The sequence below is a fragment of the Phacochoerus africanus genome, chromosome 11 (assembly GCF_016906955.1).
Source record: "Phacochoerus africanus isolate WHEZ1 chromosome 11, ROS_Pafr_v1, whole genome shotgun sequence".
Classification (NCBI taxonomy): domain Eukaryota; kingdom Metazoa; phylum Chordata; class Mammalia; order Artiodactyla; family Suidae; genus Phacochoerus; species Phacochoerus africanus.
In genome coordinates, this window is record NC_062554.1 from 34,807,164 (window position 1) to 34,879,252 (window position 72,089).

General features: G+C 37.4%; 2 protein-coding genes across 6 annotated transcripts; both read right to left on the minus strand.

Moving 5' to 3' along the window:
• Positions 1-16,040: 16,040 nt before the first annotated feature.
• On the minus strand, positions 16,041-34,780 carry LOC125111243 (caspase-13-like). Of its 5 annotated transcripts, none has more exons than XM_047753136.1 (9): positions 34,441-34,779; positions 30,735-30,986; positions 26,462-26,571; positions 25,492-25,665; positions 23,812-24,046; positions 22,625-22,768; positions 20,814-20,923; positions 18,959-19,062; positions 16,041-17,282 (listed from the first exon to the last, which is right to left on the minus strand). In XM_047753136.1, the coding sequence occupies exons 1-8, from the start codon at positions 34,445-34,447 to the stop codon at positions 18,964-18,966; spliced, it is 1,131 nt and encodes a 376-aa protein (XP_047609092.1). In that variant the 5' UTR covers positions 34,448-34,779; the 3' UTR covers positions 16,041-17,282; positions 18,959-18,963. The 5 variants fall into 5 exon arrangements, 4 of the variants coding, with proteins under 4 accessions (XP_047609092.1, XP_047609090.1, XP_047609089.1 ...); XM_047753134.1 differs by having other exon boundaries at positions 16,041-17,151; positions 30,735-30,989; XM_047753133.1 differs by having other exon boundaries at positions 30,735-30,989.
• Positions 34,781-36,530: 1,750 nt separating this feature from the next.
• On the minus strand, positions 36,531-49,077 carry LOC125111622 (caspase-1). Its single transcript, XM_047753625.1, has 10 exons — positions 48,994-49,077; positions 48,088-48,354; positions 45,560-45,622; positions 42,501-42,616; positions 41,421-41,594; positions 40,781-41,015; positions 40,220-40,363; positions 37,621-37,730; positions 37,047-37,150; positions 36,531-36,631 (listed from the first exon to the last, which is right to left on the minus strand). The coding sequence occupies exons 1-9, from the start codon at positions 48,998-49,000 to the stop codon at positions 37,052-37,054; spliced, it is 1,215 nt and encodes a 404-aa protein (XP_047609581.1). The 5' UTR covers positions 49,001-49,077; the 3' UTR covers positions 36,531-36,631; positions 37,047-37,051.
• Positions 49,078-72,089: the final 23,012 nt, after the last annotated feature.

Below are 72,089 nucleotides of genomic sequence, written 5' to 3' on the forward strand. Positions count from 1 at the left end.
CAAGACCTTTACTTCTTTTCTTTTAATTACTTGAATTTAGTTTGAGTGAATTCCAATCCCTTGCGTTCAAAGATTCCCTAAAGTAAACATTAAAATCTAGTAATTTTATTATATATTATCCAAAAACAAATAGCCCAGAGCACATTCAAAACTTGATATTAAAGGTAATTAGTAAGAAAAGAAGCATGATTCAACTAGCATCTTTTACATTTTGTAATTTGTTGAAAAAAAATCAATAATACCCTTAGCAATAGCATCCCACAATTCATAGCAAATAACGTGTATATAATTTAGAGAAGGAGAAAAAAACCTTAAAAGCAATTATAAAAATTATAGATGAAGTAGTACAATATTTAAGTTTAAAAAATAGAAGTAAAGCACAGAAAAATATAGACTTCATTCTTAAAATTCACTGTTCTACATGTCACATATCATAGACAAAAATTAGTATCAAACAACTAGAAATGCTTGTTAATATGTTTTTTTACAGAAGGAATTTACATAAGTTGACAAGAAAAATACACGAAACTTGAAACAAAGTAGAAAAACAGCATGATTACTTATTAATAACTCCCATTAAAACCTAGCTAATAGGAGTTCCCGTTGTGGTGCAGTGGTTAACGAATCCGACTAGGAACCATGAGGTTGCGGGTTCGGTCCCTGCCCTTGCTCAGTGGGTTAACGATCCAGCGTTGCCGTGAGCTGTGGTGTAGGTCGCAGACGCGGCTCGGATCCTGCGTTGCTGTGGCTCTGGTGTAGGCCAGTGGCTACAGCTCCGATTGGACCCCTAGCCTGGGAACCTCCATATGCCGCAGGAGCAGCCCAAGAAATAGTAAAAAGACCAAAAAAAAAAAAAACAAAAAAAAACCTAGCTAATAAAAATGTTAAAAATTCCAACGATAATAACATTCAATGAAATTGACTATTTTTATCTAAGTTAGTAACAATATTAAGAGACATTTGCCTTCATTTCTCTGCCTGTCATTAGCTTAAATTTCTAGTGTGCATGAAATCTGGTATAAAATCTTGACAATAAAAAAATGTAAAAGTATTTAGACATGCATCTAGAAGTATCAAAAAGGGTAACAAGCATTATTTCTTCATTAAATATTTTGTTTTTCTATATTTAGAATTTATTTTGTAATGAGCAGGACATCTTTAGGATAACATGAGAAAACAGGCATCATTTTCAAATAATTTATTAAGCAGTAATTCGGCACATTATAAGAGTGATTTTAGCTTTGTATTTGTAGAGGGTGGCCAGTTGAAAGGTTTGTATAAAAATATTCTTAATCAAAATTTGACCTTTTAAAATAGTAGATCCATAGAAACCATAATGCATCTCTTTTCTTGGAAAAAATGAAGAAAACATGAACTATTGGGCTATTGGACATAAGACATAAATAGAACTCATCTCTACTGTGAGATATATCGTCACAAAAGGGCTATGGACCTGTCATCCTTATATGAGAAGCTCTATACTCGGACCTCTTTGCCTCAGCATAGTCAGTGGATACTGTGGTACAGGCAGCCCTCATCAGAAAGAGAAAAGGGATGTGACTCAGCAAAACAGACATCTTGGGGAAGAAGCCAGACACCTGCTCTGCACAGCATGGCCAATTATTTTGTTTTGTACATGCATCAGAACAAAGTATTTTCTACTCACTGAGTAGATCCTTGAGAGAAATGAGGACTGAAAGGCTTTCTAGTGGACTATCATTAGACTTATCATTTTATGAGAAATCATTATATTATGGCCAAAGTCAAACAAAAACTACAGTTTCACTAGGGGCCATTCAGAAAAGGCTGATAAGATGAGCCTCAGTGATGACAGGGCAGCAGCATTTTGTCACCATTTTCCATTCTATTCATACTTTTTGTATAGACTCTGAGCAGTCCACTTCTTGGTTAAATTTACCTGAGATGTTTTATATGGGTTTTAATTCCCAGGGAAGAGGGAGAAATATCGTGTCATGGATACTCTTTCAATTGTGGGCATCTGAGTCAGAACATCTGGGGTCTCAAACGAATGTTGAACCTAAAATAGCAAGGAAAGCTTTTAGAAAATGTCTAAAAGGGAAATCTGGTTTTCTCTCTTAGGACTGAGTATATAGTATATAGCGTGTATTAAGGCTGTGGCTAAGTAGTATAAACTGAAAAAAAAATTAGCTTTTCCTTGGATAGAATACATATATAAATGAAACAGTGCCCTCAAAAGCACTACCTGAATGAGCAAAGCCATCAGAATCAGAAAACCTCACTCTAGTTACTTGGAATAGAGGAAGGAGCATCAAGATGCACAAGAGCTTCAGGATTCACAGAAAAGGTTTGCAAACAGTTCTACAGTTTTATGGGGCCTACAACTGAAAAGACAAGAAGATCCCTAACTTACGAAAAATTTCCTCCAAATGATGACACAAAGAATATTCTTTGAGGTAGTAGATACGTTTGGAAATGAAGAGAGAGCCATTTGCTTTAATTCTCTAAGAAACATTATCTGCAAATAAAAAGTTTTAAAATAATGGAGGATTCAGCCATTGTATAAATGTATATGACTCAGAAACATAGCTTTTGAACAAAGTTTAAGTTTGGTGCTTTGTAGGAGTTGGGGAGGTAGGTCAAATCCAGATAATGCTGAGATGCTTCCATAACAGGCCCAGAGAAAACCATCATAGATCCTCAGTTATAAATCCCCTTAACTTTCTTAGTAGGCAGGGCCAACACTGTAGCCTCTAGGATTGCAGGTAATGGGAAAGAGAGTAAGTTCTTTGAGCACAAACTGCATTACAGAAGAAAAGAATGCAGATCTTGACAGTCCCTGACTCTGGGCCTCCTCTTCACCCATACTGTCTTTCTACTATTAATTTTTATACTTAACCGTTTTACTGAATGAACATCTTTTGAATTACTACTACCTCTCTTTACCACTATAATATAATCAAATTTCTCCTATCATAAAAAAGCTAAAATTCTCATCACTACAGCTATCTTCCTAGTCTTCCTTCCTTTTTACAATTAAATTTCTTCAATTTATCTCTACTAAACATCTTCATTTCCTCCTAGCCTGTTCACTCTTTTCTAGCTTCTCCCTCCCACACTAACTTTACCAAATGAATTTCCCCAAGTTCATCTGTGACCTCCAATACATTTATCAGGTCTCATCTTTACTTGGTCTCCCATTCGCATCACAAACTATTGGAAACTCCAACAGATTTTTTTTCTTCATAACTCCAACAACACATTCTCTTAGTTTTCTTTCTTATTCTCTGATCATTCTTTCTGAGTATAACTTGCTTATACTTCTGTCTCTGATCTTGAACTCTAGAGTTTTTCAAACCATGGTTTAGGACCTACTTTCACTCTATTTACTGTTGTTAGATAATTACATCCATTTTTATTTTATTTATTTTTTGACTGTCTTCATCTAGTTTTAGAATATTTAATGCCATTCATAGGCAAGTATCTCCCCAAATTATAATAGAGTTCTCTCTTCTGTAAATGTCTAGCTGCATAATTCTCTACTTTTCAGTTCATCTTGAAACACGCCAAAAGCATCTCAAACTTCCTTGCAGGATTCCCATTTTAATGAATGAAACACAGTTGTCCACTTGCAAACTTGAGTCACCTCAATCATCTCTTCATGTTCACCAGACATACCCACTAAACAAATAGGCCATGTTAATTTCATACAGTAATTATTTCCTGGATTCAACAACTTACCTCATCCCAAGACTATCATTATCACCTATGGCTTATAATACCGCAATAGCATTTTAATCTCTTGCTATACTGTAAATCATTGTTCACGGAATCCCCAGAGTGCGCCTTTAAAAATGAAAATCCTATTATTTCATTGCTAAAATTCACCAAAAGTTCATATTTCTAATACTACAAAGTAATATTAGTAATAAAACATATTAGTATAAAATACCAAATCCTTCCCTAACATATGAGGCCTCAAATTACATGGTGACTGCATGGTTCTCCAAACTCTCATCTGGCCCTGTGCTTTAGCCACACTGGCTCTCTTTTCCAAGCCCCTTTCTTTCTCAGGTCCTCCTTGTACACTGTTTTTTCACTATCTAGAATGTTCTGCTTTTATCCCTGTCAACCTAAAAATGCTGAGGCAATATTCAAACAAAAGCATGTATTTGGGATCAAAGAACTACCAATCAGAACACACAGATTTGGGGAGCAATCTAAACAGTCCCTAAGGAGAAAAATCAGAGGTTTTAAAAAACTAAAAGGTCCATCTGCATAATTCCCTTACACTTAATTTTGATTGGTGTTGGTGGCAGAAAGCTAGTCTTGACAGAACACGACCGGTTGCCAAGGCTATCACTCAGCAAAAGTTCATTACTAGAACACGTTGCAGGTATTCTCAAGAGTTCATGGGATATTTGGAATATTTGCTGTTTGGCCCAGCTCCAAAATTCATGTTTCAGCTGGTGCATAGGGCTCACTTTGGGATATGCATAAGGCTCACTTCCTTCATGGCCTCCTGGCTCCATTTTAACAGCCCTTGACATAAGTGAATCTGTTTCATTGCATCTTTCATACCCTTGATATGGTTGACTCCATCTTTCAAATGTGAGCACACATTTTTTTTTCTTTAAAGTACTTATCACCGTTGACAATTGTTTATTTGTTATGTTGTGCATATACTGTCCCCCAGTTAATTTCTGTCTCCCTGGCCTGACCACATACTCTCTAATATTCAGTAATCATGCCTACTTTAGTTGTGCATCACATGCCCTCTACCTAGTACAGTAGCAGCACAAAGCTGCATAATTTCACACATTAGACTTTATTTCCTCAATTACATTAAGCAGTTTCTTAGCGTATATGTCATACTGTACATAATTTTTAAACTTCCTTTCATAGCTAAAAGCACAGAGCTCTTCTTTCAAATAAAATCTTATTAAAACTTCAGTATATAAAACAAAGAGAAGCAGAACTATTCTAGTTGTAGAGTGCATGCTTCCTACATGGCCTTTTCCCTATTTCCTCAGGCAGACTCATTCCCCTAATCCCTTCCTAGTCATATGTGGCCATGAATCAACAGTGCTGGAGCTTTTTAAAAATGAAAACCTTAGGCCCTAACCCAGACATAGTGAATCAGAAATCTACATTTTAACAAAATTCCCAGTGATTCTTATGCATCTTAAAGCCTGAAATTACTATACTAAGGCATTTAGAACTATGACTCGTGAAAACTAGATTTTTTAATCACACGTTATGAAAATTATTGATAAAGCAATATCATGAATGTTAAATAGATTTTCTATAGGTCTGATCATGAACAATCAAGAATATCTTTTATTTATACCTGCTGCTATGACTTTCCTGTCAAAGAAGGATTTTCAGTTACTAGCTGCACTCTCATGAAGTCAGGCATTTGAATGTGAAATATAATCTAAGATTAGATTCAAATAACAGGCCCAGAGGTATTGCAATTTTACTGGCTGGCTCATTTAGTTGTTAGTAGATGATGAGGTGGGCCAAATTATGAGATGGTACATTTCTGTGTCATTGTTATGGCTAAAAATACCCCTCTTGATTTTTGTATAGTTAGGCTATTTTAAATCTGGGTCCTCAGTGCAGTCCTATTTATTTAGAAATTTTCCTCCAGTTACAGGTTTCTAATTACGAATATTTCAATAATTTAAATCTCTTCTCCACCTACAAGATCTCATTGATTTTAGAGAAAACGTTCTTATATTATTGATAAGATATGATCATAAGCAAGCTTGTGAACAAGAAACTACTGGGAGATTTTGGGAGTTCCTGTCATGGCTCAGTGGTTAACGATTCCGACTAGGAACCATGAGGTTGCAGGTTCAATCCCTGGCCTTGCTCAGTGGGTTAAGGATCTGGTGTTGCCGTGAGCTGTGGTGTAGGTTGCAGACTCAGCTCAGATCTGGCATTGCTGTGGCTCTGGCGTAGGCAGGCAGCTACAGCTCCGATTAAACCCCTAGCCTGGGAACAACCTCCGTATGCCGTGGGAGTGGCTCTAGAAAAGGCAAAAAGACAAAAAAAAAAAGAAAGAAAGAAAGAAAAAGAAACTACTGGGAGATTTAGAAATTGTTGTCTCTGAAATCACTTACATGGAGTAGAAGATTTGAAAGCAATGAAGTCCTTCTCTACATGGGTCTTTGTAATGGCATCATTCCAGATGGAACACTGCAAGGACTGGCCATACCTATAAGCAGCGTCTTCTCCCATGTCAGTGACCCAAACAATCCCGGCACCTTCTGAGAGAGACATCCACATTTTGTGAAAGATGTTATATTCACACACATACACACACACACACACACACCCTTTTACCATTATATCTTTAGTTCAGTATATTTCAATATGGCATTTATTAAAAATGCAAGTATCTCACCACTGGAAAAACTGCCTCACTGACAGGGAACCACACAGAGCCCATTTAAGTTTATAATGATCATGTTGACAACTTACTCCCAAATGATTAGGATCTTCCTCATTATGTGAGGCTACTTACCATTTCTTAAAAAAAAAAAAAAAAAAAGGTACAGACTTAATACAGTTTCTTCTGGACTGGACCTAAGAGTTACCCTGAAATTTGCTTCTCTCCCCATCCCTGGGAAAATGAAAGCTAGACCCCAGATTAATGGGATAAAGTGCTCAGCCACTCCCTGTGTTTCCCGAACTCAGACTTACTGCCTCGGCAGGCCTGCATGAGGATGACCTTGGGTTTGTCTTTTAGACTTTGGCAGTTATGGTTGTTGAAAATTTGGAGGATAGTATCATCGTGAAGAATATCTGGCTGTTGTTCTCTGTTTTGTCTCACAGATTCCATCCAGGATCCCATGTGACATAAACACCAAGAATGTGCTATCTGAGGATTGGTGCTCTTGGCGGGCGGCAAATTGCCTTAGTGCTGTTTCCATTTGCTGAAAGAGGCACCAGTACTACTTACTGTTGAGGAAATCTCCATATATAGTTTGTTCTCAAATACTAGAAAGAGTTCACAAAAAGTGGTAGACACTAAAGAATCAGGTGACTTGGACTAGATGAAATTGTAAGAGAAATTATACTGACATAGAACCAGAAAATTAGATGTGTAAAAAATTAAAATTAGTAGGAATTTTACATAGCATCTAGCCCAAATGTTTTCAGTAGAACCTCAGACTTAGGAAGACTCTGGAAGGAGTATAATGAGGGGCAAGTGAGATGATAAGTCTCCAATATGAAAGTGTTGCTTTCATGTATTTTACATGATGGAGTTCTTATAAGTTTTCATTACAAAAGAGAGAGATAGAGACAGAGGCAGAGAATTTTCTACTGCCAAAAATTAGAAACACAGCAAATTCCTTTATCATGAAACATCAGAAAGTTAGATTTAAAACGGTTTGTCTAAAGCCATATGGAATATTATTGGAAAGACAGAATCATAACTTTTTTTTGGCCACACCCACAGCATGTGGAAGTTCCCAGGCCAGGGATCAAACATGTGTCATAGCAGTGACATGAGAGGCTCCAGTGATACAGCTGGATCCTTAACCCACTGTGCCACAGGAAAACCCTAAGAATCACAACTTTTTTATTTATATCTATATGTGTCCATGCATGTGTGTAAAATGTATTTTTACTATACACCTGGGTTTACATTTACACATAACGTTGAAATTATAAAAGTCTCATGAGTTTATTCTGTAAATATCAGGAAATTTCAGGGCCAGAGCTATGTCTCACCCAGACTATCAAGTAATAGATGCTTCCCAGATTGAGAACTTTAAAAAGATCCAACAATTTTAGTAAAATACTGCTACATAGAACTACTCTAAATCTCTGCTATGAGACTGCACTGGAGGAGCCCAAAATTCAGGGGAATCCTATTCTAGAGCAAATATAATTCCTATAATATGCGTTTTATTCTTACAGATGTTAAGGAAGAGGTTCAAAACTGTTTAGGAGAAAAGGAAGCTTGTCACACTCTCCCAGTCCGTTACCTGAGCTGTGAGATTCTCTTTTACAACCACAGAGTATCCAAGGTTTTCAAGCAGATCTTGCATCCCCAAAAGGTCAATTTCAGAACCATACTGATTAGAAAGACAGTCAAATCCTTTGCTGCAGATGATGAGGGCAGGCGTGTCCGGCCCTCCTTCTCCTTCACAGGATGTATCTGCAGATAACAGGTACATAATGAGTTGCTCCAGGCCTCCTAATTTTACCCCTAAAGTCCACACAAAACAAGTCCTTACAATTAATTATACCGTGAATAGCTGGAGAGCTTGGGAAGAGAAATATGTCCTCATGGGAAAGAGACAATATGTCAGACTGAGAACATGTACATGGTCTTAGTATACACTCTAGAAACTTGGCTTAGTTGTATGTTGGATAGGAGTTCAGAAAGTGTTTCAGAATGGTATGAAAGAGACAGGAAAATGCATGTAAAGACCACTTAATTGATAACAGGACTAAATAACCTCTTATGCCTCTGGTCTGATCTTAGGGCAGTTGTAACAAGAACTAAAGTTGAATGAGTCCTCAGTGTCTTGTTTGAGTAGGAAATCTCCTAAAGAACATCACCTCGTCTGTCTTTGTCTTCAGTTTACGGAAATGATCACCAGGACAAAGTTATAACTTCCTACATTGGGAATCCTGAGTTTCCTGAGGATCTGAGAGGGAAAAAAAAAGAAAAAAAGCTCATTAAAGGGAAACATCCACTGTCATTAAATCATGGAGATCTTTTGGCTGGGCTCTCATTTTTCAGAAATGCTTACTGCCATCTCACCACAAAGCTTAATATAATAAGAAAATCATTTCATATTTAAAATGACTAAAACACAAATCTTGGGTGCTCCCCCTTTTGCTTTCTGTTTCTTAATGACCCCACCATAAATTTCTGGTTTTGTTAATGGTCACAACATTGATTCCTCTAATAGACCTAATACGCTAGACTCACATAAACATGGTATCTATGATTGGGAAGAAAATCTAATGGTCATCTAGCCTAGTAAGTCATTATTTAAATATTTGAACTCTGCTTACAATATCCTTACTTTGCTACTACCACCCTCTAAAATATGTCTATTGACAGGGAACTTACAACATTGTAAGGCCAAGGCCTTTTTAAACAGTTCTGAATATCATAAAGTGTGAACCTTCCAGTATTTTCCACACCAGGACCACAGAGAAAAATATATAATTAGAAAATATTTCATAAATATCTAATAAATTTTAATTAGAAAATAACTAATAAATATCTAATAAAATATATAATTAGAAAAATATCTAATAAGAGTCTGTGAATTCTCCCATGACTTCAATATATCTTTCCTTACGTTTCCATTTTATAAAAATAAATATAAATATAGACAATTATTGTTTTATCTTAATTGGGTTTACCACACAGTAAGCATAATTAAGACAGGAAAGATGTCTTTAATCTCTGTATTCCCAGTATTTAGAATGATATCTGGCACAGAAGAAAAATTTAAACTTGTTTACCAATAGTTATCTTCACATACTTAAAACAGCTACCAAACATCACCTGGGTCTTCATTTTCCCTTAGGCAACAAATTTCTTCTTCCTAATATTTTTTGCACAAGAATGGTCTCATCTTTTTAATCAACAAATTCATCAAACTACCTACATCTCTACCCACCAACTGTTCTTTCCTTCCTACCAAAAAGAAAGACACGGGGTTCCAGTCATGGCTCAGTGGTTAATGAACCCAAATGGTATCCATGAAGATGTGGGTCCATCCGTGGCCTTGCTTAGTGGGTTAAGGATCCAGCGTTGCCGGGAGCTGTGGTGTAGGTCACAGACACGGCTCGGATCCCACATAGCTGTGGCTGTGGCATTTGGAGCCCTAGCCTGGGAACCTCCACATCCAGTGGGTGTGGCCTTAAAGAGGAAAAAAAAGAAAGAAAGAAAAGAGACATGTTCTTCCTCTGACTAAGGGTGATACTGCTACTTATGCTCTGAGTCCCATTCCCTCTCACACACAGGAAATTTACTCCGGCATTTATCCAGTCCTATCTTCTACAATATCAATCTGGTCTTCTTTACCTACTGTGTTATCCCCACTGGCATATTAGTGTGACCTAATATCATTTTATCTTTCAAACACACCTTCCCTTGACCCAGTTTCCCCTCCAGCTATTGTATCATTTCTCTATTCCACTTCTCAGCGCAAGTCCTTAAAGGCATTGTCTATTTTTACTATTTTCATTTTTTCCAACACTTTTTTCTTATAGTAAAAAATGGCTATTATCCTCACCACTTAAACGAAACACTTATTATCAAGGTTACCACTGACTATTGTTGCTTTCTTAGCATTTAACATGGTTGAACGTATCTTCTTTCTTGAAAAATGCTCTCTAAGTCTTCTGTGGTTCTATATTTTCCAGCCGTTTCATTCTAAATCTGTCTTCATTGCTGGCTTTTCCACTTCTACTAAACCTCCAAAAGTGAGATTGTTCTATGTTAGAGCTGCTGTTATTCGCTGTCAACATCTCTCATCAGGTGGCTTCTTCTAGTCCCATTATTTTTTTTTTTTCTTTTTAGGGCTGTGCCCACGGCATATGGAGGTTCCCAGGCTAAGGGTCCAACGGGAGCTATAGCTACCCGCCTACACCACAGCCACAACAACGCGGGATCTGAGCCGTGTCTGCCACCTACACCACAGCTCACGACAACGCTGGATCCTTAACCCACTGAGTGATGCCAGGGATTGAACCCACATCCTCATGGGTACTAGTCAGGTTCGTTAACCACTGAGCCACAGCGGGAACTCCTATGGGAATACCTTTTTTTGGCTTTTTTAGGAGCATACCCATGGCATATGGAGATTCCCAGGCTAGGGGTAGAATTGGAGCTGTTGCGGCTGGCCTACTCCAGAGCCACAGCAACATGGGATCTGAGCCGCATCTGCAACCTACACCACAGCTCATGGCAACGCCGGATCTTTAACCCACTGAGTGAGACCAGGGATTGAACCCGCAACCTCATGGCTCCTAGTTGGATTTGTTTCCGCTGTGCCATGATGGGAACTCCAGGAATACCTTTGGACAACACTAGAGGTCTAAGGGTTTTCACTTGTGATGTGAGATCTGGAGGCAGTTACCTGTCAAAGAAGATGACTCAGTGCCCTCAGGTTCATCATTCTCATTTTCAGGATGAGATTCTGAAATAATATGAAAAACATTTTCAGCAGAATTAAGTTTATAGGACCTATATGTTTCAAATTTTCTCCCTTGCTCTGACAAGGAAATGTTTGTTATGGGACTACTCTATGAAGCGTAGACACTTTTTAATTAAAAAAAATAATAAGTTAGTAGTCTTTTTTCTGAGATACTCACCTAAGCTCAGTTGTTTCTCAGTGTTGAAAAGATGGTGCATAAACATTTCGGTTGCCATTTGTGTTTTCTCAGCGAGATCATCAATCAGGTCTTTAGTCCTATTTACAATGAGGTTTGCTTTTTCCTCTAATCTTTGTAACTCACCCCTATTCAGCAGATTATTACATTTCTTAAAATAATAGATGTTTGCTATTAAAATGACAAAACATTCACACTACAATGGAAACACAATTTTATATTTAGCTTGCATTTTTGTGAATTTTGTGAATTTTTCCTATACTTTTATTTATTTATTTATTAATACTTTTAGGTTCCCAGGCTAGGCATCAAATCAGAGCTGTAGCCCCTGGCCTACAACACAGCAACAGCAATGCCAGATCTGAGCCACGCCTGTGACCTATAGCACAGCTCATGGCAATGCCAGATCCTTAACCCAATGAGCGAGGCCAGGCATGGAACCTGCGTCCTTAAGGATACTGGTCAGATTCATTTCCACTGAGCCACGACAGGAACTCCTATTTTTTTATACTTTTAAAAACACATAATGCAACACTGATTTTCTCAATGGCTGCAATCATTTGCCTCCTTGTATCCATGCCCTTTGCTCTGATTACAGACTGGCCTTGTAACTTGGTTTGGGCAACAGGGCACAATAGAGAGATATCTGGCAGTTCTGAGCCAAAGTCTTCGGAAGCATTGTGCACATCTATCTCGGACATCTGAACCTCCATGTGAGTAAACCTGGGCCAGATTGCTAGAGAATAAGAGACATTAGGTGGAGGAAAGCCCAGTTGTCTCCGCCAAGGTCATGCTAGACCAGCTTAAAGCTTTCCAAAGCCCAGTGCTTTCCAAATACATAGCAGGTCCCAGCAATGTCAACAGAGATTTTTACCCTACATGCAGATGATCTCAGATAGAACAATAACTTCAGAGACAAGAACCACCCAGTTAACTGGTTGACTTGTGAGCAATAGTAAATGCTTATTGTTTTAAGCCACTGAGTTTTGGGATATTTTGTTACTCAGCAATGGATAACTGACAAACACATATTCACCTATAACTTTTTTCCCATATTATCAATAATTTGCTTTTTGAAAATTTGACAATATATGACAAGCATTTATAAAAGTCAATACATTAAGAACTACCTCAGTTTTTGATGTCTATATAGTATTAAAGTGTTGATAGCTTATAATTTTAAAATGTTTTGTCAAATTAATGCGTACATAAGGCAACCGATCCAGTAGTTTAGAAAAGTGTATAATAACCATATTCTCCAGTATATTGCTTCTCATTTTCAATCCCTTATCATACAAATCACTCTCCTAAATTATTTGTTTTTATTTTCTGGCGATAGTCTTCGGAATTCTCAATAACAATGTTTAGTTTTATCCCTCTATTTTCCTAAATATCAAATACAAACAGTGCCATTGATTACTTCATATAAAAAAAAATGAGATACAGTTTCGTTTACATTGCCTCATTTATAGCCTGTGCTATGTAATATTTGATATCACAATTTTTAATTCTTTTTTGATTATTTTTAAATATCAAACAAAATATTTAACCCCCCTTTCTTCTTCCACCAGTGTTGCTCAGTAGTTTAATTCTATTATGTGAGTTAATGATATTTGCCTTTATACAATGTCCCCCATCTTTTCTCACCTCCAATTATACCATCATTTTAATCTATATTTTTATTTTACATCCTCAAATTATTGTTTCATTCAATGCCATATCCAAAACCAAGTCTTCTGTGCTTTGTCCATATAATAACTAAATGTTAAGGAACCATTGAAAAACATATTATTTTTGGCTATGTACTTATGCAATCTACCTTTCAAAGTGATGTGTTGGGACTGTATTTCCTTTTCTTTTGGCCCAAACTCCCATATAATTTTATCTCGATGAATATTTCTAGTCTCAAGGTCTACTAACTCACACTTACCTGGTCTCATGTACTTGGCCTTCACTCTTATAATTCTATCTAATGCTAAGCCATCACATTTTCATTCTATTCATTCACTCTCACCTACTCAAGGACATTGTTTAACAGTAGTCCTATTGCTCTCTTACATCATTAATTTTCCCACTTAACCGTATCATTACTGTAACTATAAAAACATATTATAATACCCATATTTAAAAGAAAACTTCTCTTGATCCCACTTCCCTACTTCTCAAAAGCGCTGTCTATTCTCACTGTCTCCAAGTGTTCTTTCCTTTATCTTGAACCAGCTTGTCACTCTTTAGTCCCTACCTCTCCACGAAAACAACTCTAATCAATGTAACCAGTGACTTCTACATTGTCAAATTAAATGTTTCATCCTCAGTAATTTTGTCCAATAGAAACATTTCATAGTGATATTTGAAGATCTTCCTGAAATCCTTCATTTGCCTTCCAAATTACAACCCTACCTTGGTTCTCTTGTTACTTTACGGGCTGCTTCTTCCAGTAACTCTTGCCAGTTAATTCACATCTTTCTTCTCTGCTTTATTTTTCTTCACGTACTTAGCAGCCTGATCCAGTATCTTGGTTTTCAACACTATATATAGGAAAGCAACTCAAAACTTTAACATCTAGCCTATGCCTGTTTCCTGAATACCATATACATACAGCTGGGATCTATTTGAATGCCTAGTGTATACCTCAGTCGTAACATATCAACCCCCATCTCCCATCTACCACCTCTGAGAGTGTGTTCCGTTGTATTCTTCCAGTTGTTCAAGCCAACTTCATTCTTGCTGTTTTTCAGAGGAGAACATTTAATTCTTTTGTCTCTCAAAACTTTATCCAGTCTGTTGGCCTTGCCTTCAAACATGAAGTTTGTTCATAACCCTCACTTCTATTCTAAGTTATTCTTACTAGCTTACTTTCCAAACAAACAGGAAAAACAAATTGTGAAGTTCAAGAATATATCCTGTGAGGTTTTCTTTGTGATTCTGTTGGGTTTATATACTAATTTGTGTGGAAAATTGAAATCTTTTCATTTATTTGTCTTTTCAGTGATGGTAGTTGGTATATCCCTTATTCTATTTTAATCTACTTTTATATCACTCAGTATTTTAAAAAGTATTTTTCCACATATACTTTGCAACTATTTGTTGAGAATTTCTTTAAGTATCTTATATTTGTTGCTTTTGCAAAGAGAAGCATTAAAAAGCAAAAAAAAAAAACCCAAAATTTCCTAATTGATTGTCTTTTGAATATAAGAATGTTATGAAATGTTGTATATTGATCTGAATTCTTGCAAATGTGGGGGCTATATTATTATTTATAAGAAATTTTCAATGAATAAAATCACATTTTCTAGGAATAGTGATGGTTTTGTTTCTTAGGTCTCCAGTATTTTTATTTTCACCAGCCAAACCCCACCCAAAAAATAAAAAATAAACAAAACTCACAATTTTCTCTTTAAATTCTGATTTTGAGGAATGCTATCATAAATTTTTATTCTTAAACTATAACTGCATTCCCAGAGTATATATAGCTGGTTAAAAAATATTAGTAATGTTTCATATATGGTTAGAATTGCTTTGCCAATACGTTATTTAGAATGTTACCACAATGTTCCTGAGAAATCAGCCTTTTTTTTCCTAACTTTGCCTCTACTTCTCTAGTTTTGTATCAGTTTTGTACTAGCCCTAGAAAAAAATTTAAGGAATTTACTTCTCTTATTATTTGGAAATAATATGTAAAATTGAGCTCATTAATTTCATTAAAGTTTTGCAAGACATTTTTTTACAATTATCTGGGTCTGTTCATTTTTGATAGTAGATATGACAGAAAAATTAACTTAATGTTTCTTGATCTATTTGGATTTTTATTTCTTTATGTATTAATTCTGTTAATTTACTTTTTTTAGAATTCCAACTATGTTATGTATGTTCTTCTCAGAGTTTTCCTATATTTATGTTTATGTTTACTATATTTATATTTATTGTACCCTTTTATCTCTAGTATCATCTTTGTGCTAATTCTATTTTTTCAAACTCAGTGTTGCTGAGTGTCTGCTATTTGACCAATCCTTTTTCAAAAGTTCAGGTTGTTTTGTTTTGTTTTGTTTTGAGTGATCTGCTAAATTTTTTGTTTCTTTATCATCTCATTCATTTTTGCTTTTTAATCTTTATCATTTGCTTTCTTCTATTTTACTGTGGCTTACTATCTTTTGGATTTCTCAAGTTGAATGCTTAGTTTATAGGTTTTCCTTTCTTGTTTTTATATGTGTATGTATATAAGTTATGTTTATATATGTATACACTACCTGTGTGCGTGCCTTAATTTCCAACTGCGTGGAAATATGTGATAGTCTTCATGTTATGGGATTTATGATATTATCATGCAGTAGTTAAAGAATGAGGTGTCTATATGTATTTTGGGGTTTTGTGGTATGTCTCACATTTCCACATGAGCAAGGGAAGTCCAGAAATGTAAATATCATGATCTTTGTAGTGTTAGCCCTTACAATTCAAACTTCAGTTAACCCTTATAATTTATTTATTTATTTATTCATTTTGTCTTTTTAGGGCTGCACCCGAGGCATATGGAGGTTCCCAGGCCAGGGGTTGAATCGGAGCTGCAGCTGCAGGCCTACACCACAGCCACAACACCAGACCTGAGCCACGTCTGCAACCCATATCACAGCTCACAGAAATGCAGGATCCTCAACCACTAAGCAAGGCAAGGGACCGAAACTGTGTCCTCATGAATACCAGTCAGATTTATTTCCACTGAGCCACGACGGAAACCCCAACCCTTACAATTTAAAACGTATACAATTTCATTCTCTCCTTGCCTTGGGGAGGCAATGCAGTACAGTGGTTAACATCTCAGATTGCAGAGCAAGTCAGACTGCATTCAAATGCCGGTGCAACCACGTACTAACTGTGTGACTTTGGGCACATCACTTAGGCTCTATTTTCTTTAGTTTCATTATCTGTAAGATGGGGATATTGATAGTGATTACGTTGCAGGGCTGTTGTGAAGGTTAAAGTAGCTACTTATTTATTCAAAGTCCCTTAGAGTAATAAAAATTCTTGAAATAATCCTGACACACAGTAATGAATATTAACTATTATGGTTATATTTGACACATAGAGAATCATTTTATGTTTAATGCAGTTTAGCACGTACTAAAATATTTATTCAGCATTCTGTGTATGTAGCAGAAGTGGTACATTTCATTACTTAGTAACTCAGAAGGCCATGTTGCCAAAATTCCTCTAGAAATTTCACCTTTCCAGAAATTTTAACATCCTGTCTCCCACTGTTGACACTGCCATTTTGGCTATTCTTTATTAATAATACTTTTCTTTCTATACAGATACACTGAGGTTACACCATCTTGAATCAGAAGCCCAATTTATTTTGGACAATGACCCAGTGTTTGCTAAGTAAAAAATTCTCCTGAAGCTTGGAAATATGCATAAATTGGAAAGAAAATAAGCAACAAGAAAGTGAATTATCTTATAGGTAGGAAGAAAGATAGATACATAGTATAATTTGCTAAAAGCATAATAACTTAGTGAAGAAAAAAAAGAGCTCCAGCTATGATGTTGGCTAAATAATAAATTAGAAAACTTCTTTTGGACAATTCTAGACCCCAGGTTAGATGAGTGCACAAGGAGGAGCTGATCGGTTTATAATTCTTGTCTCTAGATGGGTACCATCTCCTTCTTGTTGCTGAGAGCAAGCCACGGCCAGTTCCCTTCACTCAGTAAAGTGCAGATATTATGTCATAATCAGAAAAATCCAGCTCACTTCTTCCACTTCATTTCCATCATCCATCATTTTAATTGAAATTCTCTTCTCTATTAGAAGACCCAAAAAAAAAAAAACCATTGTTTTTCATTTACACTGAAAGACAAAATGTTAAACATATGTGCTGTGCTGGTAATGGTGCTTCTTGAAGTTGGTAAAGGGCTAGACTGTCTGTGATTTTCTGAGGAAGAGAAAAAAAAAGACAGAAGGTCAAGATAGTAATCCATGGATGCCTTTAATCCATCCTTTACTGTGATTCTTCTTTGATCCTCTTCCGTACAATTTTGCCATTTCCCTTGGCTTCTATCTGTGACCTCTGTAGTCTATTCACCAAAAAGTATTCAGCGTGATCTTTGCAAAAAATCTGTTAGATTATGTCATTTCTCTGTTTAAAAGTACTTGAAGAATTTCCTATCTCACTCAGGATACTTACCATGTGATCACCAACGCCCCTGTGATCAAGCTTCTTATCATTTTTCTGAATCTGACTCTGTCGTTTATCTTACTCTCACTCTTCTCTAGCAGGCTGCCTTCTTGCAGTTCTTTATACTTCTTAAAAAATATTCCTGCCTCAGGGCATTTGTACTTCCTGTTCCCCCATGCTGGGATACATTTCCACACAGAACCACAAGGTTCACTCCCCTCCTCTATCCAGTCTTTGTTTTGATTTCAAATAATTTCATCACTTCCAAGCAGCCTTTCCTAAATAACCTATTTATAGCACTATGGCATCCATCTTCTTGTGTCTTTTTAGACTTTTTAAATTTTTCTTCTTAGGCCTTACCACTCTCTGACATATTTTTACTTTTTTGTGTATTTATAGTCTGTCTCCATTCACTAGAGTATGAGCTTTGAGTGCAAAGATCCATTTATTTTGTCCATTGGTATATTTCAAGCATCTAGAACAGAACCTGGACACAGTAAGTGCTTGATAAATATTAGTCAAATAAATAATTTAATCCCCAAATGTGGTTCTACTGGACTAAGTAAGCACAAAAAGCTGTGTTGCTAAATTATCTACACATTTGTATAACCAGAGTATCAGAAACCAGGAGTGGGAGATGGAAGGCAAATATTTTAAACATTGAGATAAAGTTTATGTTTCTGAGAGAGACTAATAAGTTTATGATATAGTGTGACAAAAAGCTATTACGAGTGAGTAAAATAATTGTAGGATCTAAATTCAGCACACCCCTTCTAAAATATTTTGAGCAAAAATTTGTTTTAATTGTAACATAGGTGATTGACGAGGTTTCTGAGCAGTAGTTAAAAATCTTTGATCTGAATGTTCTATGATCTACACTGTGAAAATAGTCAGAGCACCAGAGTCTCTAGGATATATTTTATACTGTATGGTAATGGTAGCTCAATATCAGTAATGTGACACCTGCACTCCAAGGACAATAGTCCTGCTTTCTCCACGGTCACCTCCTCTGTTTTCTGTTTGTTTGTTTTTGTATCTGAAGCAATATTGGATAACTCATGGTGTGTGTGTGTGTGCATGCACATGTGCCTGTGTGTACGTGTGTGTGTAAGAGACGAATATAAGTAATAAAGTAAGCATGAGTACATTTCTATTTTAATAATTGTGACCCTATGTCCGTCACTGTTTATTACTTCCTATCCTCATTAAGCTTACCTTCTTGATTGATGGATTTATTAACTGATAATGGTAGAGATGGAAGGAGGATCCAGATGCATATAGAGTTAAAAATAGCAACTAATCACAAAACTGCATTGACCAGAACCATCTATTTGACTACCAAAGCAATGGGTTGTCATTGGTCACTGAACCTCAGCTCACTAATACTACTCTCCCACTTATTTTGCCTGAAAACAACAACTCTTGATACTTACTTTTCTCAATTGCCAGGAAAGAGGTAGAAATATCTTGTCATGGAGAGTCGTTCAATGGTGGGCATCTGGGCTTTAACGTTTGGTGTTTCAAATGATTGTTGTACCTGAAAACAAAAAGAGGCTCTAGATGATACATACTTCTTATGCACTCTCAAAATACATTTTGCACACTGAGCCAGAAAATTCTTGGAAGGAAGAGTATTCCTGGGATTGATGGAACAAAGACTTTGGATATTCTAACTCCCTGTCACTGCTACCCTACCACTTAGAAGTGATACCCAAGGTCAGGATATATTCTTCATCTCAAAATAAATACTTTGTGCCTAACTGAAGTCTTTTCAAGCTGCATTTTGTCTGCTTTCCATTTCTGATCTACTGATCTATAGATCTGATGATCAATTACCACCTGGTGTCTGTTCATGAGAATTGGATCTCAAAGATCCTCTGTCTTTAAACTCCAATGAAGATAACTCCTCAATTCAATAAGGCTCAAATCTCAGAATTCTGTCCTTAAGGCCTGAATGATGGACATCATTCACATACCTACCACCACACTGACCTCTGAAGTCTTTTTACATAGACTGATCAATGAGATTGTACTTACCCTAGGTCTACTATTTCTAATAATTTCTGAGGAATTCCCTTGAAAGGACAATATTTAAATCCTATTCATCCAATAGGACTTAACTTTCTAAGTTCCTATTCACAAATACTCTGATTCATGTTATGATACAATCTTCTCCAACTCACTGAAGGTATAGCCCTCTTTTCCCACAGGAGTGCTACTATTTTCCTTGGTTTTAGTTTAAAAACAACCACTCTTGCTCATGTTATTAATACCAATCCCTTTCTCCCTAATGAAAAAGGGAGACATCAATTCAGTAATTCATGCATATATTTATTCAATGAATATTAATTCCTATGTATCAGCATATTGTGGTATTGAGCAAATCTCTTCAAAAACTTTCATGAGCTTGCCTTCATCTGAGTAAATACAGGTAAAATATAAACAAATAAAATATCTCTTGACTGAGTGATAATAAGAGCTATGGTGGAAAGTAAATTAGGAAGGAAGGGAGAAATAAGGAAGGTCCTGAGTTGAGGAATGAGTATCAAATCTTCCCCCTGGGCTACTCCATTCAAATAATTATTTATCTTCTATTCTCTTTCATGTGTCCTAGGAGTTTCTCTTCATAGATCATATCACAACCTGTATGATACATTTGTTGTTGTTGTTGTTGGACTACTTATTCAGTATCCATCTCTCTCACAAGAATGTAAATCCTAGGTAGCTTTAAGTCATGTATATCTCATTTATTCCTACATAATAAGAATATATCCCTTTACAAAGTATACCTCCCAATATATATTTATTTAATAAATGAAGCAATGAAAATTAATGTAAAATATTTATATTCTTTGAAGTTTAAGATCTTATAACCTAAAACATGCAGGCTCATATGTTATAATATTTTGTACTATTTTGATCTTCTGCTGGCCATTGACATAGTCTTTTTCCTTTTTTTTTGTTTAATTTTTATGGCCACAACTATGGCATATGGAAGTTCTCAGACCAGGGACTGAATCCAACCTGCAGCTGTGACCTACACGAAAGTTGCAGCAATGCTAAATCCTTCTAACCCACTGCACTGGGATGGGGATTGAATCTGTACCTCCCCAGTGGACATGGTCTTTCTCTAAATCAGATTTTAAACCTCTGGATTATAGAAATTGGGTACCACTCTACTTTTGTTTGCCTGACAAAGGCTGAGGCCTATCGTTGTCACTTAAAAGGCAAAAAATAGTAAAGCCTTACTAAACAAATAAATGATTAGAAAAGGAAAGAGAAGCTTACCTTCCTAAATACTTCCTCTAGGTGACAGCGCCAAGCATATTTTTGGAAGCAAGTGATGAGTTGTGTGATGAAGAGAGAACCCTTTGTGACATCTCTCCAGGACACATTATCTATGATGATAAAAGAGTGGTAAGCTTTGGGCTGCAGCCTTCACCATGTTTAAAAAACAATTGCTTTTGTTTTGTTTTTTAAACATAGTTTGGGAACTAACTTGGCATGTTTAGGGGAGGAATTTATAACCTTTCATTAACTCATTTTCTATAAAGGAGTTGAACTAAAGAAGCAGCTCATCAAAACTGCAGGTCTTTGCCTTGGAAGTGCATTGTTTGAGGGGGAATTGCCTTTCTACAATGTGACTTGTGTTTTTTTCACTTGGCTTTGAAAGGAGGCTTGAGAATTAACTCTAATCTCACTTTACGGAGGAGGAAGGAACAGAAGCTCAGAAGGATTAAAGAATTTCTCCTTGGAGTTCCCGTCGTGGCGCAGTGGTTAACGAATCCGACTAGGAACCATGAGGTTGCGGGTTCAGTCCCTGCCCTTGCTCAGTGGGTTAAGGATCCGGCGTTGCCGTGAGCTGTGGTGTACGTTGCAGACGCAGCTCGGATCCCGCGTTGCTGTGGCTCTGGCGTAGGCTGGTGGCTACAGCTCCGATTCGACCCCTAGCCTGGGAACCTCCATATGCCGCGGGAGCGGCCCAAGAAATAGCAACAACAACAACAATAACAACAACAACAACAACAACAAAAAAAAGAATTTCTCCATATTCACACAGGTGGTTGTTTACAGATTATATACCGTGCTGTCTCTCACCAATATAGTAAACAAGATACATGAGCACGGAAACTTTTGGACGGGTGGGATGTGTTTTTGGCATAGAGAGCAGTAATAGTTTCACAGGTATATACTTGTCTCCAAACTTATTAAACTATACACATTATGTACAGCTTTTTGTATGTTAATTATACCCCCTTGGAGTGGTAAAAGTACTAAGAAAAATTTACAAATTGGAAACACTTGGACATAAGGCTTCTTAAGACGGTTACCTAGACGTCAAGGACTAAACACTGTTCTCCTACTATTAGGTCTAATAATCACCATCCTACTAGTTCTTCTTTTCAAAGGGCATCCACCTTCTTTCTGGGGCTTTCTGTGGCACCACTCTTAATAGCATTAGATAGGAATATGGACAAAATGATTTGGAGCTGATAATTTTGAGAAAGGGCAGTCAGTCCCTAGATCTATAAAATCTCTATTCAAAATCTCTACTAAAAGGGGGAAGTTCCCTTTGTGGCTCAGCAGTTAAGGAACCAGACTTGGATCCATGAGGATGCAGGTTCGATCCCTGGCCTCGCTCAGTGGGTTAAGGATCCGGGGTTGTAGTGAGCTGTGGTGTAGGTCACAGATGTGGCTCGGATCCTTCATTGCTGTGGCTGTGGTGTCAGCTGGCGACTACAGCTCCGGATTGGACCCCTAGCCTGGGAACCACCATATGCCACAGGTGCAGCCCTAAAAAGACAAAAAACATTTTTTTAATGGCTTTAATAGAAAACCAAATCAATCATTTGTTTTTAGTTGATATAATGGTGAAGGGATTTTCTTGTATTTGGTTATTTTGTTTACTATAACTTTGGCTGTAAAGTGCAACATATAATAAAATCAGTTCTTAAAAGTGAAAAAAAATAAAATGTACTGAAAAAATTCAAAATTTGTATATCAAATCATTGCTGCACAGAGCCTATCTTGATGTTCTATAATTATGCCCGGGTAGCCTCAAGTCCACAAATCCTTGTCTGCAACTGAAAGACACATACGTGGTGTTGAAGAGCAAAAAGCGATGAAGTCCTTCTCCACGTGGGTCTTGTAAACGGCATCCTCCTCCAGGTCCTCAGGTGACTCTGAAGAGCTGTCTGCCAAGGTTGCTGGAGAGTCACTGACCCACACTTCTCCACGATTTGCTGTAAAGACATCAACGTTCGACATACCCTGTGTCTCCCTCAGGATGACTATTGCAATTGCCCACTTCATCTTTTACCATGTTTATTCTAACCAGTCTCACACACACATGCACAAACACACACACACACATGCGAGTGCATCTTCGCCCAACCCACCAGACTTTGCCTCTCTTTAGTGTTGTTGAGCAATGTGCCAATTAATAGTGGCAGCACCCAGTCAGTAAAGCGTGACAGTGTGGTAAAACTGGAAAAACCCATTTGCCGAGAATTACTGAGAAGCTAAAGCCTTATCTGAACAATTTCAGAGCATAGTTATCATTTTATACCTAAATGATTTCTGCTTGTCTTCTCTAAAAACTGCTCCAAAAAGCTAAAAAGACAATTTAGAGTCAGAAAAGGAAGGAAGAAAGGAAGGAAGGAAGGAAGGAAGGAAGGAAGGAAGGAAAAGGAGAGGAGAGGGGGGAGGGGAGGGGAGGGGAAGAGAAGGGAAGGGAAGGGAAGGGAAGGGAAAGGAAGGGAATGGAAGGGAAGGGAAGGGAAGGGAAGGAAACTAAAGGAAACGAAAGGAAAGGAAGGAAAAGAAATATTTGCTACCGCCATCCCAGGTTCCATCATCTCCCTACTCATTTCCCTTTCAATAATGTATGAGGGAAAAAAAGGCACTGCTATTACATAAGGACCCGACTTTCAAATGAAATTCTTTTCAAGCCAGAGAATGTCAAAATATCCGTAAAACATTTTCAAGTAAAGCTGTCATTAAAATGACTTCATTCCAAGCTTGGCATATTTTTGTCTAACTTTGTTTGAGGATTCTGGTGATCTCCTTCTCCATGTACCTTGGATTAAACTGAACAACATTTTCTCAGCTGACAAGACATAGTCTCATGAAACCAGCCCCCTCGATGGAATTTCCTAATAATTCAGTTTAGTTTATTTGCACTAGATGGGGTTTAAGCGTGTTTCCCCTAGAAACAAAACATATATTACAATTCTCTGCCGACAGCTTTATGACATTCGTTTGGATTTCTCATCTCAGGACTCACCACCTCTGCAGGCCTGGACAATGATGACCTTAGGTTTGTCCTTCAGACCGAGGCAGTTGCGGTTGTTGAATATCTTGAAGATGGTGTCATAATGTAGCACATCTGGTTTTTTATCACTATGCATAGTCCCACAGATCCCATCCAGGATGCCATGAGACATGAACACTAAGAATGTGCTGTCTGAAGACTTGTGCTCTTGGCGGGCAGCAAACCCCCACAGCACCGATTCCATCTCCTAAAAGAGATCACACAGTCTTATTGTAAAAGAACAAGTATTGAAATTAATCTGGCCTGTCATTTATTGTGTATAGGAAACATCTGTAAAGTTCTTCGCATAGTGGTTACTCTATGATAGTTTTATTTTTCTTTCTGTAATCAAGGGGTAGATTCAACATTTTCTTTCTGCTGAGGTTATATTACCTGTCTTCTTGATACATTTTGCACATTTTGATACATTATTGTCACTTATATACTTTCTCGTCCATCTCTGTCTTTTCTCTCATTACTCATTTCTTTGAATAAAAATGTATTATAACACTTCCCTTCTAAAACTCTTCCCACTGTACTTGGAATAATATCAAACTTCTGACATACACATCTCCCTCCTGCATTCTTCCTCCTCCTCTAGGTTCTAGTCACACTGGTCTTTCTATACGTTTCATGTGCCAAGTTCACGGTCAGTTCAGACTTTTCACTTGTAATTATCTCTGCTCGGAATGGATTTCATTCACATCTTTCCAGAGCTATTTTGTCTCTAACAGTCATGTGACAGCTCCTATATTATCTCCTCAAAAATGTTCTCCTTGGCCACCCCATAAAGCATTATTACTCCCTGTTCAACAAGGTCCCTTCTCCTTTTCATTTACTTTTCACTTTCTTTTTATTCTTAGAGACACATAGACACACCAAACCTGAAATTTTCTGTTTTGCTTATAGTTTGATCACCTCTCACCAAGCCAACCTAGATCAGTCTGAGCTGGGAACCTCCCGTCTCATTTACAGACCCATCTCCAATCCAGGAATAACCCCTAAGACAAAGTCAGGATTCAATTTAATATGAGTACATGCCTCTCAACACCCATTATTCTAGAATTTTCTTAGGAATATTGGGACTGAATCTCAATCATCCCACTTTAGAACTAAGAATTGTGTGAATACACATGCCAATCAGTTTTTGTCCAGTTTTATGGAATTGAGGACATTTGGAGGCCTAAAGAGGCATATATTTCACCTATCTCATTACTTTTATACCCCTGATTCACAAACTCAGACACACACACATGCACACACACACACACACACACACACATAAATGAGGCCTATGGTTGTTAATACCTTAACATTATAAAGCTCAGGAGTTCCCATCATGGCGCAGTGGAAATACATCTGACTAGGAACCATGAGGTTGCAGGTTCGATCCCTGGACTCACTCAGTGGGTTAAGGATCCAGAATTGCTGTGAGCTGTGATGTAGGTCACAGACATGGCTCAGATCTGGCGTTGCTGTGGCTGTGGCGTAGGCTGGCAGCTATAGCTCCGATTAGAACCCTAGCCTGGGAACCTCCGTATGCCATGGGTGCAGCCCTAAAAAGACAAAAAGACAAAAAAAATTTATAAAGCTCACTTGTTAGTAGAAGATAGGTGATTATGTATGTGTTCAGAGTGGGTGAGAGACTCTTACCTCGGCCGTGAGTTTCTCTTCCACAACTACACTGTAGCCAAGGCCCTCAAGCAGCCCCTTCATTCCCTTAATGTCGAGGTCAGCCCCATTCCTGAGAGGAAGATGATCAAACTTTGTATTGCATATGATGAGAGCCAGACGAGTGCGGTCATTTTTATTTTTTATTGGATAGATCTGCAGGAAATGGATATGCAGGGAGTTTGATTTACCTAAATCTCTCTTAAATCCTATACACCAAGCACTGATGCTTTTAAGTGCCCGCAGATTTGTCCTCTCTTCTATCTTGTACCAGAAGATACCAGTTTCCCCTCTCTTAGTAATTGAGTTGACAACAGAAGGAAGGGCAAGTTGGAAGCGAATTATTTTTCAAGAGCCCAGAAAGCATCCAGATCATGGTAATGGTTACCAAGAATCTTGAGGAGACGAGAATAATTCCCACCCTCTCCTTCTCCTCTTTTTTCTCCACTTAGTCAAATCTTTCTTAACATTCAAGGTTCAGATGGAATTTTGCAAAAGCCAGGAGACATCTGCAATTGGCTCAGCAAAAAAATAAATATACCAAAGATGCTTTGTCTTGGGTAATATTGTCTTGGTACTCTCTTTAACACATCAACTTATAATGCTTTGCAGGCATATATATAGAATACAAACAATTACTACTCAGCCATGTTACCCTATATTGTGATTCTATGACTACAGCTAACATTCTAATAAATCCCAAATATATATGACAACAAACGACAAAAAAAGTGACTTTGCAACTTTATCATCACAGAGTTGAAAGCAAATTGGAATCTGTGTGAGGCCATGTGATTTCCTCCTGCTCAAAGCATCTGTGAAAAAGATTACCGCTGTCTCTAACTAGTGCTAACTAGTCTAAAGCACCCTGCCACTAACTAGTGCTTTAAGAAATTATGTAATTAGTGCAAGCAATTATTTCTCTCTCCATTTCATGTACAGAGCACAGCACCTCTCCAGTCCTTTCTTTACACAGTTTCAGGAATTCTTCATGAGGGCAAAGCTTGAGGGTATCAGTAGATTCTTCTGACTCATCTGGTCCAGCCATGATTTTCTCGGGAGCTGCAGGATACATCACATAATATAAGTTGTGATATCTGCTTCTGTAACCCATTTACCCCCTAAACAAAACTGACAGAGAAGGGAAATTCTGGGGAAAAGGATTTTTAGCATGTAAGGGCTACAGTTATTTCTAACCTGAAGTATAAGGAGATAGATGAGTGAGAAAGAAGGGAGAAATCCTTGGTAGTGAAAGCAGATCCACAAAAAAAAAAAAAAAAAAAAGGGAACAGTAGATTCTGATTATTATGAAGAAAACACCTTGATGACTTGAGGTCAAATTTAGCCTTTCCTTACTTAGAAAAAATAATTTGATTTTTCCAATAGTTTTCCTCTAAGGTATCACTCATCTGGGTGGACTTTCTGTTGTTTCTGAGCAGGCATATATTGAATAAATAATTATCAGAGTGCTATTCATTAGAAACATAATTGGGTCACATGTATAATTTTAAATTTTCTAATGTCCGCATTAAATAAAAATAGAATCAATTAATATAATAGTACATTTTTTAACATAATTTATCATTTTAAATTGTGTGAATAGCTATAATTCATGCACTTAAAAGCCATGTGTGCCCAGTAGCTATCATATTGAGTAGTGTAGCATCCCAAGTCCACTCCTAATTCACACAACACACAGCGACACATACACACCCAAATACTTAATAGAATTTTGAATCCTGTACCATTCAAATATTACTTTTTCAGCAATCTCAGCATGAATTCTTAATCTTTTCAGAGGAGATAGACTTCAGTGGTTCCTCACCAAGTCGTGAAGTCAGCTATTTAAAGGAAAAATGCTATCTATTAACCATAGTATTGTGTCCAGTGTTGAAGAGACCATATTTTTGTTGGAGAGTCTGCATAACTCTGGGCATCTTTGCCTCCAAAGCACTAAACAACCAACACTAAGTTTTCAACCCATGTTTTAAAATGTGAGGAAATAATTTCTCTCTGTTGGGAAAGTTTATTTCTGACTCATCCTCCCTTGAGAAATGGGATTTCCTTTTTTTTTTTTTTTGCTTTTTAGGGCCTCACTTTCTCAGGCTAGGGGGTCGAAGTGGAGCTGCAGCTGCCATCTACACCACAGCAACAGCAACTCAGGATCTGAGCCACATCTGTGACCTACACCACAGCTCACAGCAACACTGCATCCTTAACCCACTAAGCAAGGCCAGGGATCAAACACACATCCTCATGGGTACTAGTTGGGTTCGTAATATGCTGAACCACAATGGAAACTCCAAGAAATGCAATATTTTCTGAAACTGTTTGGCCTCATTTGACTGAGCTTGTGCAAGAGACTGGGAAAAATCCAGAACCCTCCCTTGGAGAGGGAAGGGAGAGATGCTTCATAAGCAAAAATCAGAACAGTTTATCAAGACCTGATAGAACAACTTTTTCATCATGAAAGGAATAAGCCTTTATGTTCAATTATATGAACCAACCAAGACATTCTCTGATTTTATTTTATTTAAATTAGAAATGCAATGTTATCATCCATAAATTTTTTCAGTGCTTAAATTTTATGACTTTTTCTATTTCACTCAATAGTTTTTAAAAAATATTTTTGGATAAGTGTCTTTCTAAAAAGTATGCTGAAAATCTAAGCTCTGGAGATGCAGTAAATTGTACATCTTTAAGAGGACCAAACTGTCTGAATATTTATTTTTGAAGAATAAACAATGACACATACTCTCCCTTCCTACTCTAGGAGATTTTGCCAATGGGAAGATGTCTAGGGTCTTGGGACTGTCCCAGGTCAGAGGGTATATTCTGTCATCAAAAGTCTCCTGTTTCCAGGTCATCTATGGGTTTAATGACATTATGTGTCTATATATAGAGTATTTACAGATAAAACAGAAATTAGACAGAATTTCTACCATATCTAGTAGTTAAATTAGCATGAAAATGAATCATTTGTGTTAAAACATAATACATATTATAGTGCAGTCTGCTGTCTAAAAGGAGTTCCCATGAGCATGTGCCACAGCAAAAAGAAATGAGAATTCGTTTAAATTAAAACTTTTAATATCTGAATTTTATCTGTTACCTAATGAAATGCCCAGGAAACTCCTTAAACTGAATCAGAAATAAAGCTATTTATACTAGATTATAAAAGGCCACCTCCCTTGGACAGTAAGAATTTGAGTAATAATTTCTCTGACTAAATAACAGTGTTTGGCATATCATATGTACGTATACTGCTAAAAAATAAACAAACAGGGAGTTCCCCATTGTGGCACAGAAGAAACAAATCTGACAAGGAACCATGAGGTTGCAGGTTCAATACCTGGCCTCGCTCAGTGGGTTAAGGATCCCACATTGCTGTGGCTGTGGCGTAGGCCAGCAGCTGTAGCTCAGATTTGACCCCTAGCCTGGGAACTTTCAGTATGTCATGGCTGTGGCCCAAAAAGGCAAAAATATAAAAAACAATAAACAAACAAATAGCTTGGATTCTTCTTAACCCCCACCCCACTTCTGCAATACAACACTAGGAATCCTCAGAATTATTTCCATACCTGAAAGGAGTAGGCAGGGCTTTTACATAATGTAATAACTCAGCCCACCCAGCTTCATGGCCACTGTACTCCAGGCATCCTGGGATTCCTTCGGAGGTCCCAGGGACAGATAGAGCCCAGGGGGCTATTGGGTACTTCATGAAAAGGTCTATACCTGCCTTTTGCCTGCCACAGACTCTGCTGATGGGATATGTTATTTCAGTTTAAAGTTCAGTATGATTCCTGGGATTGCTAAAATCATTTTAAAGTTACCATTATTTTAATTATGATTCTCATTTGCTAAATTATCTGATTTTGTTTTTATTTTATTTTTATACTTGTTTTTATTTTATTTTTATACTTGGTGTTCATTATGGTTTATCACAGGATATTGAATATAGTTCACACAGTAGGACCTTGTTGTTTATCCATTCTGTATATAATAGTTTGCATCTACTAATCCTAAACCCCCAATCCATCCTTCCCCCACCCCCTATGCCCCTTGCACAAGGATTGACTGAAATAACCTTGCACAAGGATTGACTGAAATATTAATGAGAGCAGAGCCTAGCTCACCATCTTTGACATCTATCACACCAGCATGTGTTTGCTGCTGGTGAGAGCATCCCTTCTCCCCAGAGAAGGGCTTATTGAAAAAGCTTATTTGCTATAGTGAGGTCTTTAACTTTATGCTGAATTTTGCTTATGATTATTGATCAACTCTAACATTCAGGGCTGGGATTTCAGATTAACCTCTATACCAAATGAGTTCATCACTCAAGGTGAACTTGGGCCTGAGGATATTTAGACTCTAGTAATATTTATAATTCAATCTAAGTGAAAAGTTTTGAAATATTTTAATATATTGGACATGTTATAGGTATTCTCCTGATCATATTTTGTAACAGTGAAATGAGTAAGCACTAGAAAGGTCTAAATATTAAATACTATAAACCTAATAATAATTATAACTAACATGTATTACATCCGTGTTCTTCATTTATCTAGTCATCCTATATTTATCATGTGCCTGCTATGTCTCTGGCATTCTACTCATAGCTATTATCCATTGGTGAAAAAAACAGATGTTCTCTGGATTAAGAAACTCAGTGGATTATAGTCCTGTCTAGTGAGATAGAAAGGGGGTAGAAGTAGAATAGATTGGAGTGTTGCATTTTATGTATCTTAGTTTTGTGAAGCCAGTGGAACATTCAGTTGAATATGCAGTTAGAGCTAAATGTCCCTGGAGATCAGAGGAGAGTTCTGGATGAGAGCGAAAATAGAATTGTTAACCTATTCCTGCACTATGTTCCTAGCCTTACAAAACCTGTGACAAGGTTACTAAAATTGCCCCCGTTTTACAGATGCTCATACTGATGCCTAAGTAGCTTAAGAAATTTGAATAAAGTTGCAGAGTCCATAGTGACAGAAACCTGTGTTTCTGCAATTAGTTATCTCTGTGAGGTATTGAAATGTAGCTAATTGGAAACTGGATCCCCTCCCACAAATGGCAAGGTGACCTCTAAAAGGACAATGATAGGTTTAGTGAAAATTGCACTTTAGTAATAGAAGGATGAGGGGACTATAGAGGACAGTAGAGTGGCCTTGGGACCAGACAGATTCTGAAAAATTTAAGATATCCCTTGTAATGGATTCCAGTCTTACCTTGTATGCTGGTGGAATTTTTGTCCATGTTAAGGAAGGTTTTAACAAAGACTTGACTTGCCTCATGGCGTTTCTGTAGCACAGAGTCCATCAAGATCCGGGCCTTGTCTTGAAGTTTGGCATCATAAATATTTTTCTTCTCCTCTTCTTCCAGTTTCAGAACATCTTTTTCCACCAAATCATCCAAAACTCCAGTAATGAGTTCTTTTCCCATAGATTCCAAAATCTTCAGTGGGTTTTTTTTTTGTTTGACTTCTGTCAGAAATACAAAGCTTCTTTGACTTGGTCTTATCTCAATAAAAATTCAGAATTGAAAATCATCTAATGACTGATTTTTCAATATGGTGGATTAATGTGACACCATTAATATGGCAGATTAATTTATTACCATCTGAGATAATTTTAATTTTTGTAGAGGAATAAAGAAGTCAAATCAATTATGAAGGTAGGATAGCTCATCAATTCTTAACTAAAGCTATAAAGATGGTATACAGTTCAACTAGACATAAAAATAGTCTTGGTACAAAAATGACATATTTTAAAAAAAGTGTCAAGACACTAAACAAGAACTTTGGCCCAGAAGCACCAGCCTCATTGTTCATGTTATCTTGCAGTATTCTTTCAATAAATGTTTATTGGGCAACCATTGTGAGAAAGAAACACAGACATTACAAAGTGTGAATAAAAAATTATCTAAGTACATTTAATAACGGCTACTATCTCTTATGCATTTATGATTAAAATATATATATAAAGCAATGTAAATATTATTATTATTATTTACAAGTCTTTGTACTAAATACTTTACAAATATTAACCTGCTGAGCCCTTGTAATAATTCTTTGAGAAATTTAATATTTTCCCTATTTTACAAATCATTTAAATAAAATGCCTAGATCATACAAAGTAGGATTTAAATTCTGTCTTATTCTATACAGTAATCATAGCACAGCTTCAGTAATAATAGTTGATATTCATTGAGTCCAATGGTCTCATTTCCTTCATATGTGTCTTCTCACTTAAAGTTCATAAAAACTCTATGTAACAGATATATTAATATTTCTAGTACATAGCAAAGGAAACATACACAGAGAAGTTAGTTAAGTATTTGACCCAAGTTGTGTGAAGAATATACAGTTTTTAGTAAGAGGGCAGGAAATTATCCAAATTCAGGGGTTCAGAATCCAGAGTCCTCATTCTTAAATCACCGATTTACTTGACATGATACGTAATGAGGAGTTACATAAGAGAATAAAGAGTGATTTAGGGACTCTGAAAGCTGGGGTAAATTTCTGCAGGTGAGGTCACAAAAGGCTCACATGAGGCATGGGGACATTCCAGAATGAGGGATCAAACCCGTGCCATAGCAGCAACACCACCAGATCCTTTCCTCTCCAGACTGCCAGGGAACTCCCCATCCTTTCTTTCTTAATCACTCTATGACTCTAATAAATCTACCCTTGTCCCTTTCTAGTTTATTCTTCATAATGAAGCAAAAATCAGTATTCTAAAACTCTAGATTTAACCATGAAATGTCTCGGCTTAATCTAATCTAGGCCTTCTCATTCAGCCTCATCCTCTGCTGCTACACCTGCCTTGCTCATTACATTTAAACACTTTGCCCTTCTTTAAGGCTCTAGAAACCCTTTACTTTGGAATCCCTATGTACAGTTTCCCACACCCAACAGACCTTTCTGTTCCCCAACTGCTCATTGTTTTTCTTCAGGTCTCAGATGACATGATACTTCCTTTAGAAAATTCTCCCGGATGCTTAAGACCAGACAGAGTGCCAGAGGTATTTATTCCCAGAGAAACACTTAGAGTTGTTAATTAGGTAACAATGGCAACCAGACCTGTTAGTTTAGGTTTATTGAATCCCTTTACTTGTTTTTGTCTATTGCTTCTTTTCAGTTTCTCATATCTATATCTCTTATCTAATGACGTCCTGGTTCCAATTCAATAACCTGGGTAAAGACGTGGGCAGTAGTATTTAATATACTACTCTAAAGCCAAATGCTGTATTAGTATCATGAAGAGGAATAAGAAAACAGTCACTAGCAAGGAGTATGAGTGGGGTGAATAAAGTAACTTTTTTTAAAATTTTTTTTTAATTTTTTTGTCTTTTTGCTATTTCTTTGGGCCGCTTCTGTCTGCGGCATATGGAGGTTCCCAGGCTAGGGGTCGAATCGGAGCTGTAGCCACCGGCCTACGCCACAGCCACAGCAACGTGGGATCCGAGCCACGTCTGCAACCTACACCACAGCTCACGGCAACGCCGGATCGTTAACCCACTGAGCAAGGGCAGGGACCGAACCCGCAACCTCATGGTTCCTAGTCGGATTCGTTAACCACTGCGCCACGACGGGAACTCCGAATAAAGTAATTTTTTAAATGAACTTGAAATCTTGCTTTAGAGGGATTAATGGAAAAGTGAATAAATATATTTTGAAAGGTAGGAAAACCTAACAAGTTTGGTCATTTTTTAAAAAGGCAATAGGGAGCCATTTTATGTTTTGGAGTAAGAAAATCACATTAGTAGACACCTAGAATGTAAAAACTGAAAGATAACTAACTGATCATCTTTCCTAACAAGGCTAATCTGCATACAAATCTAGGCTAGCTACGTAAGAATTATCTATAGATCTTTAAAAGATTATGAAATCCTGGAGTTCCCATCGTGGCTCAACAGAAATGAATCTGACTGGGAACCATGAGGTTGCGGGTTCAATCCCTGGCTTCATTAGTGGGTTAAGGATCCAGTGTTGCTGTGGCTGTGGCGTAGGCTAGCAGCTGTAGCTCCAATTGGACCCTTAGCTGGGGAACCTCCATATGCTGGAGGTGCAGCCCTGAAAAAAAAAGATCATAAAATCTTAAGTCTATTTATGTTTGAATAATTCAGGGTTAAGAAAAGGGAAATCTATTTTTTTTTAATGACTACAGAATATTAAGATTTGTTGTAAGATTTAGAAAGCACTGATCTAGTTGAACCTTTTCCTTTTCAAATGAGGAAAATGAAACCAAAAAAGGAATATAATATGCTTGAATACCAGCTGCAGAAATAGCTAAGGACTCCATCGCTTATGCTTTTCAGCTTCTGCATATGAGATATGTGACCAGAAAGCAATGTGAAGGGTGGGTTGGAGATTAAGTCCTGGAGAGAGGGAGGCCAGTTAAAAAAGTGTGATAGCAATCCAAGAAATATTGTTATGGAGCTGTTAGCACCAGGGCTAGAAATGGGGAGTCAGTGGAGTCACTTTATAAAGACCAAGAGAATAATTCAATACAGGAGATAGCAATGGGGGTGGGAATTCAGAAGCCGGCTTATGGGAACCACGTTTGTGGAATCAAAAGGGAGTCAAGAAGATTTCAGAGTGTATTTAGCAGTTTCAGAGTTTATTCAACATATAAATAACTTACTCTGTCTTTCAACTCTGTTTAACCCCACGCCTTACCTGGATTATGAGAAGCTATAGTAAAGGAATTAACTTCTTCCTGGCTCTGAGATATATGGAGACCATACTCTCCTTCATCTCTAAGCCAGTATCCCCCAGTTCAAGTTACACAGAGCTAATGAGGAGAACAATTTAGCTTGCATAGGATTGGCTCACTTTCATTTTGTTATTTCAGCCTGTCATAGAGCAATAAATAAAGTGTTTTTCTAAGACCCAAGTTCCTGACCCCTCGCTAGAAAAGGACCCCTACTCACCAGCCATAGGTAACAGCCTCAGTCCCTTCCTGCTGCCTTGAGGAGAGCACAGGCTTGAAAATGAAACTACTAATTTCCTTAGTTCGGGAGGCGGGGACTTCTAATCATAGATTGGGAAACTGCTGCTCAGAACTTCTGGGTTCCCTGCCGGGAAGTCCCCTGTAGTCAGCAAGTGGATTTCTTCCTCTAGGAAGAAAAAAATTGACATGAAAAAAAACATAGCCTAACCTACTTTGGATCGGTGGAGTGTTTTCTCCCTTCTTTACTTTTTCTTTCCTCATTGCCTCACACTTCCCTCTCTCTGTTCTTCTCCTTCTGATCTCTCAGTATTCCTCTGCTCATCTAAAAGTGATTTCATGACGGAGTTAAAACTAACACGTCCTCTTTCACTTCCGGATAAGGATTACCCAAATAACTTCCGTTTTGTTTTAACTGTGCTTGCTGATTGTGGTGGTAGCATCCCCTCTCCATCTCCGTATCCTCTTAAACTTCTATTGGAAATAAGGTTTAAACCCTTGTCTCCACTCCTTTCATGCTTTTCTTTAACTGCCTAAGCTTCCCTTACGTTTAATTTTCACGGAGAGTGACTATTTACCTTCCTTTTGGTTGTATTCTGGACTGACCATAGCAGCAGTCTCAGGCCATAGTAAAATGCTTTTGTGATACTACAAAAAGAGATATCCAGAAGAACAGTTAGTGAAAGGAAAAAAAATAAATAAATAAGACTGTTGACATGCTCAACTTTGAAGGTCTTCAAAGGGTCAGAAATTCACCTTCAATTTTACCGAGTTAGGATTAGAAAGGACTCGTATTTAGAAGTGAAAGAGTAGTTCTTTCAGCCCTCTCCAAGCTTAACTTTGTTAAGTGAACATTCACCCCAAACTCATTATCAGTGCACCACACAGGGACATCATCTTGCATACAATTCACCGTAGGATTTATTCATATGCTGTGTTGACTTAAAAAAAAAAAGTACAACCTGAAAGTCGACAGTTAAGTTTTATTTGGGGCAAAATTAGGACTTCAGCCCAGGAGACAGCATCTCAGGTACCCCTGAGAAACTGCTCTGGAAGCGAGAGAGGAGCTGAGGAGCAAGGATATATAGGAATTTTTGCAACAAAGGGCAGGGAGCTAGAACATAAGAGGCCTGGGCTCACCAAAATCACTCCTTTGATTTGCACCCCTGCTATCAGGGCCAGTTTTCACAGCCTGGGGGACTCACCAACTCTCACCTTTGGAGGTGACTGCATTCACAGATGACTGAGACATTCTTTGTTTTATCCTAACTATAGCCAGGGTGGCTCTGAAATACCACCCAAAGAGGAAAAGGGGGTTAACAGGATATGATCAAAGTGAGGGGAGGTGCATGCAGCCACGCATACATTTTACAAAAGGTTGTTGCTGGTCTCCTGAAGGTTACTACTAGTCACGAGGAGCAGACATCAATCACCATGAAAGATCTCAGTGTTTTTCTAGACATGAGGAGATGCAAGAATTGTGCACATATAATCTTAAGACCTATTCTTCCAGTTTTCCCAAAGCACAGAATGCTTCGCTCCTAATTTTTACCCTGAGCTCTGCTTAGGGGGTGCTGCGGGACGGCAGCTGCAGTAGTTTATGATTTAATCCATGTAGAGGCTGATGGCAAGTTCCAAACTTCAGTTCACAGCTGTCCTATACTGTCTGGTGAGTGTTACAAGTTTGTTGACTCTTTTCTTCTCAATCAGACTCAACTACTGGGTACCTGGAATTGAATCAAAATTGCTGTGTACTCCGGGAATGCCTTAAGGAAGGGATAGAATTATGTAAATTGCCGTCATGGCTTTGTCAGTGATAAACTCAGATTTTGTACAAGTTACTTATCACATTACTGTCTCTGAATCTCTCTTTGAGCTTCAAATACTTTGAAGTCAAGTACCTCCTGTATTTTGCATCTGTGTCCCTAAAGCAGAAAGTTGAGCAAATGGTTTCTGGAAACAAAGAATGGTGCTATTAGCCAGTTCAATTCTTATAAATACTCCAAATCCATTACTTGCTCCAAGTTCCACCCCCTTCCTTCTCAGAATGGTGGGAAAAAAAAAAAAGACAGCTTTTCATTTTTATTTCAGATTTATTGGAATGTTTAAACAAATGTCTGTTTTCTGCTAACGTGATTCCAAAACAGGTACAGAGTGACAGAACTCCTGGCTTCCTATAGGAAAAGGAAATAAAACAAACATAAAAAAAGAGTTCCTCTAAAAGAAATGCAAGTTATAAAATCACTCCATCAAGAGGTTACACACACTCATGAGAGGGAAGAGCTCATATTATTTCTAAATTTGCCCTGCTGAGGTAAAGGGAAGGAACATCTAAAACTGAGCTTTCATCATCTTATGGCCACCTCTCGATCTATATCAGCTAACCTTGTGAATGGCCCCCTAAGTCGGCAGAACTTTGAGAGAAATGTGGTGTGGTCTGCACTGAACAGCATCAAGGCATCCTTTCATTATCTCCCATTGATTATACTAGACCTTGAGACCTTGACAAGGATGTAATTCTGCAGTTTTATCCCAGCTTCGCCCCACCCTCACTACACACATCTGTCCATGGACACTGATACAACTTACTTATTTTAATATCCTGGAAAGAGGTAGAAAGATCTAGTCAAAGTCACTCTTTCAGCAGTGGGCATCTGCGCCCTACCATCTGCCAGCTCAAATGAAAATCGAACCTGAAAGGAAAAAAAGGTCTGTAGTTTTTCTTTGGCTTTTTTTTTTTTTTTTCTGAGTGAAAGGATTTTAACCTATGGTGGAAAAATTGCAAAAAGTAGAGCAAAAATAAATGATGAAATAAATGAAAAATCTGTAAAAATCACAACGATATGCATATATAAGCATAGAATGATCATATGTTTAAAATCTACTTCCAAATCTAATAGTAATGGGCACAGGCAAGTTAAAATCCACTCGTCTATTCAGGACAATAGAGGAGTTAAAATAAATGATTGTTTCCTAGGGCTTGTTTTCTAGCTCATAACAGCTTGGAACTGGCTTCCAGGCTGGCAAACTTACCTAAGAACCTCAAGACTCATTGAAAAGATAGGCATTTTTAGAAGATAAACATGTCCAGGGCTGCTCCCTCTGGTTTCCGATTAGATTAGTCAAACATGGAAGTAGAATATAAGAAGTATCTAGTACCTACCTTTCGAAAAATTTCCTCCAGGTCACAGGACCAGGCATGTTCTTGCAAAATTTTGATGAGTTTAATAATAAAAAGAGAGCCCAATAAGGGATGTCGCCAAGAAACATTATCTAGGAAGAAAGCACATTCTAAATGTCATGCAGGGTCTTGCCTGGCCATCTATATGGAGCCCTAGGATTTATATTCCAGCTGAGGCAGACTATTGAGTTCCCACTGTTACCTACATACTGTATGCCATGGTTATGTGAATATATTCAACATTCAGTGTGTATATTTTCACTTATAAATTGTTAAAGTCCTATAAAATATACTGTATATGGTGCAGATGTTAGGGCAGCACACTCTTTGAGTTCAAGGAACCACAAATCTAGTAAAGAGAGAAAGGCAGCATGGGGTGGAGGGAAGTGATTTTAGGGGCCCTGAGAAAGAAATACCTCCATGTGGATCCCAAGAGTGCTATTTACTGATTTGATTTAAGTTACTTAAACACACTGCAATGTACTGGCCTTGGCTGCAATGAGTAGAGTAATAATTATGCCACAAAGAGATATTTAAAGATTAGAAGTAATCCTTTGGAGTTCCCATTGTGACACAGTGGAAATGAATCCAACTAGTATCCATGAAGATGTGGGTTCTATCCCTGGCCTCACTCAGTGGGTTAAGGATCTGGTGTTGCGGTGAAATGTGGTGTAGGTCACAGATGCAGCTCTGATCCTGCATTGCTGTGGCTGCGGTTTAGGCTGGCAGCTGTAGCTCCAATTTGACCCCTAGTCTGAGAACTTCCATATGTCATGGGCACAGCCTTAAAAAGCAAAAACAAACAAGCAAACAAAAAAATAAGATTAGAAGTAATCCATCACAAAGGTCTGGGAGAATATAAGACATACAATACCCAGTCTATACAAGGTGATTGTATCAATAACATTTCAATTTTAACTACTTTGTCAATAATTTAATTAAAATCAAATAATATTGATCCTAAGGTTTTGGACAAAGAAAATATTAACTAATATGAAAATAGTACCAACAGAAAAAAAGTACATTCCTAGACAAGATTTAAGAAGGAAAGACCATATTCTATTGGTGACAAAATAGTCGTATGGAAGGAAAATATTGAAAAAGAATAATTATATGAACTAGTAGAGACATAAAAGTTATGAAGCCCATTTTAAAATTATACAAAGAAATATATGATAAGATTATTAATAGCTGTGTACTTAACCATGGATACATGCTTTAGCAAAACCTTTTAGTCAGTGAAAATGATAATAAAGTGTATAATAACAATAAATTAAAGTCATCTAAAACTACATCTATCTTATGGAGCTGGTTTCAGTTAAAAGAAATTGGTGGGAGAGAGTTGCAGGCAAGTATCTCTTCAAGTTCTTTATGGATGGCCATATTTCTTCAGGAGAGCACTACAGTGTAATTGGGGTTGACACCAGAGAACATGAAGCTAGGTTTACTAATGGAAACTGAAGACAACTGAATTGGCATTTCCATGAACCGTCTAGAAAGGAGGAATGAAGAAAGTGAATGAAAAGGAGACAGAAACCAGCAGGATGGATGTCAAGAAACCAGAGGCCTCCAAAGGGCTTATAACAGCCAGAGGTAAATCTCTGTGGAAGGCTGGGATCAAAGAATTTTTAAAAATAGTTTTATCTAATATTAAAATCTGCTAAATACATTCAAGCCATAAACGTGTGGAAGTTTTGCCTATTGCTATTCTTTTTGATTGTTGAAGAAAATTGATTTCTACATCAAGACATGGTCAACACACTGCAAAAGCAGGCTACTTCTGAGAGATGATACCTCATTATCAGAAATAATCTTTAAATTAAATGATTTGATCAGAGGCAAGGCTTTAAGGCCGCAGGTAATCAAGAGAATGTTAATGTTCAAGAAATTCCAAAACATAGTGGATTAATAAACTCAAATGACTTCTATTTAAACCTTGAGATGGAAAGTAACTCAAGGGAAAACATTGAATTAAGTTATAATATAGAAACATATTTAATAATAGCAATCACTTAATGTGTGCTTTACTCTGTGTCATGCTCGATATTTCATATTCATTATCTCATTTAACCCCTACAACAATGATATTTGTATTCACATATATTAGTGAGGAATTCAAAGATAGTCCAGAGAAGCTAAATCACTGGAACTAGTTTACAAAGTACTAAATAGCAGAGTTAGAATATAGTTGGAAGTACTCTTAATCCAAAACTTAACCTTAGAATCATTCAGGTTTCTTCTATTCCATCAACTCCATACTTGTAGTTGAAACAACTTTAACTTAAGGACTCAATATGTCTTGTCTGCTTTTCTGCCTCTCCCTACCTCTTATAAATACCACTCTTCTATAAATACATAAATTGAACTGTTGAGTGATCCCAACATTGTAGACCTTTTTGTATGTGGAGTCAGATTTTAATTTATTTTCATACAGATATGTTTCTATTTGTCCCTCAGAGTCCAGGAAAATATTTTGCAACTTAGGAGTTTACTAATTACTAACTTAGTAAAAATATGTACACAGTTATTTGGTCTCCATGAATAAGGTGTAACAAAAATGCCTTACACATATACTCATTACCTGGTGTTGAAGAACAAAAAGCAATAAAATCTTTTTCTATGTGGGCTTTCTTAATGGCATCACACTCAAAATCTTCTGCAGCCAGTAAGGAGGAATTTCCAGAAGCTTCTACTGAATCTTTTATCCATACGACCCCTTGCTTCTCTGGAAAGTCAAGATTTGGTTTCCTGTTACTACCAGAAGACAAGGGAACTTTCTCCCCTAAACATCTGTTCAACCATACTTACTAATTTATTTGTCATTATCTTTCATTCACATGCGAGTAGACATATACACATCAAGAACTATATTTTCAACAACCCTTATCTCTCCTAATCCTCAAATGAATACTAACAACATCCCATCCAAATACCAAAGTATTAAGATTAAAAATGGCACCTCTTTAGTTGAATATGTAACAAGTATCTACCAACCAGTCATAAAATTCACAGAAGCTACAATCTTGTTTGGTGACAGTAGATGTTCTTTGACATTAAAGAGCAGACCCCGAAAAACTGGATGCATACAGATGATGAAATCAATGCTTGAATGTCTTGTGCTGTAACAGATATCAGCACTCACCACCACGGCAAGCCTGGATAATGATCACCTTGGGTTTGTCCTTCAAATTTGGACAGTTCAAGGTGTTCAAAATCTGAAAGATGGTGTTGACTTCTAATACATCTGGGACTTTTTCGGAGTATTTCTTCCCACAAATGCCAGCCTGGATTCCATGAGACATGAGCACCAGAAAAGTACTATCAGAGGACTTGTGCTCTGGGCGGGCAGCAAATGCTTTCAGCTCTATAGCCATGTCCTGGAAGAGAAATACCACTGATTTTGGACTATGTGAGTCATTATCAGGGCACCCTGGAATCCAATAAAGGGACACTTAAGAAATTCCTAGATGATGTAGAACTCAGTGGAATACAAAAAGAAAATTTGTTTCTATTCACAGAAAGGTGAAGAAAGGGTTATGGGATGCCATTCAGGGATTCCTAGCAGAGAACAAGGGACATTATTGAGTTAATAGAACACTTCCCAGTTAAAACTTTTGCCAGACTCTTGCTCAAGACTCTAGGTTAGAAGCATTAAGTACCTTCTGAGAGCAAATTTAGATTTTAGACTCTCAAGTGGTTAAGTTTCTGGGGCTACAATCAAACTTTCTAACATTCTTTAGGAATATCAAGGGCATGACCATCATCTCTATGAGAGACGTTACCGAAGCGGTGAGATTTTCTCTAACATCCACACTGTAACCCAAATCTTCTAGTAGTATCTTCATGTCTCTAATATCAACATCAGCACCATCTCTCCTGGGAAGATTTTCAAACTCTGTGTTGCAGATTATGAGGGCAAGGCGTGTGCGAATTGATTTTTCCATTATTGGGTAAATCTGTAAGAAAAGTAGGTTGGATGAATAGTCTTGCTCACCCTAATTAAATATTCATCTTGAATATTTAAGACTGGCGTTCCCATCGTGGCGTAGTGGTTAATGAATCCGACTAGGAACCATGAGGTTGCGGGTTTGATCCCTGGTCTTGCTCAGTGTGTTAAGGATCCAGCGTTGCTTTGAGCTGTGGTGTAGGTCACAGACGCTGCTCGGATCCCGCGTTGCTGTGGCTCTGGTATAGGCTGGCAGCTACAGCTCTGATTGGACCCCTAGCCTGGGAACTTTCATATGCCACGGGTGTGGCCCTAAAAAGACAAAAAAAAAAGAGATGTAAGACTGATTGATTCTCTTTTCTTAGATCTATCCAGAAAACTAATCTCTTGAACCATAGATACAAACAGGGCAGGGAGTGGGGATAAGTCCTACTGCAAGAGTGGGAATGAAATTTGCAAATACGCAGATGGCAGCTGAGCATTTGATTTAATTACTTTTGAGAGGTAGGACTTTGAGAGATGAACACGCCTGGAGCCATAATGACTCAAGTTTAAAACTGATTCCTTGACTGGTTTAGTCAAATTCTTTACGCCTCAGTTTCTTGATCTCTAAAATGGGTTATGTTGAAGGTTTAAAGTGTTATTACATACAAAATCCTTAGAACAGTGTGAATCATACTAAGCATCAAATAGATGCCATTGTTGTTATTATTATAATTATTTACTTAGGGAATTGACCAAACTTGGAAGTCCCTACATAAGCCTGGGATTCTAGGAATTAGGAATCCTTTAGGTAAGGGAAAGAATAGGATGATTTTCCAGAATATCTCAAGGAAATTAGCTCCAAGGAAGAGCCACTGCAGTTTTGAACTGTCTCCAGTGTGTCTTTCATCCAGATCCTTATGTTTTATAGCACCTCTGCTGACTTTTCTTTCCATAGCCTTTGGGCTATGTCTGGGGGGCAAAGCTTGAGGCTCCCTCTTGGCTCTGAAGATGCAGGCTTAACTGGGTTGTCTTGTACTGTCTGAGGGGCTGCAAGAGACAAGAAACATTATGAATAATGGCATGCCTGTGTGTCCCATTTGGTGTTTCTCCTAGAATCATCTGTGTGTGAAGCCACGACGGGAGAAATTAATTCTCAGGAATACAACCCTGGGCTAGTCCTTAATACCACTAAATGCTTTACTCCTAAAGGAATACATTCCAAGCCAGAGATTTTCAGGGGTGTGATATAGGGAATGATGTTCATCTCTTAGAATAAGTATCAACAAATATTTTTGATTAAAAAGTCAAAAGGGAGTTTTTCAAGGCTGTGCATGATAAAACTCTCCAAAAGCAATGTTAATAAAATAGTTGAGATAAATTTATTTCAAATAAAGTTAGGATAACATTAAATGGAAGTAGTTTTTAATGAATCCATTTCAATGGTTTTTTCAAAATATATATGTTTTATGTATCTATTTATTTATTTGCTTAACAGGCATGGTAGTAGGTGTTAGAGACTGGAAGGAAGGAAAGAAAGAAGGAAGGAAGGAAAGGCTTTTGTCCTATCCTTTAGGATCTCTCTACTGTGTGTGCATATGGGGAGGAAGAGAAGATGTGAATATGGGGAACTAGAATGAATATGAAATAGAATGATAAATGCTAAAGTCAGGGTCACACCTAGAGGAACTCAGTACTAAGCATTGATTACACAAATATAGGAGGAGGAGTTTTCACAGTGGTTTATGTGAGAAAAGCCTTGGGAGTTTATTTGATCACACCAACTAATACTATGAGCTACTTGCTAAAGAAATGAACATAATCTTTGTTTCAAAATAGAAATAATCTTTGTTGATATCTGGAGGATCCTTTAGAAACTAAATTATTTAAATGAGAAAATTATATTCAATTTTGAAGTGGAATTTGAAGTAACTGTGGTATATTCAGTTAGGTAAACCAAGGGAGCATACCAAGGTAAACTGAGGAATATTGACTGTGGAAAAACTAATAGATAATTAGGATGAATATATGTGAGAAATATAAATTGCTATCATATTGAATCATTATTATGTTCTATTTCTTCATAAAGGAGTCAGAAGAACAATAAAAAAATTAAAAATAAATATCTGTGTTATATTAGAGCAATTTTTTCTTAGGGTATTTGGTTATGCAGTGGTGTCCCATCCCATGGAATATCTAAGAAAACATGCATCCTTAATAGATTCATTAGAATGCTTTCTAAATTTGGTGGAGTATTTGCTTCCCAGGACTTTTTTCCAAATATAAGGTATTTTTATTTTAAGAGAAAAGGGTCATTTTGAGATGAAATCAGTCTACAATTGTGGGTGAACTACTGTTCTAGGAAAAGCAAAATACTGATTATTTGATAAGCAAGAGGCTGGATTCAGACAAAAATAAGGTTTGCTAATAAGAAATTTAATGCATATTGACCTTGAGTCAATAACGCTGAGGCCACCATTTTCAGGTTGGACGACTGACATATTTTTAAGAACTTCCTTGTCATCTGGGTCCTAGGTATTTCCCGTGGTACCTTCAATATTGTGTCAGATGAAAAGTTTTGTATTTAAAGTTTGTGGTGGAAAATGGCTAGCTGTTCCAGAATACACTTTTTCCTTTTTCCTGGACCCACAGTTAATCTGTGTTGCTCACCAGTCCAGTAATTAGAGACTATATAACTAAGTTCTAGACAATGAGATGCAGGCTAAAATACTATGTGATACATCCAGGCCAAGCCTCAAGAAATCTTTCACAAATGGTTCTCCATATTCCTCCCAATGCCACTAACTTGATGCTTATTACTACAGTTATTTTGGTGTCCTATGTTCCAGATATCAGAGCTATGGGATGGAAGAGGCCTAGATATCTGAATTAGCAATTGGAGGAAAGCTGCCTTCTGATGAAAACTGCCTATTTTAGAATTTCATTGAACTGGTAAAGAAGTTTATACTATATCAAAGGCACTATAAATATTTGACTCTGTTACCACAGCCCATATAATCTTAACTGGTACAGATATGTGTAGTGTCATTTCCATCCTTAAATTTTTGGCTGGCTTTAATTCGATGGTGGAGATTCTTAAATGTCTAGTCATTCATAATTTGTATATTCATATAAGCTCAATAAAAGCCTTGCTTGTTTTGTTCATTACTCTCTAGATAATCCATTGTATAGGGTCTGTAAAACAGTTGGCATGTGCTAAATATTTTCTAATGGCATAATAAATAGTAGTACTTCTGGCTAAATTATTTGGTGAAATAGCCTTAACAGATATTTGTGGCATGTACCTTACAAGTCAATTTCTGTTAATGTTATCTATAAATAAGTCATGTGTTCAATTTCCTCATAAAGTTTAAAGACCTGTGAGGGAAAATGATGCATTTATTTTTAAAAAAAATTACAAAAAAATACAGTGAGAGTTATGATTGGGGAATTATGGAGCCCTGCAGGAATAGAGGCTCTGAAATCAAGTAGTAGAAATAGAAATGGAGAAACAGATCTGAGAGATGACTCAATAAAACTGGAAGCCACTTGAATGTTAGAAGTGAGGGAAAGGAAAGTGCTTAAGATAATTTCAGGCTTCTGGTTTGAATAACTGTGTGATGGTCATACTGTTAATCAAGGTAGAAGAAAGTGGAGGAGAAGCAAGGTGGGGGAAGGATGGCACATGTAGACAGAATGTGTCTGCAGAGATATGAGTGCATTCGTTCAGTAGACACTTGAACGATTGAAGTGTGGCTCTCGGATGATTAGTCAGGATTTGGAACAGAGATTTAGGATTTGTTAACATAAACATGATAGTGAAGCTGCAGGAAAAGTTTCTGCCAAAGCAGAATAAATTAAGAGAAAAAGGTATATAATAAGTCCATGAAAATTATCTATAGTCCCCTCACTCTGGGTTCTTCCCATTCATCTGCAGTTAATGTCAAAGAAGGTGGGGTTCAAAGAATGTCATTGCTTTGAAAATATCATTACCTGGGAAAGGAGGAACCACCGCCTGGGATTCTTGTACATTAAGGTATTTTCCAAATTGTGAACCTGAGGAAAGATGAAGGACATTAAAATAGTCACTTTTAATCTCTGAAGATTCTTAGCCCAATGTGTTGGACACTCTGTATTGAAGATGCCTTGCACAGGTCTCAATCCTGTTCAAGATGTGAATTATCTGGAGCCACACTCATCACTGGGAGACAATAGCCTGTACACATGAACAGCTAGATCTGTTAACACCAGGTAGAACAAAAGTGTCTGGATGTGACTCCCTCAATTTCTATTTTCTATGATGAAAGTAGAATTGAAATAGCATCATCTATAGAATCATGTATGTTTATGGGAGTTCCCTTATGGATCAGGGTGGTTAAGGATCTGGCAGGCTCAGGTCCCTGCTATGGTGTGGGTTTGATCCCTAGCCAGGGAACTCCCACGCGGCATGGACACAGCCAGGAAAAAAAAAAAAAAGAAAGAGAGAGAGAGAGAAAGAAAGAAAAAAGAAACAAACAAAAAATCATGTATGTTTTAATGAGGCTCCTGAGGTGACCACTACTGCTTAACAGATATCTATGAAAAGTATGTTTGTCCAGAGCTGACCAGGACTTTGGAGAAAACTGAGAATAAAAGGCACCTATGCTTGGGACACTTAACCATGCCAAGATTTATGACAGCAGAAAATGAGGGTGAATTTGAGGCCTACCTCTAGTCAGTGTAAGTAAATTTCCTAAAAGTCATAGAACAGGAAAATGGTGGAGGCCAGGCTACTAACACAAATATGTCTTGATTATCAATATTGGGCTCTTGATCACTAAGCTACTCTCCAGCCTGCAAAGGTATCTGTACAATTATGCATGTGACAGGAGCCCTGACCATAATCTCTGTAATCTGCATTTGCCCTACTCACTCAAATCTATTAATGTAGTCTCTAGGGTCGCTATTTATTACGATTGTCAATTTCAAGGACAAGAATTGGATTTCAATTTATTTAAGGTTTAATAGGGATCTCAATATAGCAGCGACACCCACCTGAGAAGCTTATTCCAGAATCTAAGAATTGGCATGCGCCAAAAATTGAAAAATACTCCATGGTACCTATTGAAGACAAGGTTTCTTTAGACACAATACATCTAATGTCTCTGTTCTAAATGGGAGAGAGCCATAGGACATCCCACATACCTTTAAGTCCAAGGCAGCAGGCTGCATTTTTGTCCCATCCTTCCCATCTAGACTACTAGACTAAATTAATCATCAATAAATTCAAGAACATTTTCTGGAAGAGGCCTTATTATGACAGTAATGTCAAGAATTTTTTTTTTTTTAGAAATCTCCCATTACAGTACATTTAAATATTGCATCCAATTATCATATTCTAGGGCCCTGAAACAAATGGCAGATAGATAAGGGGGTGACAAAGCCATGGCAACTCTGCCTGAGGGGGCATCATCTGACAACTAGAGAGGGAGACTCCAGGTATTAGAGTTATCACCCTGAGGTGTACAGGTGCTTCTAGGATTCAAGCACTATGAGCTGAAAGAAATGTGACAAGGAAGAAGACAATTTTGCTACTGTACAAATATTCTAGACCCTTATTATTATAGACTGATTGCCTTTAATTCTTGGGAAGGGGAAGTTAATGAAAAAAAAATCTCCCAAAAAAAACCCCAAGAAATTCATTACCCATAGGTGGACATAGAAACATTTGCTATGTCACTCATAGGGGCACAGGCTTCTCTCAAGCACTAGGAAAAAGAATGGTTTCTGATTTTTCAAAGAACATCTTCTTCACTTTGGGAAGCACAAACGAGACCAGTAACAGGAAGTCCATTAGAGCTCCTGTCTTTTCTGTGTGGAGGAACTAGAGAAACCACAGAAAGAGCAGCTCTGAAGGCAGGACATATATTGGGCCCTCAGGAGACTAACCTAGAGGGCGTGGGCCTCCCGGAGTGGTCCACAGCTAAGTGTCATGCTAGTGTTGCACCATCTTCTGCCAAAGAAGATGCACGGGAGCAGCTAAAAGAAAGAGCCTGCTTAAAATCCTTACTTGTCTGTAGCATTTAATTTTTTCTCTGAGTGTTTCACTATCCTTGAAATATATTTTACTCTTCCTGGAGAGAAGTTGTACAAAATCTTTGATTACATACCTTTAGTCTTTCCATTAGATGACTGCTTAAGTTCCTCTAAACATTAACTATGTAACTAAACAACTAACTAACTAAAGTGCCTTGCTAAGAGAATACAGTATGAAGTTTTTCAAGACTGTCCCCATGAATTTCAACAAATGACCTATGACATATTCAGGATAGGAAATGAGCTTTAATGCAGAGAAGGCCACTAAAGCCAAAAGAGTAGGAACCAAAAAGAAAGAGACAGCGGAAATGGCCATTGATATAGAAATGAGGTTCTGAAACCAGAGGTAAGGAAGTTGTCTGAAAACAAACATGAACAGTGAAGAAATCAGATGTAAGGCATAAAGACATAGATCTACATGAGCCTTAGTCTATGTTGACCCTCACCTGTGGAGAGTTCGAGGACTCCTGCAAGGTGGGGGTCGTCTCCACAAATATGATTGATGCAAATTTGGCATGCCTGGGGCCCTTTCCGAATAACAGAGTCAATCAAAGCTCGGGCCTTATCCATAACTGTAGCGTTTTCACCTCTTACTATCTCCACCTCCTCCTGGTTCAGGACTCTGGTCTCTAATAGTTCATCCAAGAGGCCATTGATCGTACCGATGGCCACTGAACGGACAAACAGCCTCCTCTTCTCCTTCAGGATCTTGTCTGTTGGAAGCATAAAGATGTCTCAAGTCATGAACACAGCCTCATTTTCCTCTCATCTCAGCAATAGGGCATAGTTTCCTTTATATTCAGTGAATAAAATACCCCTCCCCACACAGTGGAGTAATCCTGAGCATGCCCACATCTCTTCTTCCCTTGGTGTTACCTCTATTATGTGCACTGAGTAGTCTGAAGATTGAGATTTACTACCCCCGAGCTAGGACCTGAAAACCAGAGATCATCCTAACATGCCTTATGTTATTTAACTGTGCAAAATAAAATCATGAAACAGTGACGGTCCATTTCCTTTGGGGACAAAAACTGCTGGTACCCATTCTGTGTCAATTCTGCACCTTCAATTGAAATATGACATTTAAGAATTTAGTTAAGATTGCAAAACAACAGCAGGATACCAGTAAAGTCCAGTTCCTTTCTGGCCCTTGCCTTTCCTTTCTAAAGACTGTGGGGCCTCTGGATCCCTCCCTTCCTCCCCTTTTCCCCTTCCCCTCCTTCTCCTTGTGCTCTCTCTGTTCTGCTCACCTAAACATTTACAGAACCTAATCATGGCTTTTGCAAAAGCCGGACCCTTCTAAAACTCTTTCTTCCAAGAGACAATATATTTTTAGATTGTAAAACACTCACCGGCCATGGCTTTCCCTTCTTAGGCTTGGTTTGTAGTATGAAACTGAAAGCATGTTCCACCTTCCTTTCAGCAGGGTGTGTGCACATTGAGAAATACCCACTGTGCAAGCATATATATGAGTTTTTGGTTTTTTTTTTCCAAAGAAATAATCAGATTGCCAACGCTCAGAGCGCATCAGGGAGTGCATCCTTGAGAAATTTCCTTCACCAGCACTTGAATCAGTCAGAGTAAGAAGGCAGGGGTGCTTAGAGAATAAGAAAAGAATGAGAGGGTATTCGCACAATTAAACTCACACCACAATGAATCTCTTTCATTAGGAAGTGTGACTCAGAAGAGTAACTGGTCTTTTGATATCTTTTATCTATTCAGGCTGCTATCATAAAACACCAGACTGGATGGCTTACAGGCAAGGGGAATATATTTCCCACAGTTCCAGAAGCCAGAAGTCCAAGATCAAGGTGCCAACATGGTTCAGTTGTGGTAAAGTTCCTTTTGGGGGGTTGCAGACTGCCAGCTGCTCACTGTGTCCTCACATGGCAGAAAGGACAACGTATCACTCTGAGATCTCTATTATAAGAGCCCCGATCCTATTCATGAGCGTTCTGCTTTCATGTTCAACTCAATATCCAATTTCATGTTCAACTCAGGCATTAGGTGTTCAACATATGAATTTGGGGGCACACAGACATTCAGTCTATAACAGGAGAATCTGAACCACAATGACCTGTGTCCCCACATCATGGTTCTGGGTTGTGTCCTGGAAGCTGTGTGTCCCTGTGAAGCTTTTAAGAAGGAAGCTTCATAAAAGTTCTACTGAAAGAACTTCCTAAAATATCTGCGTTTAGAAAAGAAATATTTTTTTCTCCAGAATCAAATCTAACACTCTTCCATTTTGGGTGGCTCTGTTTTGAGGGACACTGTGGAGACTAAAGCACAGGCTCTGGACTCAAAACACCAGACTGAGCATTTTAAGTGTCTGCTCCTGAGTGAAATATTACATTTTTTTCATGTTTTGGTTCTTCTATATGTAAACTATTTTCATTAACAGTACACACTACACAGTTTTGAGTGTGAAGTTAATGAAAATGTGGAGACAACATAGAACATTGCCTGGTACACTGTAAGCACACAATAAGAATTGTTTTTATTCTTCTTATTATTTGCTTTTTAGGGCTGCACCTGTGATACATGGAAGATCCCAGGCTAGGGGTCGAATCGGAGCTACAGCTGCCAGCATACACCACAGTCACAGCAATGCCAGAGCAGAGCCATATCATATGTGTAAAACCCTTGTCATAGCCCACCCCCCATCTTTAGTAGTCATGAGCTATATTTCAAAAGCAAGGTAATGTCAATCAATATATACTTTGTAAATGCTTCTAGATTTTTCATTTGCTCTATTTTACAGCCTGTCATAGCAGATGTATAAGTCAGGTAAATAAACATCAATTCCATTCTATGAATAAGTAGACCAGGTAAAAGTTGATTCAGAGACTTGGCAAGCATGAGTTGCAGAATTCGGGTGAGCATCCAGGTTTCCTCCCTCTCCAGTACTTGCTCTATGTGATATGCTGCCCCTGAGCCTGACGCCTCTCGGGAAATATGGAATATAAAAACAGGACAGAACTATGCCCTTGTTCTTGTGGAACTGAAGACAATTTGTGGATATAAAATATAAAAATTGATAATAATGATACTGATAATAAATTGGGGCATAGGTAAAAGTGCTGTGATGTATCAGAGAAGAGTCAATTAAATATGACCTGGAGCAATCAGGGAGGAGGATGCAGCCTGGCAGGACACACTCTAGTTGTAGGAGGGAGAGCTTTCAAATTGTTAGTGGAGAAGAGAGGAAGTAACAAATGTATGAAGACATTTCTGTGTTCCACGTACTAAGATAGGTCCTTTCACTCACTCAACAATACTAAAAAACTACTACTAGTATCCCAGTTTTAAAGATCAGAAATTGAGGTTCAGCATGAATGTGTCTCTTGGTCAATAGCACAGTTCATGAGTACAAAGTGTAATTTGATTGCTTTATTCTAAAGTTCATGATTTAAAAAAAAAAATGTAAACTGAATTCGAAGGCCAGAATCAGGGAAGGAGGGAAATTTTTAAAAGGTATTTGAATTATGAGGTGTTTGTTTGGGATCAGTGGGAAATGTCTTTTGAGAGATAGATTGGGTCCAGATTATGATGATTTACAAAAACCAGCCTTGGAGTTCCCGTCGTGGCGCAGTGGTTAACGAATCCGACTAGGAACCATGAGGTTGCGGATTCGGTCCCTGCCCTTGTTCAGTGGGTTAAAGATCCGGCGTTGCCGTGAGCTGTGGTGTAGGTTGCAGACGCGGCTCGGATCTCGCGTTGCTGTGGCTCTGGTGTAAGCTGGTGGCTATGGCTCTGATTGGACCCCTAGCCTGGGAATCTCCATATGCCGCGGAAGCGGCCCAAGAAATAGGGGGAAAAAAAAAAGACAAAAAAAATTTAAAAAACAAAAACCAGCCTCAATGAGTAATTTAAATTGATGTGGTAGGTAATAGGAAGCCACTGTAGCAACCTGAGTGAGAGGGTAAGGTGAACATGCCTCTAAGGTAGCTACTTTGTATTGAGTGTTTAAGGAGAACTAGACATGGGAGCGAATGCTTATTCTACATTGGTCCTACTAGAGGAAACTTTTGAAAACACTGATGTTCATACACATATTCAAGTTTAATCCAGATTATTGAATCAGAATTTCTAAGGATAAGACTTGGGTTATTAACACATAAAAATAATCCTAGGTGTTTTGATATATATCCTTCATTGACTATCACTGCTGAGTGTCCTAATCTAGTATTAGGGATAACTAGGAGCTCTCTGAGATCCCCATGCACCACAGCATTGAGAATTTAGTAGAACATGTTCTTTGAGGCTGGTCACATGTGAATCAGGAGCTGGGCCTTGAGTAACCAGGGCATTTGGGCCAAGAAATGGGAAGAAACACCTGGGAGTTATGGGTGGCTGGGAAAAGAAGCTGCAGAGGTTGTGGGCTGGAGTAGAGCAGCAAAGAGCTTGGCAGCAGCCAGGAGGGGTATGGTGTTCTTGTATCAGATTTCTGTTCCAACGGTATTTTGAAAACACTGACCTATGGAACCTCCACAAGGTGGAAAGGCTAAACTTGGAATCATACTGGGGCCAAATACTTGAGGAGGAGAGTATGCGATCTTGAATCTGGTTTTGTCGTGTGGCAGCAAAAGCGGAAGAAATTATTTTCCAAATTTGGCCCCCAGGTCTTCCACTCAAAATAGGAACTGTACTAAAAGATCAAGTTTATAAACACTCTAGAAAGCAAGCCACTGTGAGAATATACTAGCAGAAAAAAGAAATTACAAATTTATGTCCCTAAAGATACGCAGTTGCTGGATTAATCAAATATAGAGTATAGAATGGCAGTGAATGAGGGATTCAAATAAAGGGGGAAAAACAATTATTTTATTACAAAAAAGAACAATCAAAGGAATAATATAATGAAAATGGGACATGTATAAAGGACATATGTCGATTTCAATTAATAATGGATAAATTAAAGGAAAGACACACAAAATCTGTGAGGGCTTAAGTCATCTGGAGACATATATAATTTATCTAAAATGCCATAAATTAAAATGAGGAGCTGGAAAATTTGAAAGAGGAATTCATAGGTATGAAGGATGGAATGAGAAATTCTAATATATATATTCTTAAAATCTCAGAAAGACGTAACTGAGAAAATGGAAGAGAGAAAAAATTTTAAAAGAATTTTCCAGAACTAAGGAAAAATGAGTCTACTGAGTGAGGAAAATAGGATAAATCCAAAGAAAACTGCTTTATAACAAACAGCCCTGTGAGAGAGGCATTGTTATGAGTTGAAATGTGTACCACAAAAAATATAAATGGAAGTCCTAATCCACAGTAACTCAAAATGTGCTCTTATTTGGAAAAAGGGAAGTGTAATTAGTTAAGATTAGGTCATATTGGAGTAGAGTAGGCCCTTAGTTCAATATGACCAGTGACCAGAGACTCAGGAACAGACAGACAGAACATGTGAAAAAAGATACACAGAGGGAAGGCAGCAATATGGTACTAACAGCCAGGATTAATGTAGCTGTAAGCCAAAGGCATCAAGGATAGTCCGGAAAAAACAGAAGCTGTCAGAAAGTGTGACCCTGCTGACACCTTCATTTCAGACTTCTAGTCTCCAAACATGTAAGAGAAATTTCTGTTTTAAGCCACGCAATTTGTGACATTTTGTTACATCGGTTCTAGGAAATGAATACAGGCATTGTTGATCCCATTTTGCAGACGAGAAACAGTGTCAAGGGAGATGGCTACTTGACCAAGAAATGACTACTTGACATGAGTGAGGTGCTCGGATTTATATTCTACTTAGTACAGCAGAGACCACATGCACTACAACAGAAGTCAAATTTGGTGGTCCACAGACTCCATCATGAACATAGAAGAGTTTTTTTGGCCTTCATGCATGTAATTCTTTTGGCATTGGTTATTTATCATAAGTTTATTTATTAGATTTCAAATAAAGTTTTGTACTGTTGTTCTCTCTTGCTTGAATTTCCACATGACAAAAATTACTTGGAACTGAGTCTATAATGCTACATTCATATGTTCCCCCATTTTCCCTGTCCTCACCTAACTTGATTTCCTTTTTTTTTTTAACATCTAGAGTGCTTTTATTTTATTTTATTTTTTATAACGATTTTTATTTTTTTCCATTATAGATGGTTTACAGTGTTCTGTTAATTTTCTATTGTACAGTAGGGTGACCCAGTCGCACATACATGTATACTAACTTGATTTTTTTTAATATGTGTTTCTTGCCAAGACTATGGGCTGTTTACATTTACGGCTTCTGATGCAAGGATTAAAGGCCAGATTTTGGATTTTTTCAGCCATTCTTGTTATCAACACTTTACATTGGTATAATAATAGTGTGATAATTACTCAAGTCTCAACATCCCTACCTGTAAACTGTCTGCCTTGGATAAGTTGTTGGATTAAATTTAATACCTGATAAACAAGATCACCTGTTTAACAGTGGACATCCAGTACTATAATTATTACCTTATATAATTCTTAAATTATCTATAATGCTTATAGAAAATGAGAAGTGCCATAAGAAAAAAGATTTTCATAGGAGAAAAATAGTATATCTCTGCAAGCAGCTCAAAAGACTGAAAAATTGTATTCGTTTCAAGAGTGAAAGAGGGAAGTATGGAGAGATGTGAGGATCATATTGATTAAATGATAAAATTAATTTTAGGCATAAATAGTATTATATAATTTCATAAGCAGTGTGACATTAATTTGCACTGTGAGCTCAAGGAAATCATCATTATAACATGCCAACGCCTGATTTGAATGCTGCTAGGGGTGGAGATTTCCTTGCATGTGGCTAGTGTCCCACATAAAGCCACCATGTCTCAGTTTTGTTGTTTTGCTGTTTTTTTCTGCTTTGCTTTCTGGAGATATTCACTAAAGAACTGAAGGCTGCCCAGCTATAAGTATCACACCCAGAAATTTGGGCCTAGGGCATAGGTAAGGGCCTGCCCTCTACAAACTGCAACCAATGAAGGGCAGTAGTCATTTGATGAATATCTGCCAACTTCTCATTTTCTCAGAAGGTAAACTCTGCAGGTTCCCAGAGGATCCCCTAGGAAGGTTGAAATCCAGTTACTCAGATTAGTAACAAATTCACTAGTGCAAATAATTTTTTTGGGTGATTTTCTCCCTTTCATCTCCCTTTCCCACTCCCTCACTACTGCTTTCAGGAAAGGCTTTCTAAATAAGCTACTTGCACACAAGTCCCTGCTCAGTCTCTGCTTCCAGTGGTATCCAAATTGAGACAATATCTTTATCACCATTACCACCATCGTCATCCTTGCTGCTGTCATCATTTTAATTGAGCACCTTTCTGTGTAGAAAGTGCTATACTTAATTTTCTGCGTATATCATCTCATGTAATCCTTTCTACACTGAGATTGGTAGTATTAATTCTCCTCCCAGATAAAAATCTGTAGCTAAGGTTAATTATCAAAATAATCACAACCTAATTCCATTTAGACGTGAAAACACATCCAAGTTATTTTAATTTCCCAAATCCAATCTAAACAGAGTAGTAAGTTCATTTATTTTTAATAGCCCTGTGCATCAACCTTTTTACCTTAGCTTTAAAATCCTGAAACTATGTTCCTGCTATGTTTTATCTGACATTTCCCACTACTCTCCACAATGTTCATTCACAAACTTTAGGCAAACCAGGCTGCTAAATAATTCCTCAAGTATTTGTCTTGTCTGCTTAGTCAGATTACAAGCTTTTTGTTTTTGAGTTTTCTGTTGTTGTCTGAGAGATCTATATATTCCTCGGTGACTCTTTTACCAGTCTTTGAAGAAATCATTAAAGGACAGGTAAAACGCAATTGGCAGGAATGTGCAGATTTATCTTCTGTGGGTGAGTGGAACTGGAGATAATTCCACAGGGAGGAATACATAAAACAATATGCAAAACTCACTATAGAAACTGAAGCACTGATTTCAGTTGTCTCAATGTCTTCACTTAGGTTTGCTTATTGCATGTTCTCCTGCTCCTTCCATTTTTGGATTTATTGAAGTCCAGGTATTGGTGACCTCAATTCATAAAAACTATCTAGAAAACTATATCCTTGAGATGGAAGGGTAGAAAGCAAGTAAAGTCTTCCTCCCATGGGCCTTGTTAATGGAATCGTCTAGGTCCAGTAAAAAAGTAAACCCAGGTTTCTAGTGACTTCTTCACCCATACATGTTCTTTCTCAGGGAAGGTTGCATTTATTGCTTACTAGCCACTGAAAAAAATCAAGAAAATGTTAGTGTAGTCATCCTTATATATTTTTTTCTCTTAGAGTCTCTTTTCCTCTCCATCTCCATTATTATCCCTCACCTCTCTCTCTTTCACACACACATCACACACACACACACAATTCACTCAACCCACTGCCCTTACCCTCCCCAAAGTAGCCAAGGTTATTTTTCTTCTTCTTAAAAAAATACAAAATTAGGAGTTCCCTTCATGGCTCAGTGGTTAACAAACCTGACTGGAATCCATGAGGATGAAGGTCTGATCCCTGGCCTTGCTAAGTGGGTTGAGGATCCAGCATTGCTGTGAGCTGTGGTGTAGGTCACATATGCAGCTCAGATCCTGCATTGCTGTGGTTGTGGTGTAGGCCGGTGGCTGCAGCTCTGATTCACCTCTTAGCCTGGGAACCTCTATTTGCCACGAGTGCAGCCATAAAAAGCAAAGAAAAAAAAAATCAGCTCCACAGGCTTTGGAAACATATAAAACAAACTCATTGACCAGCAAAAAAATGTTATATTAAACATTCATCTCCAAGTTGCTCAGTAACTTAAGAGCAAGATAAAAGCAGTAAGAAGGTGAAGTCCCAAGAAGTACTGAATACATTTTTTTATTTTACAGGATTAAGTACGATTGAGTCCAGTGCAAAACACTGGATGACAAAAAAAGAAAAGAAAACCTTGAAACTCTATATTCCCTGCACTAAAGCAAGCCAGGGCTCACTTAAAAGCATGCCTGGATAATGACCTTTAGTATGTCCATAAAATTGGGAACCGTTTCAATTATCTCATATTTGGAAGACAGTGATGTAGCAATATCAGGGCATCCATTAAGTCCCTGATAGTCAAACTCTGTGCTTATTCCAAGAGTAGTAGATTTATCTCTACCTCACAGCAAGTGCAGAATCTCAGGCCCCACCCAGACTTGCTGAATTTGAGTTTGCATTTTAACAAGATTACTATAATTACTTTAAATATTTAAATATTTGGAAACATTGCTCTAAATGCTTCTTCCCACTGACACTTTCTGGTTCTGGGCAGGCAGCAAAATTTAAACTGAAGTCATATCTTGAAAAGATTCCAAAGCCACTGAATTTAGATTCAGTTGAAGTACATCTTGCTCATTAAGGCCAAGTGAATGAATAGTAAATTAATCTTAAATTAACAAATGTGTTCCTTTACTCTCCAAGTTCCATTTACCCACTTTCTTATTGATAATCAGCTGAATTTATCATTAAAGAACTCAAAAGACAACGAGTTAATTTGCTTTAGAACTTATTGAGATATAGGAAGAAATAATAAACTTGGAAGAATGGCAAAGTTTCTTCTTGTCCAAAAGGCTATACTGGCTGTTATTTTCTGCAGAAAAAATGGAAGAGAAGAACAGTTTGGCAAAAGCTACCTTAAACCATTTCCTGAAATAATCGTCTCATCATGTTCACTATTAGTCTCCAATAACCAAGTATATCTTTATTTGGTCAATGATAAGAAATTGCAAAGAGACATTTGTAGCAGTGTGCAGTAACATTACTCCTAAATGACTAAGTACGGTCAACAAATCTTTTTTTTTGTTTGTTTGGTTGGTTTTTTTTTTTTTTTTGGTCTTTTTGCCATTTCTTGGGCTGCTTCTGCGGCATATGGAGGTTCCCAGGCTAGGGGTGGAATCGGAGCTGTAGCTGTCAGCCTATGCCAGAGCCACAGCAACGCGGGATCCCAGCCACGTCTGCGACCTACACCACAGCTCACGGCAACACCAGATCCTCAACCCACTGAGCAAGGCAGGGATCGAACCCACAACCTCATGGTTCCTAGTCGGATTCGTTAACCACTGCGCCACGACGGGAACTCCAACAAATCTTGACCTATGTGATAATGCATGTCCTGCTAGAGTGATCATTTTTGTGACTGAGTGACTGAACTGATGATAGATACTAGGAGTCAAAAATTAGGTGGCTTAGCAACTGTAACGCTAACTTCACTTCATAACAAATTTTAAAAATGTAATTAAAAGTCTACTAAAGTATATGTAAATTTCTTAGCTGTAATGGCTACTATTGATGTGAATAAATGAATTATTGACTGAGCTCAATGTACATATTCGAAATGTTTTGACTGCATAGAGTTTTGGCTTAGCATTAGAAATTGAAGAGGTGTTTGAATAGTAATTCCATGATGAGGTCATATTTCCTACATCTGTATTCTGCACTGTGAGAACACATTTGAAATAAGAAACAATCAAACCAGTGTCAACATTAGGTATATCCAAGGACACTTCATGATGATTTAAAATCAGTCACTTAAAGACACTGGCACACTCAGTTAATCAGAGACTTGGTTTCTCTGTGGTTGACCATCTCTGCTAAATCAGAGTCTGATGATTCCCAGTGATTAGACAACAATGTGTGTGGATTTGTCACATGGCTATGTATAACCAAATAACTGTATGAACATGATGCTGCTGAACATAGATGGAAAAAGGGACAGAGGTAGGGAAAGAAACCCACACACATATGGCTAGTTAATTTACGACAAAGGAGGCAGGAATATACAATGGAGAAACACAGTGTCTTCAATAAGTGATGTTGAGAAAATTAGACAACTGTAGGTAAAATAATTTAAAATATTTTGTCTCACCTTATACTAAATCAAAAAGATTAAAGACTTAAACATAAGATTAGAAACCATAAAACTCCTAGAAGAAAACACAGGCAGTATGCTCATTGACATAAATCTTAGCAATATTTTTTGTTAATGTCTCCTCAGACAAGAGACACAAAATAAAAAATAAACAGATGGGACCTGACTAAACTTAAAAGCGTTGTATAGTTAAGGAAACCATCAAAAAAAAAAAAAAAAAGTCAACCTACTGAATGGGGCAAGGTATTTGCAAATGATATGTCTGATGTCTGACATCTGATATTAGAGACAATACAATTTAATCTCAAAAAAAACCAAATAATCCAATTTAAATATGAGTAGTAGGTTTGAATAGATATACACACCTACTTCTTTTTTCAGAGAAGATATACAGAAGGCCAACTGACTGACACATGAAAAGACAGTATCACTAATCATCTAGGAAATGCAAATCAAAGCCACAACAAGATATCACCTCATATCCATCAGAATGGCTATCATCAAAAAGACAACAAATAAGTTTTGGCAAGTATGTGGAGAAGAGGGAACCCTAATACTTGTTTATGGGAATGTAAATTCACATAGTTATTATAAAAAACAATATGAGCATTCCTCGGAAACTTAAAAATACAACTACCATGTCATCCAGCATTTCCACTCCTGGGTATATATCTGAAAAAAATAAAAACACTAATTTGAAAAGATATGCACCCTAATGTTCACAGAAGCATGGTTTACAATAGCCAAGCTATAGAAGCAACCTGACTGCCCATCAACAGAGAATATGATATAAAGATATATATAACAATTTGGATGGAACAGGAGGGCATTGTGTTTAGTGAAGTAAGTCAGAAAAGTGCTACATGATATCACTAATACGTAAATCTAAAAGGTAAAATAGCAAATGAATAAAACAGAAACAGATTCACAGGAATAAAGAAGAAACTAGTAGTTATCAGTGGGGAGAGGGGGTGGGGGAAGATAAGGGAAGGGAATTAAGAAGTACAATCTACTAGGTATAACTTGATAAGATACCAGGATAGAACGTACAGCACAAGGAATATAGTCAATACTTTATAATAACTTTAAATGGATGATAATACGTCAAAATATCAAACTATTATGGCTTATACATGAAACATATTTTAAGTCAAATATAGTTCAATTAATAAAAATTGAATTGAATCAAACAATTCAGCTGACTACTGAAATACAAACATGGAAAACCAACTACAGTTATGAAAGTTATGTCATGGTGGTGCCAATCAGTAAATGGCAAAATCATTAGTAAAAGATTGATAGGAACCTTTATAAAGAAAGGCTAAGACTGTCATCACCTGATCCCAGTGGTCACTTTTAGCGGTTTGTTTGTTTGTTTCTTTTTTTTTTTTTTTTTTTTTTTGCTTTTTAGGGCTGCACCAGTGGCATATGGAGGTTCCCAGGCTAGGGGTCTAATCGGAGCTGTAGTCGCCGGCCTACACCAGAGCCACAGCAACGCAGGATCCGATCCGCCTCTGCAACCTACACCATAGCTCAGGGCAACGCCAAATCCCTAACCCACTGAGCGAGGCTAGGGATCAAACCCACAACCTCGTGGTTCCTAGTCAGACTTGTTAACCACGGAGCCATGACGGAAACTCCACTTTTAGCATTATTAAAGCTGAGACATCTCAAGGATTATGTACCTTCTGATAGGATGCAATACGAAGTATTCAGTGCAACCCAAGAAATATTCTTGCAAAATAAATTTAGCTTTAATCTAGAATTTAGAATTGACTTCCAGTCTTCAGAAAATCCAGGAAATAGATAAACATGTTAAACATGACCTTATGCAAGTAGTCAGCCAAATCCATAACATGGGATATTCTGTAGGACAATTTACTCAATTTCTTCAAAAAATTCATTACTTTAAATGGGGAGGGGTTGTTTTAGATGAAAAAAGTATTCATAACCACATACAAAAGGTATGCCTGATTTAGATTCTAATTTATACAAATCAGATATAAAAATGCATTTTTTCAAAATAATGAGTCAGTTATCACCCAAAGAATTCTATAAATAAACACTCTATTTGTAAGAGTGTATACATAAATGTATACACATCCATATGTGTGTGATACACACACACACTACATGTTACTTTATCCAAGTTATCAAAGTTAACATTATCACCCATGGTAATTCATTTTGATATCAAGATGCAATGAGAAAGGCACTTCATATTTATGGTCTTTCTTCCAAAAATCTACAACTCCAGTCTAATCATGAAAAAAACATTAAAGCTCAAAGAGGGACATTCTATAAAACAGCTCTTTTAAATTGTCGGCGTTATAAAAATCAATTTAATATTTTGTTGCTTTTGTCTTTCTCCATGTCTAATCCTTTTCTACAGATTTGTACTAAAATATGTGATAGAGTTTAGCATTTTTCCTACTCAGGAAAAATACTCAGTTCTTAAATCATAATCTACCATAATGCTGAATATGTATTTCCCCCTAAATTGGATAGTATGAGGAAGGTACTATGGCACTGCGTTAATTCCAATTTTGGAGATGATGAAAAGGCTATAAAAATTGTGGTATAAAATGGCCTGGAATGAAGCTGCTGATGAAAACCCCAACTCTATTCAGTCACTTTAGAAAGCTTAATTTTAAAGGCCTTAATTCCAGCTAAACGGCATCTGAAATGGAAAAATCTATATTGTTATATATTTTAATTTCCTAATAGTAAGAAAGTATCAGTATGCTAACTCTATCCATAGAAGCATGGTAACAGGTGTTTAATAGTTTCCAAATTTCAGACATTTTACTGTGGTAGGTACTATACTTTTTGTGTGTGTTACTATGACTTATATGGCAGGTACTATACCTTTCTGTGGCCCTTTAGAAAGTAATCTGTGGGAAATATTGATAAACCAGTGCAGAGAAAAGGTTAACACACCTCCGGAGCACTTCACTCATGTCTCTGGAGTGGTAGTGGAGTGGGAGTCCACCACGTCCCAGAAGGCAGGCTAACTCATGGATTCTCCTTTATGGACACACATGCTATATGCGTTCTCACACCTTAAGTCTCTACAGAAAGGCTTAGTAGTAAGATGGGGATGGCCCTTTGTTTTAGGCCTAAGCATTGTGTTTCATTCCACCATAAATGAAAGCTCTGAATTGTAGATAGGCTAATATGTGGAGGGAAAGAAATAAAGCACCCACACAAACTTGCACTCCCACTCATTTTAAATTCTCAGTTTACTTGACCAAGTATATTTGATGAACACCAGATGCTATAAAAAAAGGAACAGTTATGAGTCTCTATGGAGATTCTACCATTTCCTTCAAAGGGTCCTATCAAACATGAAGAAGCCAATTTCTTGATGGACACTGATCATTTAAAGAATGCTTTTTTTTTTTTTTCCTTTTTCTTCTTTTTAGGGCCACACTCTTGGCATATGGAAGTTCCCAGGCTAGGGGTTGAATCAGAGCTATAGTGCTGGCCTATATCACAGCCACAGCAACATGGGATCCAAGCTGTATCCCCGACCTACACCACAGCTCACAGCAGCGCAGGATCCTTAACCCATTGAGCGAGGCCAGGAATGGAACCTGCATCCTCAAGGATACAAGTCAGATCTCGTTTCCACTGAGCCATGACAGGAACTCCCGTGGTAGATTCTCCTACTGCATTTGTTCTGAGAATCACAGTTAATTTCTCCTCCTTTTCCACCCTAAAATAATAGCCTATGCTAATAGAGCCAACAATCAACTTACTTAAATTAGCAGGCCAGAAATATAAAGAATACTTGCATCTACTTTGAAAACCTCTATGGACTTTCAGATATTCCCACACCTTGAGAATTTAAATTTTAATAACTGTAATTATTGTTGATTATTTATAACTGTGTGTGGTACATGTATTAATGATAACACACTCTGGCAACTAGCAACATAGTATCTTTCCTTTTTTGTTCTTTCAAACAGTTACCCTAAATACCTCTAAAAATGTCCTTGTTTGGGGGGAATTTTTTTTTTAATTAAAGATGTCCCTAGGTTACACTGATTTCCTCTGCCCCAAACATAGAAGTAGCCACCTGGCAAAGAGTTCTGATTTCTTTTCATGGGGACTAGTTAAAATCTTGGAGCTACAGATTTATTATCAAGATGCCTGTTCTTTTTTGTTGTTGTTGTTTTTTCATCTTTTTTTGTCTTTTTGCCATTTCTTGGGCCGCTCCCGTGGCATATGGAGGTTCCCAGGCTAGGGGTCTAATCGGAGCCGTAGCCACCAGCCTACGCCAGAGCCACAGCAACACAGGATCTGAGCCGCGTCTGCAACCTACACCACAGCTCACGGCAACACCAGATCGTTAACCCACTGAGCAAGGGCAGGGACCGAACCTGCAACCTCATGGTTCCTAATCAGATTTGTTAACCACTGCGCCACAACAGGAGCTCCAAGATGCCTGTTCTGACACATGTTGTAATACTTTACCTGAGTATTCAGGGTGAATTGAAGCAGGGTATATTAACCATTCCTGAGATGGAATTTTCTTTTTCTTCAAAAGAGTAAGATGTTCATATTCATGTTCCAATTTAATTCTATTTCTTTTAACATTATTTTAATGTGAGAACCAATTTCCCCTCTTTTGCGCCTTTTGATATCTCAAGTTACACATCACCATATCAAGCTATACTGGTGCTTCCCCCCAAATTTAGGAGTAGTTATTCACTTACTAATTCACTTATTTCCCTATGTATTATTTTATATCTGACTCAAGCATCTCAGAGAATGTCACAAAATTTACAGATATAGGTGATCTTTTTTCCCGTATGATTGTTTAAATATTAATTGCTTTACAATAAATAATAAATCTCAACTTCCCTCCAAGCTTAAAAAAAAATCAGCCACAAACAGAAGCCACTTAAATTACCACAGCAAATTCCACAGGGTTAGGCTGAAATAATGGATAAAATGAAACAGTCAAATACAAGAACCATGAAAACGATTCTTTATTTCATGGGCATGAGGGATATTCTTTGACTTTCTAGCTAGTTTGAGTGAATATTTCACTCCACCAAAGTCAATTGGGTAAATGTAGATATTTATTTTTTCTGTATTATGGAAGTCTCACATTTTAAAATCTAATTAAGAATGGCATAATATATACTCAATAATAAGAAGAAACTATAATAAGAAAAAAATCATCCAAATCGTTTCAAACTTGACTGAAAAATTTTAAGGGGAACAGTGGTCTCGGTATTCCGCAAGGTCCAACACATAAAAGAGAGCATGACACAAGGATATGACATATTTTGATGAGGAAGCCAGTATGCCTTGCTCTCTGCCTGAGTCGATGTTAAAGCAGTGATCAGCTACCCTCCCCGACTAGAGACACAGCATTTGGAAGTACTTCTCATCTAGTCCTGCATCTTATCATGCCTTTTGGAACTCAGATTTCCCTTTCCTTCTGGAGCTTATCAGCACAATTTCTATTTCTTACGGTTGTGATTCTGCTTTAACAAACTTTTGAATGCCTTCTTTCAGCTTGGTTGTGTCTGGACGGTCTGTGCAGAGTTTAGCCTAATGGCTTGAACACGTTGACTCTACCATCTGCTTTCCCTGCTTTCTCAATGCCAAAAGACCTCATACTACATTAAATAATTTTGATACTTTAGAAATTATGCTTTATATATATACATACATATAATATATACTTTACTTGATATTTCTAAATTATATTTCCCTTGTCTTGGCTTGGGCCTCTTCATTTATCAAATGGGATCAACTGGAGGGTATATTCGAGCAGTTTTCAAATTCTGCTGATAGAGTGATAAAATTCCTTCAGAAACAACTCTCGGGTTCTCAGGTCTCCTCTGAACATCTCACTCTTCCTTTTACTGACTTCCTGAAGCCCTTCTGAACTGAATATGATAAACAGAGTTACCACAGGACAACTGTGAGGGGGTATCAGAAAGAAAAAAAAAAGTGAACACTAAATGAATACTAAAGGGAGTGGCTTCCTTCATAGTGCACTGCTGAGGCAATCTGTGGTGTTGGAGTTAAAGAACACATGAACAGAGAGAGATTAAAACCCAGGCATAGATAGGAGGCCCATAAATTGAGTCAGAACTCACTGGAGGTAAGGGAGCTACACAGAGCAGGTCTGATGCAGTTTATCTGTGTGAAGCTTTATTTTGATCCTGTGAAGTTCCCCATGACAGCCTCCTCCAAGTGTCCTGTCAAGAGTTAAGAAGGAAGCTAAATTTTTGTTGACACCACTGTCTTTCTTTCTTGTCTGTCTTTCTCTTCTCAAGCTGACATCACTATTGTGAAGACTTGGAATTGATAAACTGGACACTTTTGTTGAGGGACTAGTGTAAGCCTGTGCAGGGAAATAGGCTTTACTGGAAAGCTAAAGGGAAAGCTATTGTTCAGGGCCACCTGGCCTTGGCTCTGCTTTCTCCTCCAGATGCCAAGTTTGAGTCAAGAACCAGCAAGTGCTTTTCTTATCTTTGTCATCGTTCCCCCAGTGTATAACTCCTTTGACAACCTCACAGGAAGGAGGTAGGTCAGCATCTTTGGCTGCATTAACACAGTCTTCTTTCCTATCTATTAATGTATTATTGTCTTAAAATTGCAAGCAACATTAAAATACATACTGAAAGCTAAGTATTCACAATAGCCATTTTAAATAATTTAGCTAAATGTTTTTATTTTTAATATTCTTTTGATATAAGTAAACTCTAAGAGGAATACCAAGATGATCCTGATGTAGCCTTCTGTTTTTTTTTTTTTTTCTTTTGGAAACTTATTATGTCAGGAGTCTTAACCATTCCGAAGTAGAACAATCTATTGCTAAAAAAAAAATCTAATTATGAGAAGAATGCTTTACCATACATATAGCCAAATCTGCCTGCCATGTTTCCTAGCTTCTTAATTTCCATGTTTTTAAGCTTGACATCCTAATTCACAAGTAGTATATTTGTTTTATCTATAAGAGTACTTAAAATATTTCAGAAACTACCTTCTGCTAAGTATTTCTCTGGGTTAGGCAACCCCACATGGGCAGGGTCACATGGTAAGTAAGATGTGGAAATGAAAGCAGAAACAGCAGTTATCTGAGTCCTGGCCCGGTGCTCTTTCCATGAACCTTGGCTTCTCTGAAGGAACTTCCAGCATCCTGTCTCTGTTTTATCTCCGGCATTTATTAGTATAGCAAAGAGGCCCAGGTTGTAAAAGATTCTCTGATAATAGCCATCACTTTTTCAAGGAAAATTTACATCTGGGACTATGATCCCTTCCATTATTGGGACTCTGAGAAAAAGAGAAGTGGTAAAGGAGCTGGTCCTTGATGTGGTGGAACTTAGCTCTTGGTCACAATATTCAAGTTGTGACAATTTTCTCACTTCAAACTCAGCCCTGGGGTATAAATTAAACCATAAACTTATTGAGGAAACAGTTATTAAATTAGTTGAACTAGAATTATAAATGGCCACAAATGACCCTTTATTATTTTTGTTCTAAAAACTTAAGAGTACAATTTAGAAAATGATCAGCAGTCTCTAATGAGGTATGCTTTGGGTTGGCTAAACAGCTGGAATTTACTTGACACCTCTCTCTTAGCCCAATAAGTATGGAAGGGAAGGATATAGGTCAGAGTTCTGCCTCTCTCTGAGAGGAAGATAAAATAAAGGCACAATATATTCATCAGGATACACGTGGAGCTGCTAGATAAAGTCCACAGATGAGGGGCTTGAACAAGATGGAATTTTGTTTCTCTCTCAATTAAGAGTCTGAGCAATTTTAAATATGTGTTCTAAGGCTGATATACCCGGATGTTGGGCATTAACATCTTGTCCTGATTGAAGATGACTGCTTCAGTTTATGTCAACTTACCTTCATTCTTTTCTGAATAAACAGAGCAAGAAAAGGGAAGAGTAGACAGCACACAAAAATTTCACTAATTTCCCTTTAGGCAAACCTAGTCATTTAGCCAAAGCTAGCTGAAAGAGCCCTTGTGGGAAAAGCAAGTAAACAAAAATACAAATATTAGTTGGACTGACATGTGCCCAGTTGAAAGTTCCATTATCACAGAAGAATAAGAGCTGGATATTGGGGTGATCATCACAGTGTCTTTCACAGCCTCTGAAAGTACCTGACAGATTCATCCCCGGCAATCTGAAGTAATTGTTGGCTGTTAGGTAGCCTTGTCACCCAAAAAACCTTTCTAGTGGCTCTCATTAGATCAGTTTTAATTCCATTCCCATTTTCTGTATGAATTAATAACCATATCCTGATTTACTATTATTTTGGTATCCTTCCAGGTTAGCATGGATTTTCCACTCTCAGTTTGGTACACAAATCATATTATCACCTTACCAGTGGCCTTCATGCAACATCCTGTCTTACATGCCCATGCTCCCGCTTCAGTTCCCTTTCTGTAGTCTAGACTAGCCTTCTATAGAAAGAAATCCTGAGGCACAAACCCCAGCTCCTGCCAAAGAACTGTAACTTTTTTTGTCAATAGGAAACTCCTTTTACAGGAACAGAAATTAACAGAAGTTCCTGTACACATTAGCAGGCATCATATAACCCCATCATTAATTTTTTCCCAAGTTACAAAAATTGCCAAGTTTGGGGAATATAAGGCTTACATTCAATAGTTGATTGTGTTTCTTCTTTCAAGCCACATAGCTAGTATAGTTCATTTCTTTCTGTAGAAGGCCACATTCATCTACATTCAGTATTAAACCCGTGAATTGTCACCCATTTGATGTGATAGTCTATAAATTATACCTGACCAAAATATTCTATATATCATTTACCACTGGCACTGTGTTTCATTATAAGCTTGCCATTATGGCAGTACCACCAAAGACAGTCTTTGAACCACAAAAGGTAGTCTGCTAACTTCATTAGTGAAAGGCTTTTCTCAAACAATGTTGAGAATCAATGTTGAAGAAAAGCAAGGTATATAACTGGAAAATTGAAAGGAAAAGTCTTATCAATCTTCCTCTCCCCCCAGCTCTATCTAAAGGGGCCAAAGAAAAAAATGCAATGTTTATTTTTTCCCTGGGGCTATTAAAAACCCCAAGATGGGGCCTTCAAGACATTTCCAAGATTTGAAAAAGGGAGATATTCTGCACAGAAAACAGATGTTGAGTTATAAACATGAGAAATAGACCTTTAAAGTCTGTCACAGGAGCAAAGACAACATGGGGTAACTTACTACAAGGTTTTGATGAAGGAACTAGGGTCTCAGATTAAAGGATACTAGACTAAACTGGAGTAATGAATGGTCTATGAATTGACAAGCAGAACAAGAAAGTCAGATACTGGATTCCATAATACAGTGGCTACTTCATCCCACCTTTAGAAGAATATATTGAAAGTTATTTGGAAAGGATTCTAAGTTGTTGACAAGACGTGAGATTCTGACACACTGTAGATGATAAAAATTTGGATGGCCTAATGCTTTTTCCAAATGATAGTGTCAATCAGAATCAAGCCAAGTCCATCGCTATATCATTTTAATTTTACCCTTTGTCTATCTCCTCCTGATTTAGCACCCTGCCCTCTAACAAGCCACTGGTCATGTCTTTGCCTATTGACTTAATAATAAAGACCTGATCTGTTGAAAGCAATAAATTGGCAAAAGCCACGAGGATGGTGGAAGACATCCATTCCCTTCGCGTCATGGTTCGGGAGTCTCAGAGGAAAAAAAAAAAAAAAATGAAGTGTTAGTAGTGGAATTTTCCCTTTCAATGTATTTTCTTTGGAAAACTTCTCTTCCTGTACTCTAATGATGTCGTAACTGTGCAGATGTTTTTATACGCATGTGAAATCCTCTATTTGGTCTCCTTTGGTGAGTCATTGGATTATATTTTTTTAAATGCAATTAAATGCAGCATCTAACTTCAGAAGCCCGCAGCTTGTACAGTTCAGAACACTTCAGAAGCCCTCAGCCAGTACAGACCTCCTAGAAGAGGTGACCAAATCTCCCAAGGCCTTCCTAATGAGGCCAAGAGTCCATGGTGTTCTTTGCATGCCAATGAGGTGAACCCAGTCAAATTTGGCCTATTCAAGAAATCAAAAAAGAATCACAAAAGAAGCACAATGTATTAATAAAGACCCAGATCCTTCCGGGCTTTGTACCCTCTTTCAAAATCCCAAGGGGATACTTGGCTCATCATTCTTTCCTTCACTAGCCAAAGGAAGCAGAGTCTCCAACTCAAGAAACAAAGCTGACCAGCCAAGATTTTGCTTCCAAGAGTTTTTCTTCTTCCATATCTCTGCCCTTCCCTATTCTGCTCCTTCTTTCCAACTCTAAGCAACTTCACGAGAATAATGAAGATTTTGAAAACAGTTACCAAAAATATCCTCAAAATCAGCCCTTTTAGATGGTAAAGGCTCATTGTTCACGGTTTTGTCTACAAGTTTTTTGAAAAGTAAAGGAGAAATTAAGACAGAGCCGAAACTATTGTCCCTTTCTTTTTCATTTCGGGGTGTTTATATACTTTCACCATTTTATTCTAGGCTTCTTGTGAAATAGAAATTAAACAGATTAATGCCAACTTCCTAATTATATTCAACATGCTCCCTGCCTTCCCCAGGCTCAATCTTATGCAGAATAATACTGTCCTTTGGAAAAGACAAAACAACTGTGCATGCTTGCACATTGGAAATGTCCTTAGAAGTACAGTTTTTCATAGTTATTTCCCTGATAAGGTGGGAGAAGAAGAGCACTTTCTAGATTCCAATGAGATAGAAAAGAGTGACGGGGTTATGTAGGCCCTAAGAGACTGTCGTTGTATGCTAATTAGTTAACCTGACACACAAGAGAAAATAGAGTTGAAAAGCCATAGAGGTGTGAGGGAGTTCCTGTTGTGGTTCAGGGGTTTATGAGCTCAGCTAGTATCCATGAGGATGTGGGTTTGATCCGCAAAAAACAAAGGAAGGAAGGAAGGAAGGAAAGAAAGAAAGAGAAAAAGAAAAAGAAAAGAAAAGAAGGAAAGAAAGAAAGAGAGAAAGAGAGGAAGAAAGAAAAGGTGTAGAGGCATGAAAAGAATACCATCTTAAGCTTTTATGTGTACAAAAAGCCGATCTTGATAAAGATGATTGACCAGTGCATTTGATGAACATACAAGTAGTTTAGGAAGAAGTATGGAATCAGAGGGAGAATTTAAGTGACATATCTGAGAAGTCATTTTGAATATTGTGTGAATGACATGTAAGAAAGGAGAAGTCTGAAAAATTAGACTTTGGCATTTCTTCTTTATTTTGGTGGGTGAGATGTGTTAAACTTTAAGATTAATAAGAAAATGAAGCTGTGAATGCTACCCATGATTTTCAATAGCCATAATTGTCTTCCAGACTTCTAAATATGCTATTAACCCATTGAGAACATAGGATTCCTGCTATAGATGTGGAAGCAGATTGGTCTGGAGGCCATTAATACTTTCTAAAGGAAAAATTAGTTAACCTGTTTAATTGCAAACTTTGTGCTACTGCAGCTCCTTTGTGTTACAAATGTGGTTCTTTATTCATCTCAGCTTAATATAAATTGAGATGTTGATACGTTTTTCCAAGAAAATAAATGTGTCATGATAAACCTTTTCCTGTATAAGGATGAATGTGGGGTACATAATCATTATTTGAACAGGATGTTTCTGTAAAAAGCAATTGAGACTGCACATCTCAAGGCTGTTTGGATGGCAATTCAACAGTGTGTATCGCAATGGGATTTTTTCTTCTATTCTTTTCAATAATATTTTCACAAGTCAGGAAATTAAGTCCTTTGGGCCACAAATACTTTTCCTGCTTTCTCTACTTAAATGTAGTGACTGAACTCTTAATCTTTGCCTCTGCCTAAGTTGCCTGGTAGAATGTGTTTTAACCTTATACTGCGTGATATGTGAACTTTAAAAAGTGACAATCCTAAATAATAATACAGAGAGGTTCGGAGTATAAAAAGCTAATACTAATTTTATATATAGAAATATATATAAAATGTTTTCAAATTTAATTCTGTTGTGTGTGTATTTATTCCTAGTTATGGTGATTATAGCAAATCATCTCTGGTGAAAATTCTAAAAAGCTGAAAGATAGTATAGTCAAGTAATTGCCATTATCTTAAAACAACACAATTCATGATAGAAAATTTGGAAATTATGGAGTTCCCGCCTTGGCGCAGTGAAAATGAATCTGACTAGGAACCATGAGGTTGTGGGTTCGATCCCTGGCCTCCCTCAGTGGGTTAAGGATCATGCACTGCTGTGAGCTGTAGTGTAGGTCGCAGATGCGGCTCGGATCTAGCATTGCTGTGGCTCTGGCGTGGGCTGGTGGCAACAGCTCTGATTGGACCCCTAGCCCAGGAACCTCCATATGCTGCAGGTACAGCCCTCAAAAGATAAAAAAGAAAAAAGAAAATTTTGAAATTAAGAAAACTTTTAAAGAGAAGATAAATGCCATCTGCATTGTCACTGTATGCACACATTTTAGTTCCTGTGTTTTTATTTGCTTTACAGAAAGTACATCATGATAAAAATGTATTTGGTTATTTTGTTGTATAAGGAGTGTTATACTATACATGCATTAATGTGAAGTACATTTGGACAGCAGGCCCCAAAGCAGAAAAATTTCCAAATTATTAGAAACTTATCAAATCATGCTCACAGCATCCTTCTATATACACTGCTCCTCCTCTGTGGTGAGTAAGCAAAAGCACCTGGGGACAGAGCAGTCAAAAAGCAATGACTAGATAGGCTATAAACATAATTTTATAAAAATTTTTCAAAAGAATGAAATACAAATAGAATGGAGTCACACTTATTATTTTTCCAGTGGTTCTTTAAGTGATTCAGAGTGAACTTTTAATTTCTTTATGTCTTCCTTTGCTCATAAGTAAATTACCAATCTGTCCCCCACAAAGATTTTATGTACAAATCACCTAAAACTGTAAAGGTTTTGAGTTTTAGGGTGTTTAAAAACATTATAATGCCTCTAATCCCTGGTAATTTTATATGAGCTGAAATTAGTGACCAAGATTTCCTTCTCTCACTTACGTAGTTTCCATTTAGAGCATTGTATTTTATGAAAATATGATTCATTTTCTAGTTATAGAGAAAAAAAACAGTAAATTAAACAAGCAGAAGGAACTCCATTAAGTTTCATAAAACCTTAGTAAAATTAACAAGAAGAGGAAAGGTTTATGGTTCTATAATTAGGACCCAGTGAAATGTAGCTATCTATCCATCACTTCACCATTTCAATCACAACTCCATAGCACATAAGAAAAACATCTTGGTTTACATTACATAACTATAATAGCATAATAATACTTTGCATATTTATGGCTTCTAGGTTTGCAATATGACCTTAGGCAAAATCTGAAAGAGTTGCTATGGATCAAAGGGGGAATATTAACCCTACAGAAATGAGAAAATCTCACATTAATAAGATTGAAACATATGCCACTAGTTAGAGAAATTGATAGGCAAGTTGTAAAACTAATTCTAAGGAGGGGAAAGGAAAATACTATAAGAGAAAATCAGTGCTGGACAGAGGGGGGAATTATCAGACACTAATACGAAGGCATGGGTTAGAA

Excerpts from the sequence above, each read along its gene's own strand:
- LOC125111243 (XM_047753134.1), bottom strand. Across the intron at positions 22,769-23,811 it reads TGTCCAGGCCTGCAGAGGTG|CAAATCGTGGAGAAGTGTGG; the intron begins GTGAGTCCTGAG and ends ATGTCTTTACAG. Across the intron at positions 20,924-22,624 it reads TTTTTGCTCTTCAACACCAC|ATAATGTGTCCTGGAGAGAT; the intron begins GTATGTGTCTTT and ends TTATCATCATAG.
- LOC125111622 (XM_047753625.1), bottom strand. Across the intron at positions 45,623-48,087 it reads AGTCCTCGAACTCTCCACAG|GTTCACAATTTGGAAAATAC; the intron begins GTGAGGGTCAAC and ends ATCTTTCCTCAG. Across the intron at positions 41,595-42,500 it reads GGAAAGAAAAGTCAGCAGAG|ATTTACCCAATAATGGAAAA; the intron begins GTGCTATAAAAC and ends CTTTTCTTACAG.